At 45.7% G+C, this 71,455-nt stretch overlaps 2 protein-coding genes across 2 annotated transcripts; one reads left to right on the top strand and one right to left on the bottom strand.

Moving 5' to 3' along the window:
• Positions 1-20,856: 20,856 nt before the first annotated feature.
• On the bottom strand, positions 20,857-26,335 carry KCNK18 (potassium two pore domain channel subfamily K member 18). The gene is made up of 3 exons (XM_050899092.1): positions 26,119-26,335; positions 24,878-25,024; positions 20,857-21,668 (listed from the first exon to the last, which is right to left on the bottom strand). The coding sequence occupies exons 1-3, from the start codon at positions 26,333-26,335 to the stop codon at positions 20,857-20,859; spliced, it is 1,176 nt and encodes a 391-aa protein (XP_050755049.1).
• A 38,690-nt stretch (positions 26,336-65,025) lies between these two features.
• VAX1 (ventral anterior homeobox 1) lies at positions 65,026-69,566 on the top strand. The gene is made up of 3 exons (XM_050899358.1): positions 65,026-65,263; positions 67,073-67,260; positions 69,021-69,566. Exons 1-3 carry the CDS (start codon positions 65,026-65,028, stop codon positions 69,564-69,566), a joined length of 972 nt encoding a protein of 323 aa, XP_050755315.1.
• The last annotated feature ends 1,889 nt before the right edge of the window (positions 69,567-71,455 follow it).

Genomic DNA, 71,455 nt, shown 5'->3' on the forward strand with positions numbered 1-71,455 from the left:
TGCACACACTTCCTTGATTTTTAGCTTCTAGGGGGTCCCATCATATGCGTGAAGTTAGGACAAGAATAGATTTATAGATAAGCACTTGCAGGTTTACAGGCTACATTTGTTTGTTTTTTATCAAAGGAAATAATTGTTAAATAAAGCAAGCAGGCTTTGCATTTGCAGAAATGACTACAGTTAGTGGGATGAAATCCAGGCACTACAGGTGCTTCACACAAGAATTATATGCAGATTTAAAGCATAAATCCCATTTTGTCCATTTTGAGGGCATACTCTGAGTTGAAATGGAAATGGACAGAGCAGCACACTGACTTGTACTAAAGATGAATATCTTCTCTGCCAGTCTGGTCTAGTTCATTATTTAAGTCCCTGACGTGGGGAAAAAGGGTTCTGGATTTTAACAGGAGTGCATATGTTCATTCATTTTTTCCTTCTCTTTCTGTGCCTTTTTTGTGAGGAATCCAGGTTAGATATATCCACTGAAAGCTGCAAATTATATCTGTAGCTGTAATTATAATTATAATTAACTATCTAGATCGCGTACAGTAAAGAAGGTGAAGAACTCATGAAGGTGCTAATTGGCTTCTGTGTAATGATGTGTTTCCCAATAACTTTTCCTGGTAGTGTCATTAAAAATCCCTTTTTGGGAAATGAATGATGTTTGAAAAAGTACATTGTGAACAGTCACCATAAGAAAAAGCTTCTGATAAAAAATATGAAGCACCAAAATATTAACAGAACATAGTTGTTCAACATTGTATATCTGTAACTGATAAACTTCCAAAATTAAATATTGATTTTTAAAATGTAGCTTACATTTTGCCCACATCTTTGTTTATATCTCCAAAATTCCCCTATCCACTTTTCTATCTACTGGACACCACTGATCGTTTACTACAGATCTACAATAGACAAAACCTGAAGTAGCATCATTTCTGAAGAGGCTTTCCTCTTTTTCTAGAGGACCATAAATCAGGCCTGGGGTGAGCACTGGAAGTTCCTTCCCTCTTTGTAACTGCAAGAGGCCTCACATCCTTCTGCTATGTTTTGTGTTAAATATTAAACAACACACTGTCAGCTATCCAGCTACAGTGAAATAATATTTTGTTTGGTTTGCAGTCATTCAAATGCAGGCCTGGTAGTTCAATGCAGTTTTTGGATGCAAAATTATCTCATGGAGCACTGCATCTTCTCTTCCATTAATCTAACAAGTACAGCTCTGTTATTCTAGAAACTTTATTTTCTTTCTGTATCTTCTTAGATTGTCACGTAAATATATTGTAGCAGATCCCACGTACTTTCAGAGAGAGGAGACCCAAGCCAAGGAGCTGAGAATCAAGCTTCTGTAAACTTCAGGAGTTCTGAAAATTCAAAACTCACATCTAAGTATTTGTAAGTAGCCCTTGTTTTTGTTATGAGCTGGACGCCTTCCGAATTCCGGACTGTTCCCAGTCTCACTCTGAATCCAAATGTAGCTTGAACATCTCTCTAATTTCACCTGTCGTTAAAGACTGTATGTTTTGCTTCCCATATGCTTTCCCTTTGTCAAAAATAATCAGGTACTCCAACTTCCACTTTTTGCAAAAAATGCCCTCTAATTTAGCACTGCTAGAGCCTGCATCTACATGAAAGGAGCTTTCAACAGGCTGCCTCCATCGCCTATATTTTCAAATCACAATATTTGCATAGACTCTCTCTTCACAAGAGTAAATAAAAGAGAGAAAGCAAAGTAATAAAGGGAAAAATCAAGGATAAAAGAAATAATTTGCAACCATAGTTAAGGCAAAGCACGATGCTACATCTTTGTTTTTCAGATAACCCAAAACAACTTCAAAGTTAGACTCTAGAGGCAGGATCAATATCCATAGCAACTGATTGCATTTACTGCACCTGCTGGAAAGTGCAGTAGCCGTGTCCATGAATACCAAAGTAAACCACGCTGCTGCAAATAAACACAGAGCCTGGCTGAAGATGTGTCCTCGGGTGCTTTTATGCTACCAGGATGCTTCCACTCGGCTGCTGATGCTCAGACTTTTTTATGTTTTTAAGAAATATCTTGTGCTTTCTCTCCTGTTATTCTTGACACCAAAAGCATTCCCCAAAGAAGAATTAAAGAAATGGTGTTGTCCTCCTTCAGCCCACGATGAGCAGGAAAATCTTGGCAAGCAGGTGGACATCTGGCACATAGAAAACGCTGCCTGCTTGATCGTTAGACTATGCCATTTTTTCCCTTGTGCTCCTTAATGCAGCTCTCCCTGCCTCTCTTCTGTTTGATGTAGCTGATATGCTACTCGGGGCAGGCATTGCGTTTATATTATTTAGTTGTGCAGTGCATAGCGTAAAGGGCTTCTAGTCCTGGACTGGGACTGCAAGCTACCTCCATACAGATACTACCTCCATACAGATACTAATACATCGATAGGGATTTATGATTACTATTAGCAGCAGCCCTCTATCAGACAGCACTGAGCTGAGCGCTTTGTTCCGTTGCAGATTGAACATGACTACCTAAGTCCAAACAGCACTTCTATTCACCATTTAGCAGTGCTGTATTTAAAATGTTTACAAAAGCAGAAGCACTATTCTGTAGTTGGAACTTCTCCTTGTAGATATTGCACAGCAGACCGCACCTTCTTGGTATTTATCAACTATTGTAATTAATTTGAATTTCTTTATGAGACAACAAGCCATTCAGTGTAAATGGCTGATAATATTAGAAACTCTTTTCTATGTGATTTAGTTCTATTTGAGTACACAGATAACATGCTTCTGTTTCTATTTGTCAGTTCTATACACAGAACTTGTAGAACCAGAAAGAGAACTGAGTCTGAAGTGTATAGAGGAGATCAATAAACAGAAACAAAGACATCTTTTAAATGTTAAGCATTTCCTTTCTGGGTCACATAAGCCTTGCCAGGAATTGTCTGTGGATATATGATACTATTTAAAGCACAATGCTTTGATGATAGATCTTCAAATCATACCTTTAGGGAACAGATCTTACTCTTTTTAAAATTTGTGTTTGTCCAAAACAAATTAATTGACAAATGTTAATGAATACTCACCAAAATAATTTGCTTGCACCGGTATAACTCTTAAGCATTTTGTTAGTGATTTCCAGTCATTCCTTTCTAATAAAAGAAGCAACATTCATTGGGTAGATAGCAAAATTAATACCTGGACTTATTTTCTGTACATGTACAGCCACCGTCTCCCTCTGTGTATGAGCTGCACTTCTGTTTTCTCTTACTCTTATCTGACAATAACCACTGCCTGGGAGAATATGGCCTGTTGCAGCTCCAAGTCACGGAGTCACAGATACAGCTTGCACAAACGTAAATGAGGACGTTGACGAACGTGATTGAGAGTGATAAATCTGTGCCGAGGAGGTGAATTTGGGTCGGTTTTCACCCTTCTGTGCACCCCTGTGCAGGCCTGGATCTGCGCAGCAGCCCGATGGGCGCAGCGCTCGCGTTGCCCTGGTCTCTGCTGCTCTCTTTCTCTCTCTGAAGCCTTCATTGGCAAGTTCACGCTCCTCCAAGCAACATTAAATTCTGCCTGGATTTCTGTCTGAACCGACGTGAGATTTGCTCGGGGGGGGGGGGGGGCGAGGGGGAGAGTGGAGAAGGCAGGTGGGGAGGACGGGCGCAGGGGGAGGGCATGGCAGCCGCTGTGTTTGCTCTGCAGGCTCAGCACCTGCCCTGTCCCCCCTTCAAAAGCAAACACAGAGAAACCCCTGCAAACGTGCAGTGCTGGCAGGCTGTGGGGAAGGCAAAAGAGGCAGCACAGGGCCATCACCAGGGATTTGCACCCATTTCCCCCCCCTCCTCCCAGAAAGGCACCCCAAGGTCGCACGCTGTACTCCATGGCCCAGGAATGACACTTAGGAGCATGTCGCCGCTGGTTAACATCTCCTTTTCCTTCCCAATTTCAACAGAGTCATCCACAATGTATTTCTTGCCATTGCTGGCAGGCATTGTATTTCCCCGTGCATTATATTTCCTCCTGCATTCAGGGCAGGGAAAGTTCAGCGGCCAGAGCAGCATTTAAAGGGGTGGTAAGGTCGGTGTTATTCCAGGATGGGGCCGCAGTGCAGGAGCTGACATTTCATGTATTTACATCAGATCTGCCTCATGCAGTTATAATCAGCCATGCTACCAAGACTATAAGCTGGAATGATTCAGGCCCCATGGCCTCTACCATTGCAACTTAAATTCCACTAAAAATAGTAATAATAAGAGAAACCGGCGACATTTAAGCAGAAGTCTGGGCTGAGTATGAGCAAGGTTGGAAGAGAACAAACAAAAGATTATCTCTCCTTTGAAACACCCACCTTCTTGCCAATTCAAATATTGACCGGCTACAGAATAGGAAAATCACTGCTTGCAGTGGGATGGAAATGGCGGAGTTTGCTTCAGAGATAACCCGTAAAGCAAAAATGATGTTTGGAGGCTTCCAACAAAGGCCAGGACTCTAAAGCAGAAAAAAGGCACTGTGTGCATTGAGGGGGCTATCTCAGGGATGCTATTTCAGCGTGAAATCTGAGTGGAGACATAGATTTCACCCCCAGGCTGCTATGTGACATTTAGAAGTGCTCAGTGGTGACACCAGCTTTAAAGAGTGGATGTGAGAACATCCTCCCCCTCAGCTGTTTTCATGGGCATGGTGTGAAAAGGACGGGGGAACTGATCTGCCTGAAAAGAAAACTTGTGCATTCAGAGTATTGTTCAACCGGATCCATTCCCTAATCCGGCTTCCAACTCGGCCACCCAAGCAGAAGTGCCGCGACAAGCGGTGTGGGGTAGCATAGGGCACGGATGGGCTGGAAGAGCCATGGGATGGAAGGGAAAGGGAGGAAAAGGCAAGGAAGGCAAGGGCAAGACTGTAAGTGCCGTGGTACTAATGCTCACCACTTTACAACATCAAATCACAGTCTTAGCATAGCTGGTTGCTAGAATGTGTGCACAGAAATGTCTCACGTGGTTTCATCCATTAAGAAGGAAGATGTCTGGGCTCCCTCCCTCATCAGTGCTGAGAGATGGGTTGGAAATGCCAGTTTCTCTCCTCTGACCACAGAGGAGGTCTTGACACAGCTCAGACTGCATGCCTCTGTCTGTCTCCAGTCACTCCACTTAGGTAGGATGAATATCACCATTTGTAATCACCTTCAGGGGATAGTTTCCTGGACCTTGCTTCCAACAGGATTCAGCATCAGTTACTACATTAGCAAGTAAAGCAGCACAGTAGGAGCAGGTCTGCAGGGTGGCATAGCTGGGAATGGGGACTCCTGTACACACTGTCTTTGTTTCAGGGGTTTTACTTTGGATTAGGTCTGGTTTGCCTCTGTCAACCCAGCAGCCATCAGCAGTGGAAGTGCTTCAGGCATGTTCCTGGTGAGCACCCTGCAGTTTCCCAGGGATCCACGTGCCCACTCTGGGGTGCAAATCCAAGTGCAGCAAGTGGGGACAAGCAAGAGATTCACTTCCAAGTGCACTCCTGGTCCAAACAAAGCTCCTGGAGCAACCATATTCCTACCCATCTCACATTACTCTTGTTCCTCAACTATTTCCAGAAAGCAGAAAGGGTGAGCTCCTGCAGCTTCTTTATTTTAAGAAAGCTATTGCTCAAAGAAAATCAAGTACTGAAGGATTTATTTCTTCTTTCTTGCTCTGTTCCTAATCCTGAAATGACAACAAACACCTTTCCATTGAACTCCCAAAGTGATTACCCTTCTTCCACCACCAGTTGTACACGGGGTCTGCTTGGTGACCTGACTTCCAAGAGCTCCCCTGTCTTCTAACACACCCTGAAGTCAACAATGTTCTCACTGCGTTAGGGTTTGTTTTGACCACTGTTTTGGTTTTAGTGTGATGAGTGGTGGTTTGTTTTGCCTTTTTTATACCCTTTTTTTTTTTTGTCTAGTGATTTTTTGGCACTTTAATACAGAAAAAACTTCAAAATAAGTCTTTCTGTCTGAGATGTTTTGTATGTTCATTTTCTAATGCTAGAAAGGCCTGTAGAGATCAATTCTGAGAACAAAGAATTAGAATCTAGTCCCTCCTCCAGTATTAATTAAATCTTTTATCCTATGCTGAACAAACAGCATATTAGGCTTTGCCACACTCCTCAAAGGTATTATTACCACACTTCAATGGATGAGGGCAAATGAAGCCAAGGAAGGTTGTAATTTGCTTTAGGTCATTCAGCCAAAGTGATGAAAAATGAAAAACAGAGCAGAAAGTGCCCAGTTCTGGATCATATTCTCTTGCCATCAGCCAGTGCTTCTCCCTAGTGACATGCGCAGCTACGGGGACAGTGGTTGTGTCCCTCTTGGCCTTCCTCATGCACAAACAAGGGTTGCAAAAGCCTCGGTTTTCCTTGGCTGCCTCCCATACAGGTTTGGGTGGGTCTGGCTGAGGAACAGGCACTCCATCACTCCTCTGGAGGAAATTCTTTTTTCGCCTTCTGAAGAACAGAAGAAGAATTGGGGATGGTCGGGGGAGGGGGACAGCACCACTTTGGAGTCAGCAGCCCCAGTTTCTGGTGCTGGCCCTGAGCTGCTGTATCGCTTTAAGATTTTTGTGCATCAATTTACCCATTCATACGGCCATGGTTAAGAAATCTGAGGTGTTTTGATACATCCTATATATTTTTGTCTAAAAGAAAGGTTAAAATAAGAATTGATTGAGGAGCATCCCAAAATCTATGCTCTCTCTATGTAGGTAAAGGTAGGGCATCACCCTAAATGATCTTTGTGGTCTCGCTTTAAAACTAATAACAGCCGGACTTTTCTACGTAAAGTTTAAGTATTTTGCTATTCTTTCCTTCCTAAACTTTACTCATCTGCTACTCCTTCTAAAGCCTCCACCTACAAGTGCCACCATTCCTACGCAAAGAAACTTGTTCCTAACGTTGCATAAAATTTTCTAAGCCGTTCTCCGGTTACCAAAGCCGACAAACACGAGCGGTTGCAGGCCCAGCTCCCGAGGCGGTCGGTGTCAGACGGCTGTCAGTACTCGATGGAACGGAACGATCGACTCCCGCCATCTCCCCGCAGCTCTTCCCGCGCTCGGCCGTGCCATCTGGCGGCGGCTGGCCTCCCGAAGGAACGAGGTGTAGTTGCACCATCTAGTGGCTTACTCACCCGGCGAAAGGCGTTTTTCTCTTCGCAGCCCAAACGAGCAACAAGCCTGAATCGTAAAACTAGAGAGAAGGCATTTGCGATTACAGGCAACTCTAAGTGAGCACGGGAAAGACAAAAAGCAAACTCACCTACACTAATATAATGAGAATTTTTTAATCATAAATTATTCCCGCCCCATTTTTATTTCATATTATCACCATTAAAAGCACAAAAAGCAGAATCCATAAGAAAGAAAATGAGAAGGAAGGTTCTTCTACAACAATGCCAAAAAAGGCATCAGTTCAACCTCACTTCCGAGGGCCGAGATTATGGAGGTCAGACCGTAATCATTACCACACATCCTTTGTTTTGCAGTTGCTTAAGAACAGCTTTACTTTCCTTCAGAGAGAAGTAGAGCTGTGAAAGGTATGCTACAGAGGGAGTATCCCATCACTCTTACTGAGTGAAGAATGGAAAGAGAGGGACTTTTCTAGGAAGAAATGTTAAAGAAAAAGATCGTTATCCATAAATACATTTCTACTATTTTTCAGTGGCAACCATAATACTGAAAAACATAATCCAAAACCAGGATGGCTTGTGTTGGGATCAAATAACTTAGTTTTTTTTCCTAAGTATCCCCAGAAGTAAATACCACTGAGCCTTTCACTTTTATTTCTGCAAGCTTCATAGGCCAGGGTCTGAATCTTCAACTGAATTCAGACAGGGAGAGTGTGACCTGGCAGAGGCATGTGGCAAAACATAGCAATACAGCAATGTTCAGCAGGTCCTGGCTCCAGTAGGACCACTGGTGCAGTCTGGACCAGCCCTATGCCAATGAGACGAGCTTTTGTGTGGTAGGAAGAAGCACCCTATGCATCCCTTTGGTGTTTAACCCCCACCATGAAGTTGTCTGAAAATCTGACCGTTAGGAGAGATGTTCTGGCTGGCTAAGCTCTTTCCCATGGACTCCTCAAGGCATTTTAGAAATTCCCAGCTCTGCTGCTGTGTTGGGAGTGTTACACTAACCAGTGCTACCCTGTGTCAGCACAGCTTGCCTTGTAACACCACATAAAAACCAAGTGCCTAGCACAAATCCGGGGCATTTTCCCATCCCAAATGTGCTGTCACAGTGTGAAAATTTCTGTATTTACTGACGTCAGTGCTTGCTTCACACCTTGCTCATGCCAGTGCTACCAAAGAGAAGCAATGAAGATGTAGAGTTGATAGGAGCACAAGCCCTGAGAGGTACAGACAGCCAAAGCCAAAATATTAAAATCAGTCTTCAGCAGCAGGAGACAACTTGGTCTCTGAGCCAAAGTGTGAGAGCAAACTTTAGTATGGACAATTCAGCCCTGTTTCTCCTCTCACCTTCCCTTGGATTCATACCCGTTGCCCAGACAAGACAAGGCAGAGAGCAAGCTGCCTGCATTGGAGCAGAGCTGTTCCACTCATGGTGGGTAGCTCTGTGACACCCAGGATCAGGCACGAGTGTGCTTGGTTCCCCTCTTTTGAAGATGGGGATGAAGGCTTGGAGCAGTGCCCCTGTCTCAGGAGACCAGCCTAATTCACAGCATCCTGTGTGTTTCTAGATCACTCTTAAGTTAACTCCATGAGAGATGACCTCTCATTCCCCTCCTTTCTTTCATCCAACCTTGCCTAGGGTAGGGAGCAGAAATGTTAACTAAAAGCCCCTGAGTCCAGCACTAAGCAGGACTAAAACATAAATTTCATAAGATTAAGTATCTCTGGTCAAGGACTGGGAGCCCAGAGCTCGCAGCTTACGGGAGCCCTGCCAGTGGGTGACCTCAGGCATGCCTCCGCTCCTCCACATCCCTCCTCACCCCACTTCGTAAAACAATTATAACCGCTTAGCTTTGAGGGAGGTTGAGAAATATACTCATGAAATATAGAGCATTATTTCTATGCTCTGTATGAAATATAGAGTATTGTGTATTATTTTCCAGTGAATGGCTTTCCATATTAATGTTGCAATGAACGCTGAGGCAAATGTGGGGAGTGCCCACAGCTGGGAATCACCAGGAATCTTCTACACACACAATTACAGAGAAGAGGGCAGTTAAAGGCCTTGACTCCACAGTCCTTACTGAGTCAATACTTCCCTTGGCTTGAATGATGGTATTGTCTTTGAAATGAACTGAGGCATCTCCCAGGACTTTAGCAGTACAACTAAAATGGCAGGAGCTGCAATACTCAGGGATAGAGTCACATTTAAGGTCTTTGTTTTTCCTTTGAAGAAATAAGAGTTTTGCAATTGGTGTTAGTCACTGCAAGTTTGGGAGTTTACCTGAGCTGTGCAAGCAGTGCCTTGTCCTCTCACCACGGAGATCCATCTGAATCATGTCAGAGGATGGAAAGCATCCAGGAAGCATTGAGAGAGGCACTTGGCTGTGAAGTTCCAGGTAATATTTAATGGACGCCTATAGACTTCCTCAAATACAAATGATTCATTCATCAGGACAGTATGGTATATATAGAAAGTAGAGCTTCACCCATTAGGAAACAATTTATGTCCCTCAAGACAATTAGAAATGTAAAACTTTGGGGGGGGGGGGGGCAGATGTAAAAGCTGAGATTTGCATCTTGATCATGACCACATGTAGATGAGTTTCAAAGAACCAGCCATCAAACTGGAAGTGCTGCTGGAAAACACAAGCATACTGTCAGTGTGTCGGGGTCCCTGGTACCCCAAAGAGCCTACCTGCGTTACCTAGCTGATTGCCTCCACTAAAGACCTCTGGCTCCACAACAGAAAGAAAAGCTGAAGTCAGAAAAATTGTTCCTAGCACAGTGTTGTTAGGTAAGGACTCAGGATACTTATTAATATTTGTGACTCCATTTATTTTACAAGCTAAGCACATGACCTGCTAAACCACCTGGGCTGAATTCTTTGTAAATGATATCCTTCACTCAGAATAGCCTTTGAGTCACGTCGGATCATAAGTACACAATGACTTGGAAAGCCTTTCTAGGAATTTAAGCACTTACTAGTTGCTATAACCTATTTGTTTTGACTGTCCTTCTGAAGATTGCCCTACGCCTAGCAGAGGCAACAGATCGTGTGCACACTAATGAACTCTCAGCTGAAAGAATAATAAATCTGACATTGCTAAGATGTTTTGATAGATCAACAGTATGTTATGACGCCTCAGCTTTTATTGCCATAGGAAGAGCAGTTAAACTCTACATGTCCAGAAGGAGTGGGAGTCACAGAGTACATGAAGGTGAGTGTGGTGGCAATGTGTGGAAGCAACTCACCTGCAAGGCAGGTAGCATCGTCCTGTAATCAAAGACCCCAGCTCCAGAAGCAGATACTCTTGTGGAGTATTTATACATGTAGGCTTCTCCTCTCAGGAGGAGGACATCATGATGAAAAAGCCTGCATGAACACCCACCACATTTAGGTTGAAACCCTAAGCAAGATCATTTCATCTCTCCACTCCTCTGTCTCCTCTCCGTGGAACAGAGACAGCAGTTCCTGCACACGAGGACAGTGTGCTGATAAATAATTAGAAGATACCCCCAATATAATAGTGACCACAACTCTACAAGAGTGTAGAACTTATGCTTAATATGTAGATACAGAAATTGCTGAGATCATGAGTACTAGAGGTCAGGCTGGGACGTCAGTCTGTGGATCAGCCCAGCTCAGCGGGTCCATGGTCAGGCAGAGCATGGCTGTGGGGAGCTTGAGATTGGCATCCTATGCCATCGCTGGGGCAGGGACTGATGGCCCTGGGCTGGTCCTGGGCTGGGTGGGGGGATGCCCGGGGGGGCTGGGCAGGGACATTATGACCTGTTAGTGCCCTCAGGGCCTGGACAGACTTAGGCTGTGGCCAGCTTCTCTGCTTTGCTCTTTTGTTGGCATTTTAGCTTCTCTTTATCTTACACAAGTAGGAGGTAGTAAGGAGCCTATTTGGTTTAAAAGGCTCTGGGACTTTAAGAGAACTTCAGCTCAAGTTGACAATATTTTGATATCCAATATATCGCTTTCCAGTTGCATTACAAATTTAATTTCCCTTCACTCATTGTGTTTTCTGGGATAAGAAATTAAATTAAAATAGGCAGTTAGTCCAGAGAGGTTATCTCTATGTTAATCTTGCAGGAAGGAGTAGAGGTGTATTCTCCAGACTGCAAGGACCCAGAGACCTCTGTAGTGCTAACAGACTGCAAGGATACATCTTGCTTCGCTAACTCCAGCGGTCCATATAGGACTGCAGAAGTGAAGGAAGGGCCATCCTGGGTCCAGTTCATCTCCCTGCCAGATTTGACAGTTATAGCCTATCAGACTGTTTGTGCATTGCCCAGTGCTCTCTCAGATGTCGTAATCTCCTTTCCTTTCCTTTCCTTTCCTTTCCTTTCCTTTCCTTTCCTTTCCTTTCCTTTCCTTTCCTTTCCTTTCCTTTCCTTTCCTTTCCTTTCCTTTCCTTTCCTTTCCTTTCCTTTTTTTTTTTCCTTTCCTTTCCTTTCCTTTCCTTTCCTTTCCTTTTCCTTTCCTTTCCTTTCCTTTCCATCCTGTTGTTTCAAGCCTTTCTTGCTATGAAGGTCTCTCCCAGCTTAGCATATTTCTGCCCAATTTTGACAAATGTTTCAGAGTGCGAGCCAGGTAGGCTCTGAATTGAAACCTCTCTTCTCCTCTGAGGATCTATCAGTCTCTCTCAGTCCCTTATCACCACATAAGAAGCATTCAAGTGTCGTTGCTCTCCTGACTGATCTCTTTTTTGCACCTGTTCCAGCATGGTTCAAAGGCAAGTCTCGTCTGTGAACAAGTGATGCTCATGGACTCATGAATACAGATTGTCTTATTATAACTCACATAATCTTGAGAATATAATAATATGACCATAAACACTTCTATATAAGCATTTCTCTGACGTACATGCCTTCTAGTCCAGTTTCTTAAAATGTGCTCGATGATTTGCAATTTTGCAAGTTTGTCACATTTCTCTTTCCCCACTCTGGACAGGGGAAAAGCGTTTTACTCGCTCTGTGCTTGTCAGATTCTTGCTGTGTTGGATTACCCCACTCTTCCAGCTTTCCAGGCAGCTGCAAGCACCTTGAATGAGAGCTATCCAGATCATTGCTGAATGCTAAATTAACATCTGAAGACCGACAAACTCATGCTTTTCCCAATATTCAGAGTATTCATCCAAGAGGTTTATGCAAAGATCACAATAGGCATTTATAAATACTAACACCCAAAACTAATGCACTGGTCAGGCATTGATTGATTGATTGGTTGGGTCAAGTGCCCGTGAGTTGGACCACAGCTGGTAGGGTGAAGTGACACAGCTGGAAGAGGACAACCGGGCAATGCACACACTTTCCTTGTCATGAAATTTCATTGTGTTGCATGAGGCTTCTGCGTTCACGGCTCCTATTTCACTAGGTTTCTTCCTTTTTGAAATACACCGCAGCTGCTTCGCAGATCTACTCAATCACCCAGTGACACATATTTGTACACTTGCCATAAAGATTTTTTCTTTCTTGCTTAGCCAGCACAGGCAGGAAGTGATAAGGTCTGCTTTAGTTACAGAGAGAGATGCATGCTGCGGCAGGCATGTAGCTAGAAACTCTTAGATAAAGGATGGTTACTTAAGGTCCTTATCTAAGATGCTCCAAAGAACTGCCATAATAAAAATAATAAACACCAGCAATAATAATTATTAACAGAATTCAAGGAGTCTGACCCTAATCCCATGCTGGGTTTATAATTTAATGATTTTGCTGACTTTGACAGAGCTGTTTCCCTCTGAAACTGCTGAAGGTCAAATCAGAATCAGGGCCCAAATCTTTTGTCCTCCTTTATAATTGAGCTACTCTGAAAGGTTGTATAGCTCCTTGGTGATGCTATTCAGACTAAAAAGCAGGTGAGATTTTTAGCTCAAAGAAGCTTTTACCAAAGTCAAGCACTTCAAATCCTTCTGTCTGAAGCGGTAGGCTGGAGAATTTCACAGGAACAGACTCCCTAATGGTTTTTTATGACACCATTTTCCAAACAGTAGAAATACTGAGAACATTTTCTAACATAGTTTCCTGTTCCCATTAGTAAAAGCTTATAAACAAAAAACATAAAATGCCTGACTTTAAAAACACTGGGCTTCAATTAAGCTCAAGGGTTGGTCAAAGTGTTTATTTTAACATCATCCCTAAAATCTATTTTAAAATCGCCTGGAGACTGAGTTAAATTACTTCCTTAGTTGCTGTGTTTATAGCATTGTTAATATTGGTGCTTCTGTTTCCCCATTCTCTTTTAATGGAAAACGAGGCCAACAGAGGGAATCTCCATGCTTCTCCAAGGAAGAAGTGAACTTCTGGCCCATCACGGGGTGAGCCTTGCTGTCCCAGGGAGCACGTCACACGTCTCAGGTTCTGCCTGAGGATCCGAGGGCATGCTGGGCCATCGACAGGAACTGAGATGGGGACCTCTGCCCAAAAACATGACAAAACATGGCCACAGAAAAAATAATTAATAACCACAAGAGTGCTTGATGTAGGTACAAGACACATGTTAATGTTTGTCTATTTTTGACTAAGAAGAACTTGGGTTTATTTCATTGAGAAGTTTCCCTGTCTCCAGAGTCTGTGATAATGTCCTGATTGCAGGTCACTGCTGATAGCAAAGAAAAATAGCCAGCCCTTTCATGAGAAAAAGAAAAGACAAGCAACAACCATTAGGAATTTAGCCAGTTTGTGTGTAGAAAAAAACCTTTCCATGAGATGGCAGTTTAGGCATGAAATGACTCTTCTAAAACCAGGATCAAAGGGATTAATGGCAAAACATATTCTATTTGTCACTTGTTTCCAAACCTGATTTTGCTAAAGGCACTATGAGCTTTGCCATGGATTTCAAGAAGATCAGAATTCAGTGCTCTGCTTCTCAGGTGGCATTTAGTAGTGGCTTTTCTATACAGTAAAAACATGTATAAATGCCAGTACTTAATCTCTTTGAGTACAAAATATATTTGTTTCATCGGCATAGCAAATTGCTGTAAAAATCATTTGGCAGCGTAACTTTTCTTGCAGAGCAGATAGAAAAGAAGTGCTGTTGGCTGTCAAAAGTTAGCCCAAGCACGCACTTCTTATTTACAGACCCTGACAGTAAATCAAACTTCTTAGTGCAGCAAATCATGTCCTGCTCTTAAACTCTAAGGAAAGTTCATGAGCCTTCATTTGCTCTTTTTTTTTCTCTTCCCAGTAACTACAAAGCTGTCTTAACATAAGACTCTTTAAACTGTTTGAGAAACATCTTTTAACAAGAACGCCACGTATTGCTTTGTCTGAAGTAGATCATACCAGAGTTTGGTCTTCTCCTGGGAAGTATGGAAAAACTTGGAATCAGCCCTGAAGAAAGCCAGTCCTCTTTCATCAGCAGAGTGACCTGACACGTCACCATCTCTGTGTGAGAAGCTGGAGTTATAGCAACAGCATGGAGGGATCACAAAGAGCTTTATCTTTCAAGTCCTTCCCTTCTTACTCACACAAATGGCTCACCTCAGGGAGTCATTCAAAGATGAAATTGCTAAAACCTTTTCAAAAGCCCTCTTTTGACCATCAACATTTTGCGGTTCAGCCAAAAATCCTCCTACAAGCTCAGATTTGCTTTGAAAACATTTTATGAAAATGCTGCTACGATATATTCAAAACTTCTGTTTTCTTCAAACTTCTTTTAAGTGTCGTCAGAAGCTTTCATCCAGGCATCAGCCAGTTCTATCGTCCAGGAAGCACAGCAGCCCTGTGCTTTTGGCTGGCAAGTGTATCTGGAAAACTCCCCGTTAAGCATCAGTGAAATCTAGGCAGCCAATGCTCTCCTGAGAGGCTGGATGGTTGTGTGAGAGAAAAACAGCCTCAAACCAAGTGTAATATCAAGCTGCTGGGCAGAAGGCTTCATACATACACTGAATTCCCCAAACTCCCAAATTCCTTTAGCAGCAACAACTTCTATTACTTGCCACAAGAAAAGTGTGAAGTGGGGAAATTGTAGAACCCACAGTCAGAGCCTCAACCTCCAACTCTGGCACTGCTTCTCAAATCTTTTTGTCACATGTGACAAAAGACAGCAAACGGGTGGCTTTCCCTTACAGGGCACTGATCAGAGAGCATGATGACAGTCTGCATCACACGGCAGATCAAATAACTCTCTTCCAGCAGTGCATCAAGTACATTGGCAATTTTATATGCTGATTTTGTGGTGTCTTCTCTCTCAGTTTTCCTGTTCACACAGGACTTTGTGGAAGCAGATAATGTAATGAGTCAATGTTGTTAGACAACATCGTCACCCTGATTTCTCATCAGTAGATGCTTAACACAGCAATTAATTTTTCACTGTCAAATCTCTACTCTTTTTTTCTTGCTTTGCTTTCCCTTCCCTTCTTGCCCATTTCTTTCCATTTCCTCTGGACTTTGGTACATCCTGAAAATGCGCAGACATAAAGTTTTATGCACAAGTTCAGCGTCAGGAGGATTCTGGCTGTGCCCAGACACTGAGAGCTTCATCAGTTTGAAAAAGTCTGAAGTAACCTCAAAAGAACTAGTTTTTATCTACTGAGAGACTGAATTTTTAACTCAAAGCAAAAAAAAAAAAAAAAAAAAAGAAAAGGCTGAGATTCACATGCAAAATCGTGAGCACACAAGCCAACTAACATTTGTCCAAGCACTTCCTGGAACTCTCTAATGAGTACCACGTGCAGACAACCAGCTATTGGCACGCACAAGCAATGCATTCATGGACTTCATTGTCCATGAAGGTTTGCACTTAGACCTCGGGCCACTATCCTAAAAATATTGGCCTCGTATATGAGAGATCTGTTGTCTTCACGCAGCTATTACTTGCTATGAGAGATGGAGCAAATTCCTGGTATTTCTGTCACCATCTGTGCCTATGTACTTTAACAAAGATAATTGAAATTTATCCTGAGCAACTTGATCTCCCTTGCTCTGTGTGTAATGCAGGCTATCGTTTTGGATGGCTTGAGCAATATTTTTTCTACCATATATGTAGTGCGTAACGTAAGGAAGAAAGGGAAAGGTATCCCAACTAAATACTTTAAGTTGCTCATAGAATACAATATGTCCTGGCAGAACCGCTAAGTACAGCCTGTGGAGGTGCTTAATAATAATAATAACATTAACATTAACATTAACATTATTAATAAAATATTTATAATAATAAATTATTGATACTAATAAATAAGAATAATACATAAAAATAAAAGTGTTCCATTTATGAAAGCCAGGGAAAATAGTAAGACCCATCATTCTGGGTTCACAAAACACTCATATTGCATGCAACAGCCACACATGCTACATTTGATACACCCTGTGATCTGGAAATTAGGATCACAAGGTATGTTGGGAACCTGGAAGCAAAGGGGACTGCAGGGACTCATCTCAGCTGGAGTCTCAGCTTTTGCCTCTGCTGAGCCTGCCACCACGCGTGCTATTAGCATCCATTATATGAGAGTGTTTTTGTGATGTGGGTGCATCTCCACCTGGAACGAGTTGAAAAAGCATAAAGGCCATCAAAGTGCTATCAGATGTTATTAACGTTGCGCCCACTAAAATCTGGACTACATCTGAAGTACTGGCACACAGATGACACGTCCTACATCCCATTAAGAATTTCCTGAATCCTCAGACGTATTGCTCATGTAAAAGATGCTTCTGAATGGGTTGTCATTCTTTAAATGACAAAGCAGAGAATAAGAGGAATATTTCTGATGGTTTCATTAATGGCTTTTCAGTCCAGTCCCTGTATATTCTTTCTGTCACTGTTTTGTCTCTCAGGAGGCTTCCTTGCACAGACGCTTCTGCCCTCTCCGTGGTTGCTGATGGTGAGACCTGCGCTGGAGCCCAACAACCATGACCACCGTTCTGATCTAAGAAGCGCTCTCCGACCGTGGCCTGCCTGCACAAACCTTCCCCAGACCAGAGGCACCAGCCCTCACCATATTTTCAGTCTCTCAAGCATCTCTTCACCATATTTATGTCTATACAGAAAACGGCTCCTTCCTCTGCCGTTGCTGTCATTTTCTCCCTCTAACCCTTCTGCCCAAAGATTATTTTCCACCCCTTCTGCTCATTCCTCCATCCCTCCCTCTGTAATTCCCACACCAGGAATACCCTCTTCTCCGCTCCTAAGTGCTCGTGACAGCTGCCATCTTGGCCCAATCAGGAGTGATTGATCCAGCATCCTTCAGCATCAAGTGCATTTGATCTGTAAAGCTCTCCAGCTGGGTCTGTAATAACTCATATCCTTTGTGGGTTACACATCAAGCAACTCTTTCCCCATCAGTCACGTCTTTCCTGATAGAAAAGTTCTTCCCTGAAGCCCTTCATGGCTAATGCACCATCTCATGCAGCACATTATGGAAAAGAGTTATGAAAAGCAGTATTTTGTACTGCGTTGATGCAAATAAAGCTGATTTCCATGTCAATTTTGTTGAATAAAAACTTCTGGGGGCAGAGACTGTGAATTCCTCTAGGATTGAGACCATGATAAGAGCAGGCAACTCATAAATATTTATGCCTGAGGCTCACTAAATGAGCCACTACTCACTACTTTTTGTTTCACTTTCATTAATTCTGTTGCTGTATTTACTGAGCTACATTCAGATCCTGCTATACAGACCGAACCGCTCCTATCACTGTTAGCGCAAGGCTGCTGCATACCTCTCTGTCATCTGGGAAACTGGCTTCCAACTTTGATAGTAAGAAAATTAGGGCCAGATATTCCTGGTTGTGTGGGATCAATGTTTCAGTGCACCTGAGTAGAAGATATAAATATCTTTTTATCCCTGGCATTTGGGTGTGTGTCCAGCTCTCCACCCTCCTTTAGGCTCACAACACAAGACAAATGACCGTGTTATATTTGCTGCAGGCTGGTTGTGTTGTGTTGCCTAAATCACATTTTTTGTCTTATGTTTTGCAGAATCAGAATGTGCTGGTTTGTCTACCTTGCATGCAAATGTGAAACTAAATATCTCTTCAGAAATTGGATTTACTGAATATTTTGTTAGCTATGTGACAATCTGTTTCGATGCATTACAGGCACTGAAGTCAGGTCAGAACAAGACCGTGCAGACCAGTATTCTGCCTCTGAGAGACAGCAGGTTGCAAAGGAAGAACACAAGGACAGGAAAGTCTGTAGAGATGCTTCCTCCTCATCTGCCGATTTGGGGCTCAGTGATTATTGAGCCAGAAGTGTTATCTTTGTATTTAATTGTTTTTCAAGTTTTTCTTTCATGATTTTGTCCCATTTCCCATTGATCTAATGTGAACTTTTAATCGCCACATCCTCCTATGCCAAGGAGTATCTACAGCTTAATTACACGCTGTGTGAAGTACCATTTTCTCTTCTTTCTGTTTCTTTTCTTAAACCTGCCATATGCGAGTTTCATTTGGCAGCCCTAGCTCTCATAATGAAAGACGTTTAACAATCATTCCATCATTCCCTATTTCCCTCCTCCGTGCCTTCGTAATGTTACACATCTCTCCTTTAGTCTCTTGCCTGTTTCCAGACTAGAAAGCTACTCTACATGTCTCATATGGAAGTTGTTCATCTTTCTTCATCTTTACCCCGGCCTATAAACTTTTTCCAATTTTACATATCCTTTGGAAGGTGAAGGACCAGAGCTGTGCATTGTATTCAAGAGGCAGGTGCACCGTCATTTTATAGAGGGTCATGGTGATGTGATTTGTTCTCTCTCCTTCTATAAAATACATTTTTATCCCCCATAACTGACAGGTTCTATGTGAAGGAAAGCTGTTTACTGCCATCCCTTGGCCATAACTAGAATGATTTGGTGCAGAATCCTTACCGCAAGCCCAGACAAAATTCCCTGACTAAGTCCATAAAGTAAATGTGAAGGTATCAAGGTACCACATCAATGAGAAATCCACAGGGGGTGAATTCAGGATTAATCCCTCTGCATAAATGAGATCTCACTGATATGAGAGAAACTAGTCAAATGATATAAAGACCAGTTCTTACTAATGCTGGCAGTGTTAGGCGTATCACAAGGAAAAGCCCTGAGGAGCAGGAAGTGCAGTTCTCTGATCCAAAGCCCATTAAATCATCTGAGTCTTTTCATTGATTTCTGAGAACTTTGGTACAGGTCCAAAGTTCTACAATGATTTTAATCCAAAGACATAAAATAAAGTAATATGAGAGTAGTCTGAGTGGAGGGACTTTGTATGTGAAGCCAAAGTCACGGCAAACATGAAAAAGTTAACCAGAGTTCCGTCCAGCTGCTGTATTCTTTATTTTTGTTCTTATAAAGCACTTTTCTATATACCAACATTCATTATATGTTTTGCATATCGTCAGTGTTTAATCGCAACTAATCATTAATAAGCACTGAATACACATTACCATGTACATGGAGTGTAACAGAGATAAGATGCCATGTAAATATTCCAAAAATCTCAGCTTCAAGTGGCAAATCTACTATGGAGAATAATGTACATTCTGTCATAATCAAGCATGCTTCAATATCTAGAGATATCGTTCACATTCAGTGGGCATGCATATAATTTACAAGTTAAGAGGCGGTTAATTCAAGTCAGTGGTTTCTTTTATAGAGTGTAGGGGGGGAGTTTCGACGGAAAAATTTATCTACCATTGATAGCTCGATTCAGATTGTGAATAATATAAGCAAAGTCTTGAAGAAACAGCATTATTCTCATATTAATGTGCTCCACAAATATATCACTACAGGATCCTGACCACATCCCAGTGAAACAGGTAGGCTTTTCTTTCTATGAGTGGGTCAAGTAACTCCCAGAAGTCAAGCAGTCTGTGCAGAGTAAAACCTGGATTAAGAGCGAGGATTTCTGGGATCGGTGTCCCCAGACCATCACGCTTCTTTAACAGCAAAGAGATGGAGCTTCGTTCCACGGCTGTAGTCACCTTCAGGTTTGCTGCGTGCCTTCCCCCAGGTGGCCATCTCAAGAGCAGAAGTTGTCATAAGCACTTCTATAGCTGGACACCATGAGACACCTATCGACTCCGGGCTGACTACAGATATGATAAAACATGATGAAAAAGGAGTGGTTTCAGCCCTGAACAGATGAATGATTTTCTGACCGATTTCTGGACAGGGGACAGAGAAAGAAGTGAAAATTTGCTGTCCTTCCTTTCATTTTAAAATTCCTCTGGCCTGCACAAAGGTGCAATGTTTGCAATACATGCAATCATGATGGAAGAGCAGCTGGGTTCATACTTTTCCCCAGCTCACTCTGATGATGAATCATATCACAGTAGCATGCCGTCACAGTTCAGTACTGACAGCCACAACCGAACTGTCCCTGGCTGCAGACAAGGTGACAGGACGAGACAGTGATCTGGGCCTTGCTTGGACAAGTGCTGAAAAAAAAATCCTAAATTGGCTTGCTGTGGGAGAGAGGACAGAAAGGCTGCTGAAAGTCAGAGCTTTGCAAAAGATGCTAGGGAGCACTGGCAGGGAGAGCCTTCTGCTTTTTCTTCATGCGTTATCTTCTTTTATTATTTAGGAGATGGGACCCTGTTGGAAAGTACTCCCTGGAGATGCCTTCACCAAGTGCCTCCTGAGGTATTCAGTCATTTTACAGTAGATTCTCAGAAGAAATCAGAATAAAATATGCCTCCTGCCAGCCTAAGGCAGAAATGCACAGGAACAGTTTCATCTCATTGCAGTGGCAAATGCTTACAAGTGAAGGAGAAATGACCGCTCTTATTTTGGATATATCTTCTTTGATGGCATCTTTTTCTCCCCACAAAATGAAATCACCTTTTTATACAAACCAATTAAGCGGTCTTGACCCAGCTTAAAAGCAATGAAGACAATTTCCATGCCAATAATAATATAGAGGGAAAAAAACAAGAAAAACTTGGGATGTTCCAGTTGCGTATCTCCAAATCCAATAGTTGTCAAGGTGATAAAGCAGAAGTAAAAGGCTTCCTGAAAATCCAACCTGGTTTCCCAGTTTGGAAGAATAGCAGCTGCACAGGAGATGTACACAAAGATAACTAGCACCATTAATACAATGGGCACATCTAATTTTTCTAACTGTTTCCCTATTTTGTCAAAATTCTCAATTACTCTGGACATTGTCTTTCCCCTAGCTAGTTCGGGACATGAACTCCATCTCTCAATGCTTTTATTTCTTGCTGGTTTTGCATGTTCATTTTCTCTGGCAATTAACATTTCAAAAATTTCGGCATTGCGATATTTGATTGGCTTCCCTTTAACACCTGGCTGACTTTTCAGCACTTCCATAATAGTCAAGGGCTCATTGATGACTACTTTAGACTGTGCTCTGGATTTCAGTTCATCCCCTTTATTACATGTGGATCCAGAACAGAGTTTAGAGGCTAGAATTTTTGACTGTAGTTTTCTGAATTCATTGTAAGACTTGGATAAGACAGTGGCAAGGATGTCTCCCATGTCTGTCAGGACCAAGAACATCAGAGGGATGCCAAATAAAGCATACAACATACAGAGATATTTTCCAATCCGTGTCACAGGATAGGTATTACCATAACCTTGAACAAAAACAAAAAGAGGAAGAGAAGGGGGGGGAGAGAGAGAGAACATTGTGATTTATTAGCTATTCACATCCTCTGAGCTTTTTACTGCTGTCAATTTTAAAAGTCAATTTTTAGTCCAGAGCATACTGTTCTTTTTGGTTTTGCTTTGAAGTTATTAAAATTTCTGAGTCTCAAACGCTGGTTACTAATGCAGGCAACCCACCTCTTCAAGCACTTGGAGGTTTGGAGTTTGCCAGTTCTGTTGCATTAACTCTTCCTACCTTATCTGCACCTTACCGGCTGTTTGACTTAACCACCTGACAATAAGAGGCCATTTAGGGAGGAGAAACAAAAGGGTTGGGCCAGCCCAAGACCGGTGTGCAGCCTCTGTCCTGCTGGAGACTGTTATCGGGAAGATTTCCTGACCTGGGAATCTGGGTTAAGAAGGGTCCAAAAGGCAAGACAGCAAGAGAGATCTTGGGCCCATGGGTCCCTCCACAGGGAACTCAAGCCAAGGGCTGAGCTCAGAGAGACAACAGCTGATGCTGGAGGAAGCTAATGGACTGTGCATGAGGAACTGGGCGATCATCTCCTGGACAGCCTCCAGGATCTCACAGTATGACTGAATGATTTCTGGGGATGACACTCCTTGAGCTCTGGGAAGATTCAGATCTGGATGATTGTCTGAATTTTGAAACTGGGACAGCACTATGGATCAGATTGGGACAATGAGACCCATACCTCAAACTTCATTTCTTTGCCAAAACTACCTGTGACGAGTGGTAAGCTAATAACAGAATTTGAAATTGTCCCTAGTTCATCAGATCTAGCTCTAATGGCATATGTTGTATTGACATTGTGTTTGTATTGACTTCATAGTTTTCAGAGTCTCTTAAATGTACTCAGAAAACCAAAGGATCAAGTGAGGAAGCATATGTTTATCACATGAGGAAATGCATGTTCATTCTAGAGTACTAAAGCTTACAAATATCAATTACAACAAATAGGGAAGTATTACCAGATGCACGGCCTTTATGATACATAAAATGGTAGCAGAAGATATGCCCTTTCCCTAAATTCGATTTGGGTATTTATATTTCCTTCCTTTAACATATTGGATATGAAACCTAAATTGTAAGTTAGTGCTTTTCCATTACAGTGGGAGAAAACATCAGTGTTATATTAATTGTATTAAATTTTAACAACCATTTTTCTTCTCATCTTGCAAAAAGACATAAAGGATTTCTTCTCTCACTTCAAAACCATTGTTCTTTCCTAGATGATCTTCCAGGCCAGGTACTTAGCCTGTAAGATTGTTAACTCATATGCTGAGGTATAGTTTCCTTCATTTTCTTCATCCATTCATGTTTGTTTTCACTAATGGCTGCCATAGACTTTGGTCTGAATCCAACCTTGGTCTCTCCTTTGCTGTGCTATTTATTCTCTGTCACTCTGTTCCCCACTGGCTAACTGGGAATGCTAATCCTTACTGCTGAAGCAATTGGGAAAGACTAATTATGGTAGTTATTGTACAGAGTTATTTTCTTTTCTTTTTTTCTCAATTTTCATGCATTAAAAATACCTAGTGCAGTTTCAAGGGTTAAAACTTATCTTGAGCTTAAATTTAGCTATCCAGAAATCTAGCCTAGCAACCTCTAGGCAACCTCCGCGGGCAGTGAAGAGATGGCAGTTCAGACCACCGATCTTCAGACTAGATGCCTCGCTTCTCCTAGAAAATTAAAGGTAGCTAAGTTGACTCTAACCTGAAGTGATTTATCAGTTCCTAATACTGCAAATAATAATCCCACTGCAATGGAAATAGCCACCTATTAGCAATAAATATTCCAGGCTTCCTACTGATCCCAAAACTCAGCTCAAAACCTGAGGAAGCTGTGTTAATGCTCAGCGCTATGAAGGCCAAAAATAACGGCAGTGTAGAAATAAATATGTTGGCTCAGTGTGTATGGGGACATTTGTAAAGTCCCATGTTAATGGAGATGGGTAAGTATACCCAGGCAAGAAGTTTTCAACAATATGTTTTTTCATCAGTTTGCTGAAGTCAAAGCTTTCTGATAAAATGTCGTCTTTCAAACATTCCTAGCTGTTGTGTTTGTACTAGGAAATATTCACTGGGGTGAGGATTCAGGTCTGCATCTCCAGTATGTGTCTCTGACAACCTAGATGACTGTCTTCAAACTCAGGGGCTGCAAGAAACTGAGTTTGAACAGTCACCTAAGACATCAGAGTCTGAGGTTCAAGCCTCTGCTGTGACTTAGACAGCATGCCAGGGTCTCCTACGTGCTCCAAGTGAACATATTAAGTCTCACACTATTCCTTGAATAGGATAACCTCTTTTTTAAGGTTCAGTTTTCCTTTTGCATTAAAATGCATACCCATGCTGGGATGTTGAGTATATCCTAATGCAGTGGAGAAATGTCTTTGCAATTTGATACAATGCTGTGGGACTATTTCCCATCCAGCTTTGATTCTGACAAATCTTGATAGTCAGTGTCTGTACTTGCCAGCATTTGAGAAAGATTAGCAAAGGGATAAAAGTAGCTTTGGGAATGAGCATGAGGAGTTGTATTTAGCAATGCAGAGGGAGCCAAAAACAGAGCAGATGTTTCTATTTGATCTAGGTCCTCCTTTGAAATACGAAGTCAGAATGAAAGATTTCAGAGGTGTGATTTAAACATCACCGTGTGCTGTTAGCCCAGAGAAGTGGGAACAACAACAGCATGGTTAATTATAGAGCCATAGATTTACAAAGCTATGTTAGACATAAATAACAGGGAAGCAATTGAAAAACAATATATGCATAATGAATTACTTCTTTCAGTGAAGAATACATTATCCAACATAACACACAATAGTGAGAAGGATAAGGTTTGACTGAAAGATGGAGCTTTCTTTTTACTTTAATATAATAGTTTCGTGCACGTCATATATGAGTACATGTTATAGTATGCATGTAATGATGCAGCTAATTAGCGTGTACCATCACTAGTGACTAAATTCTGATTTGCTTCTGTGACTCAGCTACATCTCTGCAATCTGTTTGCAGAACCCCTCGCAGACTCATTTTCAATACTCAGGAGAAAAATTCAAGTGGATTTGGTTTTTGAGTTTGTTTGGGTTTCTTTTTAGTTCCCTGGAAGAAATACATTAGAGAAAGCAGAGATAGCAATTGATTCTGCAGGGGGTTACTTTACCTCTGAACTTACCCACAGTGGTGAATACTGTGCAGCAGAAAAAGAGAGACCCAAAGAAAGTCCATATATCTTTTGGATTGACAAACCAGTCTCGTTCAGCTGTGTTGAGCAGTGCATGGATTTTTTCCTTAAATATCTCCTCATTTTCTGTCATGTTATCTGTTACAGTAACAACAGGAGATACAGTGAGTGTTTGCAGACCACCACTCACGGAGCAGGCAGCCTGTTATTCCAGTGAAGTTTACTCCAGCTGAGGATTTGCTCGTACTCTTTTAGAAGATAAAAATATTCACCTCATCCTCCCCTTCCCCCCCCACCCCGAAAAAATCAGGTGGGTCCAGTGGCTTTGATGAATAAAGAAACAAGGAACAAATAAACAAGCTATGCTCCAATGAAGTCAAAATATGACACAAAAATAAGCATAAAGAAGCAGGGCAGGAAGATTGAATATTCAGCTTCCAGCCTGAATGTCCTGTTTCGTTTTGGACTCCCCAGGAGATTAGTCGTCTTTTGACCCAAAGATACTTAGAAACATGGGGTCGTCAATACGTGACCGATATGAACCACTCAGGTGGCACTGCCCAGCGCTCTGCTGTGAACCCCAGAGCCTGCACCCCTTGTTCCTCCTCCCCATGGCTGAGCTCTGCTTGAAAGGACGTTATCCACAGGGATGCTTGCCCCAAACAGATCATCATGTCAGCACACCTACCTGAGTGAAAGTCCAAGCCCATGTATGAGCCCCAACACAGATCCAGGAGGATTTCTACCCCTTCTCCTCCCCTCTACCCCCTCCATCAGCACCACTGGGTCCAGGGTGCAGCACTGCCCCTGCCTCCATCCGAGCATCCCATCACCAGAGGGCTGGGAGGGAGGCTCAGAGCTGGGAAGAGGGAGCTGGAAGAGACTTTCTGAGACAGAGGATTCACTCCCCAGCAACCAGAGGGAAATACATGGGAATCTCAGCTGCTCTTTAAGGACCTTAGGTAACTTGGGCAAAAGGGAGAACACAGGCACCTCAGGAAAAGTCTTTTCAGGCAGGAACACAGGGACCAGGGAAGCTCGCAGTCAAAATCACAGCTAAGGAAGACAAGCAAACAACAGCAGTCAGTAGCTAAGCAGAGGGAAAATCCTGTTTGCAGGTTCAGCTGTTAATATTTTGAAGAATGTCTTCAAAAGCCAAAAATCTCACTCAAAAAACAAGAGAATGAATAACTCCCTGTACAGTTAAGTCATTTTGAAATTCCAGTACATACCTGATAAATTTCTGGAGATGTACCACAGATTCTGCAGAAATTTTCTATATTCTTCACTTAAATTGACCTTCCGGTTACCTTCAATGTGGGAAAACATGAGAGCCCCAAGAAAAGCATAGATCACAAGAGACAGAATGAAGCAGGCATGAGGAAACACTGCCCAAAATATTTTTTTACATGCCCTTTTACCTCGCAGAGGCTGTGATGTTGATGCCATCCTAAGCTCGCTTTTTTTTTTTTTAAATTTTGTGGAGAAGACACAGCTTTTAGAAACAAGGGTGAAGATGTAAAAGCTTTTGCATCCTAGAAAAGCTTCTCCTGTGACTTCTCCTGCGAAAACAAGGATCGTTCTGCCTCAGGCTTTCAGATCACATGTCTTTATAAGTGAAGATTGCACTACAGTCCCAATGGAAAAGGAGCACAACTAATCAAGCCTTGAAATATTTCTCAGTTGATACGCCACTATCCCTGAATTACTATTGATCAGCCAGTGCTGTAATGCACACAGATTACCAGCTTCTGTGGGTTTCCATTGGAGCCAACTCATGTTTAAAGTTTCTTTTTCTGAACTACAGTTTGCCATTGATACAGTAGAAACATTTCCAACTCCCAGGAGGGAAAATGCACACTGTAAGGGATGGATTTCTTTAAAGATTTCTCCCAGAAATGAACAGGAAAATTTAAAATTAATCAAAAGAAGGGGTTGGCACTAATTATTGTCGCCTCTGGGCAGACTGTAGAACAATTAATTTCTCTTTCAGATGGCTTAAAGAATCTCTCTATATATACCATATAATCTTTGTAGGGGGGTTCTTTTGAATTTTAAATGATTTCTCAAAAAAGAGTCAATAAGGTTTTGTCCAGTTCTCACTTGGTTAAAATCTTCCTTTTAATTGAAACTCCCACTGACCTTATTAAGTAAGAACTGCAGGATTCAGTTCAAGGTTAGAGATCTTTGCAAACTATGTCCAACTTTAAAAATAAAACCTTTGTTTTCATCTATCACTCTAAAACACTTAGAGCAATGAGCAGTATCACTGCCCTTTACAATGTTAGTAGTGGTAGTAAGGGGAGTTGGACTTTACAGAAAGAGGTGTTAAATATTTCATCTCTAGGAGTCTTTCATTAAAAATTGAAACAGTCTTGTGCAGCCAAGACCTGCTGAGCTGTATAGAAGCAACATGTCCATACTGCAAAGAAATCCTACATGGTTACAGTGATTTCTTCTAAGTCAAACTCTCAGCAAATTGGATCACAAGATATTATATGCTCATCAATATGGAAGCCTCCACTACAGAAAAGAGGCTTTCAGGGGTAAGAAAAAAATAAGCCTGTGTGCTTGCTACTTTTCTGGTTATCTGCCTCATTGACTCAGTCTTGCTTTTTGACAAGAGATTTAGAAATCCTTTTATCGCAGTCAATCTCTTTTTTTTTTTTTCCATTGACCTGAAACACAGGGTTGAAAACTGCTAATGTTCATAATTAATCAAAACCAACAGAACTTCCTAAGAGGTTGTACTTAGAAATAATATACTTAGGTTTGCTGTCCTTACCAGAGGACCAAGGGACACAGAGAAGTCAAAGGGGCAGCTAGAAGAGTGAAGTGGCTGTAGGCAGTGGGGTGCTCCATGCTAGAAGGACAGCACTGGCTTTTCTTGGAGAGTTTTGTAGAGAGTGGGTACCAGTGTTATATAAATTGATAGAGTTTACTTGGATTTCTAAAGAAGTCTTGACAAAATCCCTCTCCAAATGTTTTTAAGGGAATTAAACAGCTATGGCATAAGAGACAAAGCCTTCACAGGAAGAAATTAATGGTTAATAGAGAGGAACAGAGGGCAGGAGTAAAAGGCAGAGGGAGATCGCTGGTGGGTCTGTGCTGGAGCTCTGCTGTTGCACATGTTCATAAATGACCTGGAAAGAGGGTAAACAGGGAGATGGCAACGTTTGCTGATGGCATGAAGTTGTTCAGAGCAGTGAGACTGAGGGCAGATTGGAATTGTAGGAGGACCTGAGGATGCCTAGCAATAAAATGGCAGATAAAAGCAATGTAGATATGTGTAAAATGGGATAAACAATCCTAACTTCACATACAAAATGATGGGCTCAGGGCCGACCATGACCACTCAGCAGCAAGGTCTATGGGTACAACGTAACAGTACCACAAACACATCAGCCCGACAACTGATTGTGGTGACAAGGCAAAGCATATGTTGGGAATTATGAGTTAAAAATAGAGACTAAAACATTGGACATCTATATACTACTACACAAATTCATGGTTTGCACATACGTGGAGGAGTCAATGTGGTTCTGGTACCCTGCTCTCAGATAGCACATATTAAAACTGGGAAAATTTCAAACAGCAACAAGGATGACTGAAGGTATGGACAACTTTCAGACAAGGAATGACTGAGTAGTGCCTTTGGTCAGGGAAAAAAACCAATAACTGAGGGAGTATATAAGAGCAGTCTTCAAACTCATGGGTGGTCTAGAGAGAGCAGGTCAGGAATCAACTGTTTGTAGTCTCTTCTAGGACTAGAAGGTGACTATCAAATGAAGCAAGTAGAAGCCTGCTTCAAAATAAATAAAACAGGATGGTTTCTCTCGTAGCTGGAAAATTCTTTGCCAAAGGATGTTGGGTTTACACACATTAAAGAAGAGGATGGAGAGATGTTTAGAAGAACAATCATTAATACTGACTACAAACCACACAGGGTTCAATAACCCCCTGAACTGAAAATAGTTTGCAGCTGGAAAAGTGAAACAGAGTACTGGGCCAAATGGGCCCTATGTCTGAGGCAGTATATTCACATTTATGTTCTCCTAAAACAGGTTTTCACTGCCCAGTATGGTAATTCTGACACAACTTGTCCTGCAGATTTTTTCATCTACATCTCAGATATAAACCTCTTTCCTCCAAAGTGCTTTGAAATCTTCTCACCCTCCTCCTATACATGGTAGGACTGCAAAGTATTTAGCAATTCCCAGGAGCTTCTCAGCCATTTGCAACACCAGGCTCTGAGCTTGCGACAATGAGAAAATTTAACAAAAATATATCCAGAAATGATTTTTACATTATTTGCTTAATCTAAACCATTTCCCACTATTGCTGTATTACATATTTGAACTCCATTGCTTAAAAGCAAATCCCACTAACCACAAGTTATTCCAAATTGAGTTACTGGTACTTCTATTGAGAGAGATTTTTGCAATATGCATTTCCTATTCACGATAATGGACAGCAAACCTGCACTTTTCCTAACTTCCATTTCTTTGATTAGGGCAAATGTGACTGCTCTGAAGCTGCTGCTTGAAAGGAAAGTTTGTGACCATGGCTGCAAGGTTTAATTATTCCAGTACAAATATACATATGTTAGAATTAATACTTTATCTGATGTTCCTGGATTACAAAGGTTAAACCAAGGAGGTCATTGTGTGGGCAGAGAGATGTTTTTCAATAACCAGTAAAACTCTTCCTGCATCATCTACCATGTTGTCAAAGACCTGCTGTGTTTACCTCTCTTCTATGAAACACCGTTGGATTCAGCATTCTGTGCTGACAAATATTCAATAGTGTAACGCCTTCTCCTTTTTTGAACAAAACCAAAGTGACTTGAAGGATGGCAAGTGCCTTATAAAAAAAATGGCAACAGACTAAATTGTTTGCTTTTATTTGCATTGATTCTGATGGGAACGTTGTTTGATAAAGGACTAAGACCTCAGCCTGGCAATGCTTCATGATAATGAGAATTAAAAACGCTCAGTTCAAGATTGAATGTTAACAAGGATCACGGAGGATTTGATCTATTGCTCTACCATATACCCCCAGAAAGTGTTTCCAGAATGCACTGATATACCTAAGCTCCCCAAGAAAATGAGTGTTTCTGTATAAAGGCGATATCAACCCCAAGCAAAACAACCCCACCCCAAACCAACAAAAAACAAGTAGCAGCAGTAGTTGTATTAAGAAAGCAATCTCAAGGCTGTGTAAACATTAGATTTGATCCCCAGACATAAAGACACCCCACTTGGTGAGGAAGGCTAGGGGGGTGTCAGTGAGGTTTCAGTAATAGTGACCATGAGCACTTTTAAAGGACTCTTTCCACCTCCCACCCACCATGCTCACCCCCATCCCTCCCATCTCTCAGGCTCTTGAGACCTGTCCCTGTGGGATTTCAGCCCTCAGTGGGGCCCAGAAGCATTGCTGGCCCAAGCCCAGCCCCAACACAGACACATGACATTTGTGCAGAGCATGTATATCCTGCCGGATGAGCGACACATGCTTTTCAGGCACCCTGCAATTATTTTTCTGCTCCTAACCCCAACCATATTCCCCTGGAGTTCCCCTGATACCTCCTGTTCTTCCCACTGTCCCCTTACACTTCACACTGCTGGGATGGAGAGAGAAATGCACTAATTGGCTCTGTAGGGTCTATTGGATACCCCAGGGGAAGGTTTAGCTTCCTTTGTATCCATCTTTAAAAGTCTCAGCTCTCGCTTGAGTCAAGTGCTTGAGCTTGTAACCTCTGGGAATATTTGAGAGCACTCAGGACTAGCATCCTGACACTGCATATAATGCTAAGTGGATTCAAAGATGTCCAGGACTCTCACCCTGAATAGGAGCATTTCCTATTTCATTCTTTGTTCACACCAAAGCCAAGCAAGTGGTCCCATCATTTCATTTATGAGAAGCAAACACTCTTCATATGCCCCAGGACCAGCCAAGGCTTGGGTATTAGTCTCTATTCCTCCTTTTTTTTTAGCACAGATGAAGTCACACAGCCAGAAAACACCTTTGATGGGAGGCTTTTTCACCTGGTGACTAAACAGCCGGACCAGCCTTCGTTCACTCACCAGCTAACGAGCCACTTCTTCATCCCCTCTTCCCCACCCCCAAATCATCACCTGGGTAGAAAGACTTCACTTGCCCCTCTTCTTCCACTCCTTCCCCAAACCCGAGCAACCAGCAATAGTCTAGAAGCAGCGGAGCTGCCCCCTCAGGCATGCACCTCAAATGGGGGAAATATTACCCCTTCCTCCTTAGGGAACTTGTAACCTCAACATCTTCTCTCTCCCAGAGCTTCGTGTGCGATTGCACCCAGGAGCCAGGGGTGCAAGCATGCGTGGAGGGTTTCATTGCTGCAAAGCTCGGGTTTCCAATGCAGCAGAGCTCTGTGGCAGGCGCTTCTCCCTCCTGCTCTTTCTGCTATCTGAACCATGTGCTAAGTGAGAATACATTTGGGACTGGGAGGGGAAGCTGCTTCTGGACAGACAACACTCCTCCAGCCCATTTCTAAAGGGTGATGGAGAAGTAAAATCAAACGCTGACAGAGGCAGTGCAAAGATTCTTAATCAGCGTGGGGAAGGCTTTGCAAACAAAGCCCGGCCACCGTCACCTCACAGCACTGTGTGTGTTGCTCATTTATTTGCGTGACTCATTTGAATGATGTGATAATGCTTCAGGGTGTTATAACAAATGGAAAGGTTAATATCGCAATGAGTCACCAGTGTAAGACCCTGCTGCAAATGAGACACGGTGCAGGAGCCCTGGGTTTCCAGATAAGCAAAGGGGATTACTGAGGTTCAGCTACATGTCTTATGCCAAAGTCTTTACTGAGTTAATGTAGTGAACGTAATGCTAGTATAGTGGAGACTATCTCAGCCCAGTAGTTTCATTTTAAGGCAAACAAGCTCCCTGTGGAGAGATCGGAAAACTGCTTCTTTGGAATTTAATTAACATTAGAGCATGTGAGATTATATGCTGCATAAAAGTTAAGCATCAAGATTTATGTCAACAGAGCAATTTTACACTATTTGAACTGGCAAAAAAGCCTTAGATTCAAGATGACGTGTACTTTGCTCTTTAAAAAAGCTGATGTTTATTCTTTATTATTATTAATGTGGCACCATATGTATATAAGCAGTTTAAAAGAGGGGAATCTAAAACCTCAATCAGGAACGAGCTTTTAGCTCTAAATATCCACCAGCATGCATATGAGACTGTCTCTGTGAGTGGAATAGACCCTCTCAACTCTCAGCATGCAAAATACTAATGAAGAAGCCATCTATTGATCTTATTTCCAATGTCATATACATGTTCAGTTAAACAGAACACGGATAAGCAGTCATCCTTTGCAGGCTGTAGTATTGGCCAAATATTACTGATAACATTGAGGTCAAACCTGTATTTGGAACAGCTCCAAGGTCATCAAGGACTATTAATCCCCAAAGTACACTGCTTACAGTATTTTCTACCCTCAGGCATTCACAGCACTTTATAAACCACAGGCAGGAGTCTGTAGGATGCCGACAATCAGACATCTCTTTCTGCTTCCCATCACTGGCAATCGGACTGGACATGGGTTAATGTCAGTGCCTCAGAGTTTCTTGAACATCAGGCTAAATTTTCCATCACTTATTTTCATCCCAATTTTCCTAATGACACTCTAAGTAATTTCTCTTCTCCTTTTGTATGAAGTACTCTTACAATAGTTTTAACTCCATTATCCTACCACTCATTAGTCATTGCGGATTCAGGGGGTGGAAGATACTTTCACAGATGGGTGTGCCTTGGGACATCATCGAGTTGACACTTGTCTTCAAATTTCTTTCAGTTCTGCTGATTTCCTTTAGCTCTGAGCAGGCACACATGAACTTTTAAAACCCTGTCCCACCCATTTCAGCTAATACACCGTTAATTAGCTTACCCTTTGTAATGCTGGCCCTTTAAATGTTTTTAGCAGTCATGGGAATAGCTCTTAAGTGCTTTTTAGTGATTCAGTAAACAACATTTTGCCACCTTAGTGGGGAACACACTTTCAAGCTCTAGACCCGTCAAGTGTAGCTTCACATGTTTAATTATTTTAAGCCACAATTCCTTGGTGATGTGATCCTGCCTGGGTTGATGAGTAAGACTGCATTATGAAAGTGCCTTCTGCAAAACGTTTTGGGTTAGAAAGGAATGCATGCAAAACTGCCCATCTTTTCTGAGGAATTTCTTCTAAAAATTGCACGTGGAATGAAGTCTCTTCTTTCACTCTTCTCAAGAAAAAAGAAAAATCTTGTAGCACTTCTGAATGAGTCATCCAGGCCACAGGCCTCGTGTAAGGAACCCGGCAGATTCACGAAGACCACATTGCACCCAGGGACTGCGGGCTTTTCCCGAGACTGCCTGGCACCCAGGCTGCCCATCACCAACGACACTTGCTATTTTTGCCTGACGCTCAGGCTGCGTGCAAAAAGCCATCTAAATGGCATTGACCTTCTCCATGGTCACTTGGGAATTTGAGCTATACGGGTGGAGTAGCTCAACTGCAGGATGAATATAAATTCATGGAGGGTTATTGCTTGAATCCTGCCAGACAGCCAAACCAGACGGTTGTATCATATTCTAAGCGATGGGACTTTATGGTAGAGCAATAGCTGGTGCAAGGTTGGACTGGAAAGTGGGGGATTTATCTTTTACCTAAACTAAAAGACACGAGAAACATATCAGAAAGGAAAGGTTGAGCAGTTGAGAGAAACATTTGTATAGATGTTGTACTGGAGATTTCAGATGAACCCTGAAGGTCCTGCACACACAGAGGAGGGAGAAGGCAGGACTGGAGGTGACTGCATGCCCCCATGCAGTAATGTGTGTTGGCAGTGCTGGTCGTGAGGAGAAGCACAGCCTCCTGAATCCTACAGCACTGGACGCCTTTTCTCCACCACTGCCCTCCTCATTCTACAAGCGAGAAGCGGGTGTGGAGAACAACAGCCATATTTCACCCAAGGGGTATGTCCAAGTCCAGGAGTCTGGCTGCAAAACAAGTGCCCCCCACACAACAGAGCTGCCAGCAGTCCTCAGCACGGAGCGAGACAAAGACTTTTGGCAGGCTGCCTTGTGGACGCTGCTGCCTTTTCCTTGTTTTTTTTAGGCTAACTGCTGATGAAAGGAGAACTGCAGAGGTAGTCTTTCTCGTGCTGACCTCTTATGCGCTCTTCAAGAGGTTATTGCTCAGCCGCTTATCTCTACCCAACTGTACAATGGCATTGGCTCCCTTCAGCTGTTGGGTATCACATCGTGCCTGCCAGGATTTCTCGGTCTGTATGCCAGGACTTTCTTCCAGATTATAGAAGACCTCTCCTTGTGGAGGCATACAAATATGCACTGAATTTCAGTAGTATGTAGAACTGAGTATGTTCTCCCTGGATCACTGTTTCCTTAAGGAGAGGTCAAAGGGATTCTTTCCCCTACTCGGCCCCTTCCCTTCCTGAAAGCTGCAGGTGCCCAGAAGACCCTGAGAGAAGAAATATCTGGTCACAATGCTGAATAATTTGTTAGAAGACCACCCCTAGCAGCTGGCTGAAATACTTGCCCCAAAACAGACCCCCATCACATTACACCTGCAGATCAGCTTCTCTGGCTGATGAACCACATCTTAAATAGCTCAGAGGCACAGTACACAGCAAAAGCACAAAGCCCATCATCTCATTTCAACATGTCACGGGTCCCAGTTGCATGCAAAGCTTGGAAACGCAGCAGAACTGCTTCAGTAAACTCTGCCAGACGAGGGTCCCCTCAATAAAATATTGCTGCCATAACTGTATTGGCAAGATGTGTCCAAACTAAAACTCATGTTCTTTGCCAGCAAAACCACTGCTGTAGAACTCAACAAGCCAATAGATTGTGATCCTTGCTTTTTACTAGAGTGTTTAGTTAAAAGTGCTCATATTTAAATTCTTTTTGGCCATCTAAGCAAATATTTCTTGAGAAAGAGACCATTCAAGCTGCCTCAGAGCCAGCATCTCACTAGTTGTGCTCTTGAGAGAGAACCCTCTGTAGGGATTTTCTTGGATCATATTTGGAAGTATTTCTGTCTCATCCATCTCTTTTTCTATAACAGCTGCAGTAAATGTATTTTAGGGTCAGATACATTTATTACTCAGATTTTCTAACTAATCTTCATGTGCTTTACCTGTTGATGAGCAGTTACTGTCTAGCTCCTCAGTTTAGCAGTCATTCATGGTGCATGTACCAAAATGTATCAGTTGAACTATGGGCTAGTCTTTAAGAACACTCTGTAGAAAAAAAATTAAATTTAATTACAGTTGCCCTGTTTATTACAACTCATTAAATTGAGATAGATGTAATATTTTATCAACAACCTGGAGAGAGTCCAGTGGAGGTCTGCTAAGATGTTTAGGTGTCTGGACCATAAGACAAATGAAGATTCTCTGAAGAAACCAGGGGGGATCAGTGTAGAGAAAAGAAGTTTTATGGGTGAACTAATTGCTGCCGTTAGCCATTTGAAGAGGATTACAGAGAAGATCGAGTCAAACTTTTCTCAGAGGTGCACAGAAAAAGGACAAGAGGCAATGACAAGGAAAAAGCTGATTAGATACAAGAGGGACAAAAAATCACAAGGTCGGTGGTTACAGACCAGAAGAGGGACCCAGAGAAGCTGTAAAATCTCAGGCCTTGGAGACTTTTAACATTCAGCTAGATAGGGCCATGAGAAGCCTGATTTATCTTTGCAGTTAGGACCAGAGACCTCCAGAGAGCCCTTCCAACCTAAATTCTTCTATAATTCTATGTATTCTAGCACCATGGTATGTTTCGTTTCTTCTTCAGGTACAACTATTAGAAAACAGCCATCTCTAAGAAATTAACCAGTTATTAGATCAAATCTTCCACAGCACAGTGGCTCCAAAGCCTGCAGGATTATAGGAGTTGTTCTTTAGAACTCCAGCAAGAAGCTGGAGAAAGGGTCAGAGAGACTCTAGCAGGAGCCCTGAAATCTGGGGCCAGACAAGAAAGATCTGTATTTTTTTCTGAACGTGCCTCCTGCAGCTGCAAGCATTTGTGATGGGGCACTTGCAGTTGGGATGGCTGCGCAGAAGTGGGAAACATGAGGAGGGAGCATCACAACCCACATTCAGAGCCCAAAAGCATAGAAGGGAGCTCTGCATGGCCTGAACCATTAGCTCTGCATGGCCTGAACCCTCATTTCACAGACAGGGCAGGGGGGCAGGGCTGGCTCCATGCATGAGAGCCACCATTGGGCAGCATCAAGTGGCACTGGACACCGGGGTGGCACTGGTGATCACAGGGGCCAGGACCGCCAGACACCTATTTTTCTTTTGTTTGCATATTCGTTTCATGTTGTCCTGGTTTCAGCTAGGACAGAGTTAATTTTCTTCCTAGTAGCTGGTATAGTGCTGTGTTTTGGATTTAGTAGGAAAAGAATGTTGATAACACACTGATGTTTTTAGTTGTTGCTAAGTAGTGTTTATACTAAGTCAAGGATTTTTCAGCTTCTCGTGCCCAGCCAGCAAGAAGGCTGGAGGGGCACAAGAAGCTGGGAGGGGACACCATCAGGACAGCTGACCCAAACTGGCCAAAGAGCTATTCCATACCATATGACATCATGCCCAGTATATAAACTGGGGGAGCTGGCTGGGAGGGGGGATCGCGGCTCGGGAACTAACTGGGCATCGGTCAACGAGTGGTGAGCAATTGCATTGTGCACCACTTGCTTTGTATAGTTTAATTCTTTTAGTATTACTATTGTCATATTATTATTATCATTATCATTGTTTTTCATTCCTTTCTGTCCTATTAAATTGTCTTTATCTCAACTCACGAGGTTTTTTTCCTGATTCTCTCCCCCATCCCAGGGGTGGGGGGCAGTGAGCAAGTGGCTGCGTGGTGCTTAGCTGCTGGCTGGGGTTAAACCACGACACATGTAAAAAGTTATTTGACCCAAACCACAATTTTCCCTTATTTTACCCATATATTCTTACTTCCATTACCCACCCAGCTGTAGGTGGTATCTCTTAACAGCCCTTGGCTAACCCTCCTTTGCTAACAAACCTTGAAGGCAGAGAAGCATCTCTGGACACATTGAGGCTTGCAGTACTCTGAGCGCCAGTCACTGTGATCCGTGTGCCCCATCCAGAGGACAAGGAAGGACAGGATCACCCCTGTCCCTGCACCCCTCTGCCCACAGAGGGAACTCACGTCATGGCCTGGGTGCCTGCTCACAGTAACGGTCAAAAAAGGCCAGCCCATGCCGGGCACCAATCATGGCAGCACTGAGAACCCTCACGGAGCGTGTGCCTCCTTTCCTCTGCATATTTCCCTACCCAAGCAGAGCACATCAGGTGTGAGGCTGTTCCACCTGAATCTCACACTGCATCTGGATGGGAGGAGAAGATCCTCTTCCATAGCCCTCACCCCCAGCTGCTCGCTCCCTGATGCTGGAGCCCGGACCCTGGATCCTACGATTCAATCCAAGCTGCTGCAATACAGCAAACCTGACCTCTGAACTGCTAATACCCGAGCTGCTCAAAACCCTCTTTCATCTGCAGGGGACTAGATCCTCTCCTAAGTGCTTAGATGGTACACAGTAATTTCCAGTGTGTTACCTGCTGATGTGGTTCTCTGAACACTGCTCTCAGGTGAATAACTTGATTTTTTTGCATTTACTGATTCCTCTACCAGTTGCTCTGGGTAGGAACTAGAGAGCTGCCAGGGTTTGCTAAAAATATTTCCAAACTGAAGGAGGGATTTGCTATAACCTGCACAATGTTGCAGGCTGGATGATGCATCTTAAACCCAGGAGCTTTGGATGTAACCGAGGTTTGTTTCCAAATGCACAAGAAGAGGGTTGCCAAAGGAAAGAGAGGCCCTCCTTCCTGAAATTTCATTCCAGCAGTACAGAGAACCTCTCTCCTTCCTTGCGGTCAGATGTTTACTTAAGTAAAAGTAAATTATCTTGGGAAGTGCCCTTTGTAGTTTTGGACCTTTTTCACCCTTCTGAAATGATCATAATTTTTGTTCCTTAATTTGAGGCTGAGGTTGTTTGCAGTCCAACACTAATAGCAGAAATATGCCATTTATACCAATTAAGCATTCAACTTAATGCTTTTATATAGCTGATTTGTAGCAGAATTTGGTCAGACTCTGCTTTCATTTAAACTCATGTAACCCAGTTTAATGGATATGAAAGCAGAATTAGCTTTTTTTCTTTAATAAGTAATTGCAGATAGTCTAGCTGTAGACTCATCACTCAAACCATATTCCTGTCTCCTGCTTGGCTTCTCTCTTACTTTCCCTGTCCCAGAACTTGCTGCTCTCTGCTGTCTTGTAGGAGAAACGTGCAACACATACAACATACAGTATTACAGAGGGAAATCCCAGCCCAGGGCAGAATTATACTCTATTTTAAAGACATTTTTAGGATGGCTAAGTTAAATATTCAAAAGTATAAAGGCTGTGTTAAGGCTCTAACCTGGACAACACCCCCTTATGCATTTGCATGGAGTTAATGTCTTTAATTTACATGAAGTCTTCTTATATTCTCATCAGGACCGTGGCCTCACTCAGTACACAAAACAGGTACAGTTCACTTAATGAACATCTATGCAATATTTATTTTACCTTTAGGTCTATTTATCAAAAGCAAGTTCTGCAGCAGATAGATATATGATATGGAGAATTTCAGTCCAAACATTTGAGCTGTGAGCACGCTTCTAGAAAAAACACAACCTGCTTCTCCTTGGGGATACCTCTGGCCACCTTCTTTTCCTGGGACCATGCAATTCCTTCTGTCACTATAAGGCACCCCAGAAGGAAAGTCCAGGGGGAGCAGGTTGAGGTTGTGGTCACCACCAAGTGGCCCTCAGAAAAGAGGTCAGTCAGGAACAGGACATCTGAATTGTTCATACAACAGCAAACCATTCCCAGCCAAACTTTCCCAGAGCAGCTCCAGGGCATGCACAGATTCAGTTGAGCATGTGTGCTACATGACACATACCCAGGATATTCCTACAAGCAAGCACTGACCCTGCTAAGAATTAATAACTCAGCTGTATGGCCCTACTGTGCTGGAGAAAGTTTCTGTGCAGCAAAACCTGGTTGAACTTCCCTATGGCAAACAACAGAAAGCAGGTTCTTATGAACAGCAGGTGTAAGGTGGCCTTGCGAGGAGTTGTAAGGATAGGACATGTAAGAAGCTGAGCCACTGAGACTGCAGTGCACATCCATCCATATCCACATTTAAGAGGAAGCCTGTGGCTTCCTGAAGAAGAAAATCAGTTTAAAAGAAGCTCTCACCTCTACATGTGTATTCCCGCTTTGCTCAGGTTACAGCGGACTTCTGCAAACAGTTGCACTGGATCCCAGAAAGGGGTGAATTGTGGCATAGCCAGAGCACTGGATTCACAGCCAAAAAAAACTGCGTGAGGAGACACCCCTTGGCAATAAATTTCTGTGTTTGCAGAACCCCATTGCAAAGTGGTTCCTAAACAACACATCTGCCAGCGCTGTCAGCCCTGCCCAAAGTGGCATGAGAACAGCTACACCAGGGCAGGAGCAAGATCCACCGAGCCCGGCATATCCCCCCCTCCTCTGTTTCCATCAGCCGTTGCTTAGGAAAGGGTATGAGAACAGGGCAAGCATGGAGTGGTATTTTCCCAGAACAGTCTTTCAGCCTCAAGCAATTTGCAGTTCATGGACTTTCTGAGCCAAAGATGGTATCTCTGTGACAAGGAAATCATTTCAAGTATTTCCAAGCCCTTGAAAGAAACAGGAGTTCATGGAGAGGAGGCATCTGCTGGGAAAACCTGCCTCCAGGCTGGGGCTGGCTCGCGTGCGTTTCATCCACCTTCAAAATTGGTTGCCAGGAGAGATTCTTGGAGTTTGCAAAGGAAACAGCACGTCAGTCAAGCCAACAGCTCCTGGGAGCCGGCGGCAGGGAGGTGGGATCCCTGCTCCGGCCCCCGGCCCCCGGCCCGGGAGCGGCCCCGGGAGCGGCCCCGGGCAGCGGCCAGGCGGAGGCGGCTGCCCCCGCGCCCGGCGCCGGGGGGGAAAAGCCGGTCCTAAATACCGGCGAGTTGCCGCAAGAGGGGGCTCAAAGCCCACGGGCCGGGAGCCCGGCCGGGTGCGGGGCCCCGCCGCCCCTCCGGGCGCAGAGCAGCAACGGGCCCTCCCCCGCTGCGACCCCCGGAGGGTGCTGCGCATCCCCCCCCCCCCTCCCCCCCCCCCGCCCCGCCGAGAGTTTGGATAGCCCCAGATGATCATCTACTCTAAACAGCGAGTTTGGGGAGAGTTAGGAAGCCAGGCTGGCGTGAGGGCGAGCCAGCACCTTTGCAGGGACGTTTTGGCAGCTGACACCCAGCTCGCTCAGCCTCTGTAGCATGTCTTTGCATGACGACATATGTTCAACGGCCATGACTTTATGTAAAAGTCCTTCTTTGGAAAGCAAGTCAGTAAACGCAGCAGGGACGTTAGCAGTGGGCTCCTACGAATTTGCTGGTAAATTCCTGGCACCAAATACACACAAACATACGCACAATCATGTGTAACCTCCCCTTACATGCTGCCTTGTGGATTAATTTAAAGATCTGACAATGCTGGGTCAGTTGACCAGATGCATGTTCTGAGGGACTTGGTCTCCAGCTGCTGTGAACTGTAGCAAGAGGACAACACAGACAGCAGCCTGAAATGGTTATCAGGTACACTGGAGATGCTGTGCCACGTGTGTGCTTGCCATTGCTTTCCTGGGCACCTTGGCTTCTTTTGAGAGCTCTTGTTTGTAGCACAACACCAAAACAGCAGCCCCTGGTTTTGCAGGCAAGGGAAAGAGAGCAAGAAAGGAATCTCCAGAGAAATCACATTTTGCAAGTGTAACTATGGCAAACACTTGCTGGCTTTCCCCCTAGCCAGCCTGCAGCCATCCAGCTAGTTTAAGGAGTGTCACTGTAACCATAAAAACCAAGATAACATTAAGCTCTCCTCTGAATCTCCTCTGGATCTCACTCACTCCTGTCTGATCTCTAGGCTAGTATGAGATGAAAGCAGGATAGACACATCATGATAGCCTACAAGCTCTACCTCCCCTTGCCTAGCTTAAGATTTGTCCAACAGCTGGAAAGAGGTCCTGCCTCAAGCTGGGTGGGCAATCTCTTTCAACATGTGTTTAGCAAGCAAAATGAGAGGCAAGGCCTCCTTTTAGTATCTGGGACTGGAAACTGGCCTGAGCTGCAGTGTTCAGTGGTCATGGACGGAGCTGCAGTCCATGGCAGGAGCTTTGCCGGGGGTCTGCTTTGTGCCCGCGTCCTGCCAGAGGCAGTCGGGATACCAACACAGCCCAGGGACTGCCTCCATTTCAACACATGTGTGTTGAAACCCTGTGTTGAATCCTACTCTGTGTGTTGAAACCCTTAGATTAAATTTTTGTTTAATTACCCACCTGATACTAAATATTTTGAATATAATGTGAGGGGAATCTGGTTTACACAGGCCTTTTTTTCCCTCTTCACCAATTCTGCTGAGTGTCACTCCTGGCTCAGGTGGACTTTAGAAATCAATGCAAAGACTGAATCTAATAGTCATGGATGCATCTCACGGGGTTGCCTGTAACATATTTGCCAGCCTTAAAGTCTTTTCAGAAGTCTGTGAAATATAACATTTTCTTGCATATTTTTTTCCAATAACCATGCTAATTGGTTGTCCCAGTTGTGCAGATTGCACGGGGGCAGGAGGTGTTCCGATTATTCCCTTTGTTTATGGTATTAGACGTAGACTATTGTTGATCTTATTGTTCTTATTTGTAACATGTTTGCCTCACTAGGACAGTAATTGTGTCAAGCAAGTTGGAGTCCAATCTGCAGAGCTGAACGTTCAGAACTGCAAAAGAAAGGCTCCAATTTTTCAAGCAGCGGGCGTATTACTCCTCCACTTGGATTATTAAATTCTAATTATAGCCTGTTGATCCAGTTACAATGTTGTTTGTAAATCTAAATACAGTTCTCTAAAGCCTGCACTGATATGCATTTTATTTCTTAACCTGTTGATGCTTGGTAAAAAAATACCAATTTGCCTAATAGAGCAGGTGGAGGTTAGCTTGCTCCTGATCAAGTTCTTTTCCTCGACCGTATTCCATTGGATATGTTTAGGAATGAGCAGTTAACGGCATGGATAACACCAAGAACAACCATGACTGATGCATTTCACATAATGCCTTGGTATCTGTGGACTCACCAGAGCTGGGATCAGGAAGAAATTTTCCCTTAGGTAAGACTGGCAAGGGCTCACAGGCTTTTTGGGATGAGGGGAAAGGCGGTTGGGTTTGGTTTCTCTGCTCTTTGGGCAGTTACCCAAGCTCTTCTGGGAATGGCACCTTAATAATTCCCTCTTGCACTGGCAATTCCTTTAGTCCTTTCTTTTCTTTTCCTGTAATGTTTTCTGCGTTTTGGCCTCTTTTACAAGAGAGTTCTGGTTCATCACCCCCTGTGAGAAGGTGTTTTGTAGGGTGCATTGTGTGTGCAGTAGGGTTGGCTGAATCCACGTACAGTGACTTCGTATCAACTAAGTATCAATGAGGCAGTCATCTGTGATGGCCATGATGAAACTCCGTGCCCTCCCAAGCCCTTTTCTTTCCTCTGTCTTTATGAATGTTAAATGCAAGGAAAGCAGAGATGCCCGAGCCAAGCGGTGTGAGCAGCAGCAGTTGCCAGGAACTGCTGCAGTTTGGATTCCTGAAAGTCTCTGTAGCTCTGTGCTGTAAGTGTACCTGCAGCATCTTCCCTCACCTATAAGAGTACAGGAGGGGTTCACAGTAAGAAATTACCGTGGTGGATGATTGCCTGAGTCCATAAACCATGCTCCCATCTCAACCTTATTTTTTCTTCCAAGCCTTCTTTTAAGCTCCAGCACACTTGTGTGCTCAGACTGCTCGCAAATACCTGGCATGGGCTTTCCTGCGGCACCAGCCAGGTTTCTCATGCACTCGGTGAGGTGGCCCACAGTGGCTTTGCTGCTGGGCATGGAAATCACCAGGCGCACACTCAGGATTGCCACTAAACCCCGGAGGGCTCCTCCCAGAGCCAGGCACAGCTCCAGGCAGTGAAGCATCGCAATATGTCACGATAGTGGGAAGGGCTGGGAAGGGTTGTGGGTGTTCTGACAGGTAGAGCAGGGGTGTCGTGGTTTAACCCCAGCCAGCAACTCAGCACCACGCAGCCGCTCGCTCACTCCTCCCCGCTCCCGGTGGGATGGGAAGGAGAATCGGAAAAAAAAGTAAAACTCATGGGTTGAGATAAGAACAGTTTAATAACTAAACTAAAATAAAATATAATAATAACAATAACAATAATAAAATATAATAATAATAATAGTAATGAAAAGGAATATTAAAAAAAGAGAGAGAAATAAAACCCAAAAGAAGACAAGTGATGCACAATGCAATTGCTCACCACCCGCTGACCGATGCCCCAGCAGCGATCCGCCCCTCCCGGCCAACTCCCCCCAGTTTATATACTGGGCATGACGTTCCATGGTATGGAATATCCCTTTGGCTAGTTCGGGTCAGCTGCCCCGGCTCTGCTCCCTCCCAGCTCCTTGCACACCCGCTTGCTGGCAGAGCATGGGAAACTGAAAAGTCCTTAACTTAGGATGAGCGCTACTTAGCAACAACTAAAACATCAGCGTGTTATCAACATCATTCTCACACTAAATCCAAAACACAGCACTGTACCAGCTACTAAGAAGAAAATTAACTCTATCCCAGCCAAAACCAGGACAGGGGGGAATTAGCCCAATTCCTCCTTTAATCCTTGTCACTCAGAATGCACCAGGGAAGGAAGGGAGGGAGCTGCCCCTCCTGGCAGGGAATAAAGTGAAGGTCTCCGAGAGATTTTCTGCTGAAGTCCCTGCCTGGGAGAGCTCTGACGGGGACTTGGGATACAGATGTCCGAGCAATGGGCAGCCACAGTAGGTACCACCCTTCCCCATTGATCCTTTCCCATGGGCCCAACAAGGAAAGTCACTGGGATCTGAGGGGTAAAGCCTGCCTCCTTTCCTCCAAATAGCATCCGAGCTTGCAGGTTTGGCCTGGGCAAACATGGAGTGAGGAGTATAAGGATTGGAAGACACCAGGACATCCCAACGACTGGGATAGGGATGGGGTGGGTGGGGGGGAAGTTATTTGGAGGGCTGAACTCTCCCGCACACACATATCCATACTGAGAGGTGCAAGACAGCGTAGTGCTCCCTCCTGGGAGGAAAACTGCTGTTTCCCTGCAAAGCCCAGTGGATGGGTTGGGGGAGCACAGCTTCTGAGCCATGGGAAAGGCCTGCCCGTGGCTCTGCTTGCGTCTCCATGTCCTCTTGGGTGGGGACGAGAGGGCTCCATCTCCTCCAAGATGTCACTGAATCTCGCCAGTGCCCCCATGAAGGTGTGAAGGAAACTTACCACTTCTCAGATGGCTGTGATTTTAACAGAAGCAAAACTATTGAGCCTAGGGTCTATGCCAGGGAAATGCCGAGCCTGGCTGGAGGAGGGCAACGGGGCTGCTCCTGCTACAAGGAACGAGGCAGCAAATCCACCCCTTTGGTGGGGGCAGAGTGCAGGGTGGTACCCTAATTGCCGGGGGTGAGGGCTGGCTGGGGAAAAAAGGCTCCGCTTTACCCAAGGGACCGACTGCTAGATCCCTGGGCTCCGTGATCTTCATCCCTCCTGGAAAAGCCTCCTTCCCCCACCCCCAGTGCGCATTTAATGGGGAGAAAGAGGCTTTTCCTGCATTTAGGCGTTCCCAGCAACTAGACACCTGCAGATGCCGACCTGAGAGGTGAGGGAAGGACCCTTGCTTTGCTCCAAGAAGAGGCACTTGTGCGGCTAAAATAAAAACCCACCGCCACGCCCGAGCAAGCAGGTCTCAAAGGATCCCTGAAAGCCAGAGGGAAAGGATGTAGCCCCGGGGGATGCCGTACTGCCGCTTGCCCCCCCCCCCCACCCGCCGCTCCCCGCTGCTGCGGCTAGGCGGGAGAAGGTGCCGGTGCCGTCCCCAGCCCGCAGCCGCCGCCGAGGGGCCCATCGCCAGCCCGGTTGCTGCGGCGGCGCCGGGCGCTGCCCCTCCGCTGGCCCCGGGGGAGCGGCCACCGCCGGGGGCGAGCAGGGCTCGGGGGGGACATCGAGGGAAGCAGAGAGGGTGAGAACAGGTAGTAGCGGCAAGACTGTCACCCCTGCGGCGGGGGTGACGGCGACGTGTGAACGGGAAACGAGGAAGGTGCCGGCTCCGCAGCTCTCGCCCGGCATCCCCGCAGAGCCGGGGAGCCTTGGACGAGGCCGCTGCCTGGTCTAAGCACGCACCGAGGGGGAGACCCCTGAGCTGCCGGCCAGCCCCGGGGGGGCCTGCAGCCCTGCTCGCCCCGGCGGGGGGCAGAAGGGCTCCAGCCCTTCGGGATGCTCGGTGGCCGGGCGGCTGCCCGCTGCCCCGGCGGTGATTCGGCTCCGGGACAGAGCTGCCCCCTCGCAGGAACCGGGGTCCCCCCAGTTTGTGTCCCCCAGTTTGAGTTTTCCAGCTCTGAGGGTTGGAAAAGGGCTCAAGGGTGGGTTTGCTGCCCCTCGGCGTTGCCGCTGGTTTTACCGAGGGATGTCGGAGGAGAGGCGCAGAGCCGCAGGCGGGCCTGGCGACAGCGGCACCGAGGGATGCTCCCCCCGCGCGGCGAGGGCACCCGCGGCCCGGCCCCGACGTGTGCCCGGACGGGCCCGCAAATCCGAAGGATGCCTGCCCGAGCCTGGGGAGGAAATAAAGAAAATAAATCAAAGCCAGACTTCCCGCTTGACCGTGCCCCCCCGGGCGTCAGCCTCTGGCTGGGAAGCGGCGGCTTTACCGCCGGCGGCGCGGCGAAAAGGGAAAGACAGAACCGGGCCAGGTCTTGCGTGGGGGGCTGATGTGGATGTCCGCTGGCAGGTCCTCTCCTTGTCACGACTGCCTGTCCCGTGGAAAGAGTCACGAAGCCGCCTTTGGGGAGAGGCTGCGGTCCAGCGCCTCGCAAGCGCGGAATTAACGCTTTAATCTGGGTATCCAAACCACCCGTAAAATAACAAATAAGGTCGGCGAAGCTCCGGTCTGAGATCCTGGAAACAAAAGGCCGTTTCCAGGCATCAGCCGGTGCTGGGGACCGGCCGGCCCAGCCGCAGGGGAAGCACCCGGGCTGTGTGGCTGCGCTCCCGCCCGGCAGCGGGGCATCCCCGCCGCGCCGGCCGCCTCCGCCGCCGCGCCCCGCGGCCCCCGGGGCCGGCACGATCGATCTCTTGAATTGCCACAAATAAAATATCCGCAACATCTGAGCGCGGGGTTTGATTTACTGTATTTGAGCTTTCCTGCCTTTACCCGAAAGATACTCCCTTATTCCGTTCGGTTAGCCCCTGCCGCGCTCCCTGGCTGCTGCGGTACTCAAAGACCGTCGACGACAGAGAAGAAAACAATTTTACGGATAAAATGGGGGGGAATATTTCGGTGGTTTTTGCTTTCCAGAAACAAGCCCTGACACCGGCTGTGCAAAAAGGCAAACGCAGATACCGCAAAATCCTCTCTCAGTGAAGGTAAAATTCGGCCGTCCGCTACGGGGAGAGATTTTAAAGCAACTGGTGAATTGTCAAATGCCTCAGTTTATTAAAAAAAAAAAAAATCCGTTAAATTGTTTAGTGTTTCTGAGCTGTTTAATATCAAAGCGGGTTTTTAGATGCGAGACAATACTTTCAGAGAACAGCCTACTGTCACCTAAAACGATTTTAGTTGTGCTTTCACGTGCGAGGCATGTTATTGAGTCAATAAAATGTGTTGTGGAGGTTCGCAAATCTCTCCAAAATTGTGTTTACTCACGATAAATTAATTCGTTTCGGATGTCAAAGAGCATGTTAAAGCAGTGTTTCTCCTTTTCTGTATTTGCCTCCTTTCCCGCACTATTTTCTTTTTTTTCTTTTTCTTCTTTTCCTGTCGTAAAAAACATGCTTTATACTCTTACTCTATAACGGGATAAAGGAAAAATTACGAACGCAGCCTGACATTTATCTTTTCTTTCCTAGTTCCCCCTCAGCTGAACAAAACCCAAGCCCACGCTTTTTCCAAGACGCTGGGAATTGCATCCCTCACTGTCCTCCGCTGCTTCTGGCCGCGCTGCGGGCCGGTGAGGGATCCTGGGCTGCGGGCGAGCCCGGCCGGGGAGAGGCATGAGCCCATCACCGTGTGTGCTGGGGACTCGCAGCCCTAATCCCGCTCCATCTTGGGAGGTGGCACGCACGAAAAACAGAAGGGAAAAAAAAAACCCACCACATCCCAGGGTTTTGTTTCCCCATTGTGTCCGTGTCCTGAATAGAACCCTCTGCGGCTCCCCGCCCGCCCCGGGAGCATCTGGGCCGGGGCGGCCGCCGGGGCAGGGGGACACAGACGCCTGGCCGGGTGCCTCCCCGCTGCCCCCGGGACCGGCGGGCGCAGGACGCGCCCGGGGACCGGGGCCAGGAAATCCCGGCGGCGGCTTCCTCCGCCCGCGCTGGGGCCGGCGGGGCCCGCCGTTCCCCCTCCGGAGAGGCGAGAGCGCGGAGCGTGTCCCGTCCCCCCCCTCCCCGATCACAGAGGGAAGGGAGGAGCGCGCGTGGGGCGGTGGCGCGTGGGCGCGGGCCGCGGACGGACGGGAGGTGCGCGGGGATGTTCTGAGCGGCGTGGATGGAGCGCGCGTGGGGTGGGACGCGCGGGGGGGGCGAGAAGCGTGGGGTGGGCGGGGCGCGCGTGGGGGTGGAACGCGGGGCGGGCGTTCGGAGGGCGGGGCAGGCCTGGGGGGGGGGGGGGGGGCGGCGGTGCCCGCCCCGCCCCCGCGCAGCGGCCGCCCCACGATGCGTGGGACGGATCCCGGAGGGCGCCGTCGGGGCCGGCTTCCCCGGGCCGGGGCCTCTTCCCGGGCCGCGCTGCGGAGCGCAGAGCGGGCGAGGCTTCCCCGGCAGGGGAGCAGCTGCCCAGCGTCCGTGCGGGGCCACGGTCGGTCCCGCGTGGGAGGTAGGGGAGGGCGGCCCTGGGGTGGGCGTCGGTCCCGGCAGGGTATCGCCTTCCCCTGCCTGCTGCCCGTTAAGTGCGCGGTCCGGGGAGGTGGGCGAGCGGGGCCGCTGTCGGTGGGGCCGGGCTCGGCTCCCTCCCGCCGCCCGCAGCCGCCCGCAGCCTCCTCGCCCGGGCCGCCTGGGCCCGGAGCCGCACAGACGCCTGTGCCAGCCGGGGCTCGGCGCCGTCTGTCCCTGCGCCCACCCGCCCGTCCTGGCAGGTAAATCGCCCCCCTGGCGAGGGCGTCTCGGAGGGTCCCGGGGCCCCGCCGCTCTCCGTCCGCTGGGGGTGCTGCCCCGGGAGCCCCTCCGGGGTTTCCCGGCATGGGCGCCCCGGGAAGCCGGGAGCAGGGCGGGAGAGGAAGCTGCCCGGGCCGGGGGCGGGGGGAAGCCCCGGCCGCTCCCCCCTTCCCACCCCACGCTGGGACTGGGGGGGGGGGGTCGCTCCCTGCCCCGAGAGCAGCCTGGGAGGCAGCGGCGTTAGGTTGGGCGTCGGCATCGCCCACATTTCAGAGAGCTTTTTGCCTTCCCCCCTTCTTTTTTTTTTCCCCCTAAATCCTTTTTTTTTTTTCCCCCCTAGCGCTTCTTTACCACAGTTTAAAATAAAGCTAGAAACACTAAGCATCAAACACCACTTTCCCAATGAACCACTTTCTTAAAATAACCCCCCAGGCTTTGGCTGGTGCCTGATGCAGCAGGATGCAGGGAGAGGAAGAGATGTTTCTGCCATGCAGAGCAGGGAGCGCCGGAATGAGCGTGCGGCCACGGGGGAAGGTAAACTGGAGGGGTTTATGTGGCAGATACTTGAAAGTATGAAAGTGTTATCTTGAAAGCACTACCTCTTCCCGTCTTCCCAAGACTGTTAGTAATTTTTTTTCCATCCATGATCTATTGAACATTCTGATCCGACACTGTTTTTTGGGCGAGATGGCCCTTGCTCTGACCCATGGTCCAGCTGTGCTATACTAGCTGTGGCATCCTACTTACACTATGTGAGTTATGGTTCCCCAGGACCGGACTGAATAACCAAACCGAGCCCTGCCAATTCTGTTTTGCCCACTGTAGAGGAGGTGATGGTTTTGTGCAGTTAATTCTAAAATGCTTGGCAGCTTGCCTGTCAAACCGTGAGCATAGAAAAAATGCAAACAAATTCTCTATTTAATAGTCCCTGGACAGTGCAACTAATCCATTCTAAACTGGTAATGGATATCGATGTCAACAGGTATGCAGCGAGAGCCAAATACTCTGTACTCAATGGAAGACACTTTCCTTCTGAATGAGGATTATGTGCAAAATGTAACTTGGCAGAAGGATCCAAATTAAATTCATGCTTCAGTTAATTCAGATTAATTTTCCTGATTGCCCTTGCACACCAGACAACCAAATCCCTGTTTATATCTGCTCCTTTTCTTTTAAACAGTTGATATAAATCTCTTCTCCTGGGGAGTGTTGCAAGATGCATACATTAAAGACCGTGATTCACTCAGGCACTAATTAGAGTTATAAAATACCTGAGATGGATTTTTGTATCACTGTTATTACTGCAAACATTATTTTGAGATATTGGATCCACTATATGACTGTGTTTCCAGTGTTTTTTCACTAATATGCTGCAAGCAACATTCCAACTAATCACCTTAATGGAAATCAGAGAGGAAAATGGTCTATTAGGCTATCTAATCTATCCTCACTCAGTAGTATTTTCTTACATTTTTCAGTCCAGCTTTGAATTTAAAAACAATCTATGAGAATTACTCTGCAGTCTTGAGAGGTTGTTATACCACCAGATAGCTCAGAAAAAAAGAGAAAATATTGAAAAAAAGGGTTGCTAGACAATATTTTCTGATGGTCAACTGTATTTTCTTTCTTTAGGTTTTATTTTATCCCATAGCTTTAAGTCACACATCCCTCTGACAACTTAAATATGTGTTCTCTCTTCTTCATCTGTACACCTGTCACCATGACCCTACCATGTTTTTAATGTCTTTTTTTTTTTTCTCCTACAGAAGGTTAATAAAAGAGTGCGAGTTCAGCTCGGGCCTCATTCCAGACAGGAACTTGACTACTTAATTATGTCCAAGTTCTTGCTCTTTTTTTCCCCCCATTTGGCACATTGATGACAAGCAGCGTAATCTTTCTTGCAGATTTTTTTTCTCTGAAGTGATAGGAGAAGTTGGAATTTTCTTTGCTTCGGCCCCAATCTGCATTTGCTACTGTTTTCTCTATGAAACACTTACATAGACCTAGTATCCCATAGAGAATAAATGTACGGTATGGCAGCGTACGGGAGCTTTCTGTGTCAGGGTAGTGCATTTTATGTCACGATTTCAATGCCATTTTACCCTCTGACTAAGGGTATGGTCCCCCTTACCCTCTCCTTGGCAGAACTCCTCCTGACATAGGGATTTCCTATCCCCTTCTCCATCCTCACTGTAACCCCCTGGGCTTGTCCCTCCAGCGCAGCCCCCACCCATCTGTGCAGCTGATACAACAGAGACATAGAGGACTCTAACTGGGGGGAAACCAGCCATTTGCTGGGGATTGTTTTATTCCATCTGCTTCATCATGTAGTTACTTAATGCTATAGCTGGCACCACTGGGAGAAGCAGCCACAGCGTGATGATGTGCAGGGGTGGGGTGCAGAAACTGCTTAATCAGGCTCTGCCACCAAAATGATGTCACCACGCTGCAGCGCATCTTTCTGTCATCGTGTAAAACCGCTTACGTCATACGTCGGTGTGGTATGGCCTGGCCTATCGCTTTTGTTGGTGGTCAGAAGACTACATAGATTTAGACACGAAACAAGCATGTGTCCTTCCGGCCTGCTTGCCCCCATAAGCAGCCCTCCGATCAGATGACGTGCAATTCCCTCCCCTAGAGTAAACCAGATACAGTCCGGTAATTGCCTGAGAAACAATAAAACATATGTGAGACAAAACATTCATTCACACCACTTTATTTCTATAACAGTGAGAGAAACTGGAATGGACCATTGTTAAAGACCACTATTTCCTGCTCTGTATTAAATGTCTCATCTTCCCTGATGCTTGTTTATTTTATAAATGTCTCTGCTTTGGCTTTCATATTTAGCTGCCAGCAGGACACCATTATCCCCTGACAGCATTCTGTTCCTTCTCCATTGTCATTACCGCTGAAGCGATGTTATATTGCTGTGCTTGGCCGAGATGGTAGGGCTTTCTTATCTTGTATTTCCCATTGCTTTTCTGACCTAGACTCCCAACAAGGCACAGAGCAGAGGCGGCAACGCTTAAAAAGCAATGTTTTCATGAAGTATTTACAATTCTGGTTTTTACTTAAAAAAACCCCAACACTGACAACTGCTCTTTATTATTATGATTTCAAGCACCATTGGGAAGGAATTAAGTTGAAGTGCATGGGCTGCACCTGCAATGCAGTCCTGAGACCCCGCAGTGCCCCAGGCAGCAGTGGCACACAGGGACTGTGGGAGGTGATGGAGAGGCAGGAGGCAGCACCGCTGCTCTGCTTGTGGGGACCACACTGGCATGGCAGAGTCCCCACGGCTTGCAGTGGACCGGGAAGAAGTGAAAACATACAAAGATTCTGGGACAGAAGTGCTGTTTCCATTTTTTTTCTCAAGTGGAGGGGTGTGTACATTAAGGGCAGGGGTAGGATCCCAGCCCCAGTGTCTGTGCGCCTGCCAAGGGGATGCGCAGTGCTGACCCTGCTGGATCCGTACGTCTGAACAGACCTGAGTGCCTGTGTAGCGTGGCAAGATGAGCGGTGCAGGGCCTGAGGCAAAGCTCCTTGAAGTCAATGAGAGCATTTCCATTGATTTCAAGGACTTTGGATTAGACTCTTTAACATTCACAAACGAAACATACTGTATTAGAGCCAACTGTTATTTTTTAGGGCCGCATTGCCCTGCTGCCCATCTGTTTTGTCAATCTCAGAGCATCACCAGCAATACAGCAAAACCAACAGCAGACAATCTGTCAAAGTCCTATTATGTACCACACTGCTTCTCCTTTCAAGTGCTGAAATCTAATAATCCACCTAACTCTCCTGCCCTTCAGACATGCACACCGCATTCCCTTTAACATGGCTATGTCTCTCTTCTCCTTTTTTTTTTTTTTAAACAAAATTCCCACGTGGAGGTATCAAGGTTTTCCTACAGCTCTATTTCATTTAAAAAATAATTGGATCGTTATTTTCTTTAAGAACTAAACTTCAACAGTAAGTAATTTCTAGAGATGTCAAGTGGCTCAGCATAAAAGTTAATCTTGATCTATTGGTTTGTTAGGTATGTTTACGTCCAACCAGTTAGCTCTCCTTAAACAAAAGTGATTTAAAGCCCTTTCTGGAGAGCATGAAAATGATTCCCCCAGCACTTACATCCTCAGGGCCATAATCCAACAAAAGCAGGCTTATCTTTAAGCATATGAGTAGTCCTGTCAAAGTCAATGGGTCTCCAGATGTGTTTAAAGATAAACACATACTCAAGTGCTTTGCTGTATTGGACTTCTTTGAATGTTTTATTTGCATTTCATTTCAATAGTAGACTTTAAATTTTGTATATAGTGGAAGAGCATTCTTGCTGGATGTTATATTAAAATACTATTTTAAAAGAGGGTGAAAAGGGAAATCCCAACATCTAACAAAGATTTTTTAATGATTTACATCATTAGTTATTTCAAATGTTACGAGTCCATATAGTTTGACTTGTTTTACTTGGGGCTTCAGGACAGAAGTGCTACAAACACAGAACTGAGTGGCAAAGCCCTGCAAGGCTCCACTCCAGCACTGTTACAAGTTCAATATCCCACTTTAGGAAAGTCACTTCACCTGTCCATGCTCCATCTCACCTCTGCAAAAATGAAGACCATTAATGTTTCCTTTACCTCACTGCAGTTGCCTAGCAAATGCTTAGACAGGGATTTGATAATAGAAAATGTCAAAAGCTGCTTCTATGGAAAAAATAAAGCTGGAAGAGATTATTGATCGCAAATCTACTTGGGCAAAATAAGTTTCTCTGAGTTTTCTGCATTCCCTAGGGATCAAGTTAATCAAACGGCAACTTCATGCAAACATTTCTTAGCATTTCTGAGAATGAGCCCTGCTATCCTGGATGACTGAGCTCCAGATGAAGGTGCAGCAGCAAAATCATCCCAGTGAATTAAACTAAGCAAGCTGAGCTTTCTAACACAGTGCAATGCGAGGGAGATGTTTGAGACGATCATCTATATGGCCCTTTCTATGAAATGCATTTGGGTTGGACTGTTTTGTCGGGACACTTCATCTGCTTTAAAACCTCCTTTGGCAGGGTCTGTGCTGCCTGCTGTGCTTGGCCCACCTGCCCTGCTGCAGGCAGCGTTTCAAACATAGCTGAAAAGCACCCACCAAAGCAAAAGTGTTAGCACCCAGCTGTGCAGAGCAGCTAGGAAGCGCCTGGGAGGCAGTGGGGTGGAAGGCAGGCAGGGGATGCAGCACATGCCATGTTTCCAGATCCTCCGGAGACTTCCTCCTAGAGGAAGAGACAGCCTTTGGGCTCATCTATATTTCAGCTACTTCAGCGACTGCAGCTTGTGTAGACCTATGGCCGGCAGTCAGATATAGCAAACTCAGCACCGCTATGGTTTTTCCCTGCAGCTCCTGAGGCCTCTGACCCCAGGCTGAGCAGGGTGCTGTGTCTGCCACGCTGGTGGCAGGACCGGAGCTACCTGGAAGTGGGCTCACATCCCGCTGCACAAGCTGTGGGCGTGGAAATGACTGCAACGCAAGCACATGTCCCTTTTATTCCTGTCAGATTGCAGGCAACTGGATGGATCCCGTTAAAAAGGAAGCGGATGGGAGGGAGGTACACAAAGGTTAGGAACATAATGAAATGAAAAGAAATCCAGATGTGGCATTCACTTGCCTGAAAGGACCATTGCCTGTGCCTTCCCATGCAGCGCAACAACGGACACTCCATCTGATAAGGAAGCAGCTATTCACATCGAGCAGCCTTCCCGTGACATAGCGCGTGGCCGTTCATTGCACTCAGGCTTGCAGCCTAACTCAATAGCAACCTGCTGATAAGACATTATCAACTAATTTGGGCAAGTGGGTGATGCTCTTTCCTAACTGGAAAGACTGTACAGGAACAAACGGGACAGCATGGCTCTGTGCTGCCCATTTTGCCCTGCCTCCTGCTCTTCCCCCCAGCCAGTGCCGGCAGGATGCTGCGGTGGCCGGTTCTGTGGGTGGCTGCATCGTGCAGCATGTCCCCAACACATCTCATGTCATTGCCCACCACACAAGCAGGGGGACTCATAAAATAACAGGGAGAAAATATGTTCCATGTAAATGGACACTGACCTGTGGTGCTTAGTTCAAGGCTAAGCACTGGCCTGTGTTTGGCAGGAGTAGGACTGAGGGGTTACTCCCGCCTGAAGTTCTATAACATCTTTAGATTTTTGCCCAGCTGACATTAAGCTCTCTTCAGTAGCTCATCTCTCCATTTTTCCTTTGCCATGTCTGCTCTGTCAGAAAACTTGCTGGCTGCTTTATTGCCTTGAAGGTCCAGCTTTTCTGCTATTCTCTTCACATCTGTACAGTCATTTGTCCTTTTCCTTCTAAATCAGAGCATCACTCCAAACAACTCTGTGAAGTACAGTCTATTATCCCTTTTCTCCGCAAAGCGGTTTTGACTCTTCATATGTAATGCTCTATATAAAAATAAAACACATTGTGCTGTCTTAATAGCATAATTCTTAAACAGTTATGGCCTCATTCTCCTTCATTCAAAGTACGTAATTCCCATTGACAGTAGTAGGAGCGCTGCAAACACAATGGTGATTTAGTTCCCATGATAAAAGGAGACAGACACCGAAAGGTCCGATTCTGCTCTTCATTAGGAGGAAATGAAAGTGTAATAGACAAAAAGATAAAACTAAGACAAAAAATTGTGTGGAACAGCTTCATACTAACCAGGCAGTAGGTTGCTAACTGAGCAGTCATTGGAGTTGACCTTAACCTGGCAGGAGTCTAAATCAAGAGCAGTTTTAATAACATCAGTAGCACCGTGTCTCTGTGGAAGAGCTTAGAATCGGTCCTCAGAGCTGTGCATCCACCTGAACTGGAAAAGGTTGCTACGGCTGGACCTCTGCTGCTCTTACCTGGTACATGGGGATCTGAGTAAGTGTTTCAAGAACATGCCCTTTGAAAACATGCCAAACATTTGTCCTTCACAGCTAGACATCACGTGGATGTTTTATGTGCCATATTAAAAGGCAAGGAGTGGGTAGCATCATTTCTACACCTTAGAACTCAACAATGGGGCCTTGGCAATTTTTCAGCTTCCCTGCTGAATAACCCCCCTGTTTCCTGAATTTTTTTTTCTTTTCTCGGTGGATGGTCTTAGAGTTAGAGCACTGCCCTGAGGATCTCATTCAGTCCCTCTGGCACCACTGGGAAAACAGAACATTCTCTGTGCTTCTTTTTTTTCATCTATAAAAGAAAAGAAAACATTTTCTTCAATCTGTAAAAATAAAATAAACCATGTTTCTTCTCATATCCAATTAGTCTCGTTCAGGTTGTAAATGTGTAAAAGCATACTCAGTCTTTTTGCACAGCACCTAATCCATCAGGAGCAGAAACAGATATGGGGTTTCTAGATATTATTAATATAACTTTATTTTTCTTGTGTTATTGAGTGGTAGAAACATCCTAGCAAAAGAAATAGCCAAACAATATCCTAGGAATATCCCAGTCTTTAGCAACATACTATTATTTGAGATTTATATCTCTCTGTTATATATATTAATAAGCAAAACAATGCAATGTATAAACCCCTTTATATCCATTAATAGGAAACTGAGTGATATGGTAAAAAGACTACTATTGCCATATTTCTGCCCAAATTACTTCTTCCTGCCAGTGCAATTACTGTGGGCCCAGCACTACTCCTTTCATGCAAAAGCGAATGTTAGAATTCAGCTGGCATGGATCCGGACTCCAGGATGTCTTATTCTCTTACATAGATTATTTCCTTCTAGGAACTTGAAAACATAATAAATCATCCTTCTTTTGCGCCCAGAGGTGGAATGTGCCTTCTACCATAAAGGTGCCCAAGGAGCTTGGTTTCCAAATTTTGTAGACCCGTTTGTCAAAGGAATCTGCTGGAGTCCACCAGTACAAAAGATCTCTTCTTCTTCTTGCTCTTCTCCTCCTTGCCCTTGCCTGTGCTCTGCGGAAACACAAAGCACAGTCCCAAAGCATTTGCCAGTGCTCCAGACTTCAACAGACTTGGCTTTACAGAACACCAATTGCTGAGCTGTCCTCCACGTTTTGGGTAATGTACCAGCAGAAGACAGCTTGTTCCCTTAGCCTCACAGTGTATTAGATATGTCTTGTACCTTTCTACCTCCAAAGTCCCAACCTTGCACAAAACTAGTGGCGAAGTGTCCATTTGCTTGGCAGAAGCATATTTTGGAGCTAATAATCCTTATGCTATTGCCTTTGCTACTAATGCTGAAGCTTGAGCTAAAATATGTTTTCCCACGGAAGGGACACATAAGACAAAACGGCTTCACTAAATGCTTTCCCACCTCCCCTACGATGTGGTTATGCCAAATGGCTTCTCTCTTCCACTGATCACACTCTTACTTTTTTTCTTACCAGAGGCAGAAGTTATGTAGTAATAAGTATTAATGTTAACTGCTATCTGAAATGTACTACTCTAGTTTTTTTCCTACCCAATGCCATCAGTCGTTCCGATATATTACAGAATATCCTACTCCTGATACTTCAAGGAAGAACAAACTAAACCCCAAACCGATGCGCTTCTGCTTGTGCATCGCTCCTTCGTGTGATCAGTGTCCAGCCCGGGGTGTAAGATTTAATCACGTTGATCGCTGGTTTCAACCTTGTGTAATGAGGTCATCCTAACAACGTCCAATTCACTTTAAAATCAAGCCAAGGTATTTGCCTCAGTAACCTCCTGCAACGGCAACTCCCATAGGTGATAAGACATGTGTCTGGGCATTTACTTTTCATTCTAAATTTGCTGCTTTTTAATTTAACCTGATGTTTGTTCTCATGTGATAAAATAAAAAGAAAGTCCAATGCTATGTGCTTGAGAATTTTGACTTCCACAATCAGCTCCACTTTCGTCTTCTCCTTCCCAGCAAAATAATTCTAGACTTTGCGATCTCTCATGTATTAATCCTAGCAGCTCTGTAATTATTTTTATTCTCATTTCTTGAACATTTTCGGACTCTGCTATATATGTCATGAGAGAAGAGCATAAAAAGAATGAACACAGAGTTAATGTGGATTTATGGCATAATCCTGTGTTATCCTGATAGTTTTTTGGCATTCTGCTCTATCTCTTTTTAATAAATCCAAATAATCTTTTTAATTTTTTTAAGCTGCTGCTATAGATTGAGGTAAACCAGACACTGATGACTCCTGGTGCAGGTTCTTTTTCCTCAGAGATTCCTGGAAGTTCAGGGCTTTTCAGATTATTCAAGCTATACAACTAATCACTGATGATTTGCATTACCTTGCATTTAGCCGTGTTCAGAGTTGTCTGCCATTGTGATGCTCAGCCTCCCAGTGTGTTTAAATCCATCAGGTAAAGTATTCACCATAAAGTGAAGTCACTCTAAAGCAACCCACAATCTCTGACAGGTTTTAACAAACCAAACTGCACTGATTTTTTGCCTACCTTTTCCATCATTTTCCCTGACAAAGTGTAAGGAAGTATATTGAACCATTACTTCAGGTGCCCGTCTGAAATACTGCTATATTTCAGGTAACAAAATCCTGCCAGTATTCAAGCTACACATTCAGTCCAAAAACTTCCTGTAAATGTGGCCACATTGCTCTTTATGGTACGAGTTGACCTTCAAGATCTATAGTTCAAGAATTTCCTATTTAATCTCTTGTTTGTTGGATGTAACCAAGGCACCCAGGTAGACAAACCTTTCCAAAACAGATTTGATTTTGTTTATGGTTTGTACTTGTGGCTTCCATTGACATCTCCCGTTTTCACATGGGAGAAGTACTTGATAATAAGGTAAAACTAGCAATAAAAAAATCAAAAGATATAATTTCAAGAAGATTTTCACCAAGTCTACTGGCTACCATATTACACCAGCCTTGGGATAATGGCAGAGTTTATCTCTCTTCAGAGTGAAGGGACGGCTTCTGATCTCTCACATCATTCTAGTTACTAGATGGTACCTAAGGAACAGACTCAGCTCAGCCAGACTGTCCTGTACAGCCTTCCCCTGGCTCCTTGAGACCATGATTATGAGTATTTGAGACATGCCCTGTGTTCAATCTGATCTGACTTAAGCTTTCAAAATGAAAGAACTGAACTGTTTTAACCCAAAAGCCAACATTTTTTTTTTGCTTCTGATGCATAGGTGTTCAATGTTAAAACTCCAAGTATTGAAAAGAGTACAGATCACACCTACTACCCTGAACACGTCACCTTTGCAAACTTCTCTTGCGCTGTTTAAACCTTCAGGCTTGCTTGTATTGACTATGGGAATAGGATTGCAAGAGCTTTAGCACTGATAGTAAAGGCTCATGGGCTAACAGCTTTTGAGGTGGTAAATACCCAGGAGTGCTCAAGCAAAGTTGGTAAAGCTAATACCCCTGTCAGGAGAGGGTGAAATGAAGGTGGAGGGAGTTTGAGTGTTCAGGTGCTGGTGGTTACGGAGGGAGTCAGTGACACAGCTGAGGCTGAAACCAAAGGCTCTCAATCTGCTGTCAGAGAACAAACCGTATTTCCTCTTAATTCACAGTTTTCCCTCATGAAAAGAATCACGTCTCACCATTGTTCAGATGGCTCGCATATGCCGTGGGCATGATACAGGCAATGAAGCTTCGTATTAATCTACTGTCCAGATTGATAACTGTAAGGGGCAGCTCATAACGACCACAACGTGTTTAATCATGATACACGTGTGATACCCATGCTCATTATTACTGGCCTCCAGAACAGCACTGCTGAGTCCTGCCAATACGCTCAGTTTAGTATCTGGAAGAGACAATACTGCAATTACTGGCAAAGTATGCAGGAAAATTAAGAAGCAGCTAGTTCTGTATTCAGGCTAGTAAGCAGGAGTATAGCAAAGCATGGGAATGTAACAGCTACAAGGAATAATGTATATTATCTTGATCTGATACTTTATTTTAAATAGATGTCTGGATATGCTCATTTATTTTAAACAGTTGTCTTGCAGAATGCTTGCTCGAAGGGGAACATACAGGGCACTGGCATGAAGGACACAACACCTGCATAAGAGCTGATGAAGCCTATTTGGAAACAGAGCTACATCCCTATTTCATACCGATGTAAGATGGTGTTGCCTACTTATAAGACAGAGAGGAATTGTCTTTGTCTTGCTGTTGTGCCTGTTAGAGTTCTTGTGAGCTCGTGACATTTAATTTCACATAAAATATACCGTGTGATGTCTTTTATATCATGATCCGGGGACCCACATGCCATTGAACAACACAAATGTACCTGGGCATCAGTCCTTGGGAACGTGGAATTAGTACTGTTTCTAGCCATGTAGACTACCACAAACATGACAGCCTTATCTTCCACTTCACACAGAAAGCTGAACTGAGTCAAAGACTTCAATCCTTTTCTTCAAAGACAGTGTAAAGCTTCCAGATAAAGACATGGTCCTATTCTTCAAGGATACTGCTCACCTGTGTAGGAAAAGGACCATTTTCTAGGCTCACTTGCAGGAGATGGAGCCAATTCCCACTAGAACAAATTACTATCTTCAACTAAGGGCTTAGCATATGCCTCTTAAATGTCCCCTGAATACACAGTAGTATGTATATGCTGAAATTTCCAGAGTTCATCTTAAATTGTATGGCAATTTCTTCCCTAGCAGTGAATAATTGCAAGAGCAACAGAGTTGTTAATTATGCTGTGGACTTTGTTTCAAGAAAGTGCTCAAAGTTCCTGGTGATTAGCACAGCACTGAGACCTGTATGAAAGAAGAACCTTCTGGTGAACCTTCTGTCTTCATGAAGATCATCTTCTTCTCCGCTCACAGAGTGTCACTCACACTGGACAGAAACATCCTGTCCAAGAGAAACATAGCATCTGTGCACATAATAATGAGGTTTTCTGTCTCTCCTTCATTTGCCTTTAACAGTGACCAAGGGTGCTGGATGTGTGGTAGGACCTCTTCGTAGCAACTCCTTGACATTTCCACATGTAATGTATCATTATGAGTAACTACCATATTCTCTGTTAATTGGAAATAATCAGGAAGATGTTCAGCCCCAAGGTACCAGTTCATATCCCCTGTGCTAAACGTGTCCAAAAAATGTGCCTAGGAGCTGCTTGCCAAATGCATCTGTAAATTCAGAAGCAAATAATCTGAATCAAAATAATTAGGCAAATTAATGGAAGAAAAATCTGCTTAGGGCTATTAAACACAGAGATAAGTCTTTTGATTCAGAAGATCTCTGAGCCATGCCTTTTTAGCTCAGAGCTGGGAGGGTGCTGGGGAAGCCTTTACTCCTCTTTTTACATTCGCCCCAGCGAGGCAGTGATGGGTGCCTGCTGCAGACAGCAGAGCAGGTTGTTAGGTATTTACATTAACCTACCTGTCTGTGAGTGCTGGGCTGGCTCTGCTTTCCTCTTCAGCTGAGACCTGTAAACACCCACCAAAGACAAAGCCTATAGGATGACTCTGCAACGTAGAGATAGCAAAGGTGGGCAAGAGCTGACTCTCCAAGTGGACAAAAGCTTGTACTCATAAGCAGTATTATTTGTATAGGAATCCATGTTATATAGTAAATTAAGTGAATTAAACACAGGATGCTTTTGATGAATCTTCTGGCTTCAAGCATATGCACTGAAGCTCAGTAGCAATTTAGCACCACGCTCAGACTGTGATAACCAGCTTGGCAAGCAAGCCTTGAAGAGAATTTAGGACAGAAATATTTCTTTGACAAAGAAGAGTTTAGGAAGTAGTAGCAACAATGGGTATCTTTCCTACCCATCAAACAGAGATAAAAATAATATAAATAGTGGCAGTCAGTGAGAAAGAATTTTTTCAGTCTTCTACATGCTAATACAAACTAATAAAACTGTATTTGAAAAGCAACAAGATAGTCTACATAGCAAAGTACAGCCAGGGAGTACCTGTGTAGTGTGCTAAGTAATTTTTAAGCAGTGTTTGAAGGGAAAAAATCCCAATCTGTTTATCCAGTGGCACATGAGTGTGGATGTAAGCGTGCTGAAGCTACGGAGGTCCCTGGAGTTATGGCAGTAAGAAGGGGACATATTATGTCCTGAAAGAACGTAATATTCAAGAATGCTTTATTTTAAGTCTATTGGGGAAAAAAATAAATGAGAGTAGGCAAAAGGAAGTTTAGTGACTGCTAGACTAATGAAAATGTTGACTTTATAAATGGTAAAAGTTTGAATTTCCCAATGCTGTTCTGGACTTTGCTATTTGTTGCAGACGAGCGGACCTCAATTAAAGTAACTGAGCTGTGTGTGGATGGACTTATTTGCTCACTGCAAGTTTGCTGCAGGATTACTCATTATTTGAACTTCCAGATCTTCAACAGTACTGCGTTCATAACGTGTGAAAGCAAATTTAACTGATTTAATAGGGGAAAGTCTTTTTATAGTACTGATTTCTGTGGACAAAAAGGGGGTTGCAATGCATTTGTTAAGATATTGCACATGTAGAACAAAATTCCCCTGGCCTTTACTGAGCTTTAGATCAGGTCCTTGTTGCAAAAAAAAAAAAAAAAAAAAAGCCAATTTATCACACAAATACAATATTTAATCTCCAGATATTCTGCTTCAAACAGTGTAATTGAGTTCAATAGCTCCATATTTATTATTATGGCCTATGCGTAGACATTAGCATAATGAAAACATGGGGGAAATGTCATACATACTCCCACACACCTATGAAAATATAATTATAATTGCTCTCTGTATTTCACAGTAGACCTCTTATGGGAATCATTATGCCTGTTCTGTCTAAAAAATATCTGTTATGTAAAAAATGTTTGAAATAGAACTTTGTTTTATTTAGCATTAAACAAACATGTCCAGCCAGGACTGTTGATACTACCTTGCCTATGCATACATACGCGTGTATACGTTTATGTATATCACACAACAAAGCTTACCTGCTAAACACAAACCTATACTTCAGCTACATGAAAAATGTTCTCACTAATCAGCATCCACTTGTTGCACCTCCCCTGAAAGGACCAAATCTCTCTTAAATGTACTGTTTCACGAGCATCCCTTCACACAACAGGCCTTTGCACAGCATTGCGAATTTGTGGAGGAAATGAACTCATTCCATCCTCTCTCTATATCTGCATGAAGCCTTGCACAATGGGGCTGTGGTTTATTTGGGGCCCCTGGGTATGACTGCCATACAAGTAGTAACTAATAACAACAGACCACCAGAGATTGCTGAGATGCATTGGCTGTAAGTAAAAATAAAACCTGGTCCAAAATAAGGACATTCTGCATCCAGTTGTATGCATAAATTTAGTTGAAATGATAGGGCTTGATGAAAATCTTAGGGGCACCTCCTCAATCTCAATCTGACTTTTCAGACAACGGTAATAAAAATAAATTATTCTGTGATTTATGGAAAAATGACCAAGATTTAAGATTTCCACTAAAGACAACTCATTGAAATGTATCTATGAACTGCCATCTTCTCTTTTCTTTTTCTTCTTCTTTTCTTCTTCTTTTCTCTTCTTTTCTCTTCTTTCTTTTCTCTTTTCTCTTTTCTTTTCTTTTCTTTTCTCTTTTCTTTTCTTTTCTCTTTTCTTTTCTCTTTTCTTTTCTTTTCTTTTCTTTTCTTTTCTCTTCTCTTCTCTTCTCCTTTCCTTTCCTTTCCTTTCCTTTCCTTTCCTTTCCTTTCCTTTCCTTTCCTTTCCTTTCCTTTCCTTTCCTTTCCTTTCCTTTCCTTTCCTTTCCTTTCCTTTCCTTTCCTTTCCTTTCCTTTCCTTTCCTTTCCTTTCCTTTCCTTTCCTTTCCTTTCCTTTCCTTTCCTTTCCTTCTTTCTCTTGTTTGCCCTTCCTTTCTCTTCTTTTTTTCCCCCTTTCTTTTCTTGTCTCCCCTGAACTTCCTGTTTATGACGATTAGGCCCCAGTGGTGGATCCTTCACTCCGTTACACCGCCTTGGACAAAGACTGGGTCCCGCGGGGCGAGGGCTGTTATTCCTCCAGCAGGAGCAGGATGAGACCCGTGGGGCTGAGCAGCCCTGGGAAAGGGCGCCGGGTTCTACTTTTACCCCCTGATATCGCCTGCAGGAAAACGCACGGCTCCGCCAGCCTGCTTCAGGTGGGTAAAATTCCCAGGCAGCGGCCCAGGCAGGCGGAGGACGAGGCGGAGAGGAGCACGCCTGATGGATACTCCAGCGTTTGTGTGAAAAATTCTCAGGGAAAATTCTTTCTCTCCCTCTCAGGCCCCTAAACTCTTTGTGAATGGGGCCAGTGCAACATGTGGCCTTTCACCTCGCCCAAGAACCACTGCCAGACAGCCACACTCAGAGAATTGTTTGTTAATAGTCCAATTAGATAATTGCCATCTTTCACTCCTTTTGCTCTACATTTCCCATAAAGGAATGAATAAGGAGAGCAGCATGAAGAGGGCTTCTGCCCTGCAAGGTGACAAGAAGGACTGGAGCATGCTCTTTGCACAAGGCCATTTGCTTGAATTGAATCATTGTAGCCTAATCAACGGTCTTATTGGATTACTGGCTGTTGCGGTTCTCAAAGATATTGTAGCAGAGACAATGAAATAGCTAGAGTAAAACTTTTTTCTCCTTTAGTGGATCACGCAGTTGAGATTTTTCACGGGCTATCTCTCTCTCTCTCCTTCCCTCCCTCCCTCTCTCCCTCTTTCTCCCCCTCTCCCTTTCTCCCCCCTCCTGGATCCACTGCACACAAAGCTGGCTTTTTTTTTCTTTCTTTTTTTTTTTTTTTTCCCAATGAGCAGGCTCTGCGAATAGGTTCAGTGTTTGCGAAGGTGCAGAATTAGCACACACACATGCACGCACACATACACACACACACAGAGGGAGAAGCACAAAAAGCAAGTATCGGGACTGAAATAAGGAGAGGTAGGAGTTTAAGATGGCTGTCTGTGGGGAGATGTGTTAAAGAGGATTTCTGCTGGCCAAGATAACCCGCTTCCTTGGAGAGATCTGCTTGGAGGAAGAACTTTTTGTGTATGTGCGTGCTGGGGATCTGTTTGTTTGTTTAGAATTCAGGGGCTTTTTTTTTTTTCCACCCCCCTACAACTGCATTTTTCCAGCCCTTCCTAGCAGCTTTATTCAGATTTATTTGGCGTGCTTTGGAGAAAGCCACTATATAATCGGGAGGTCAAAGGCATACTGAAGAAAGTTAATAATGGCTGCTAATGGTGCTAACAATTCAGGGTGAATCTTGTCAAAAGTTTTTTTTTTTCCCCTCTCCCCCCCTTTTTTTCCTCTCTCCTTTTTTTTTTTTTTTTTTTTTTCTGGAAGTCTCAGTCTTTTGATTGTGTGTTTCCTGAAAGCAAGACCAATCATTTCAGTTTATTCACTGGCTAAACTCTACTTGATTGGGGACAAGCACACAAACCATCCATTACGATCTGATATATTATCCAAACAATTTAGTGTATTCATGAGGTAACCTAAATGTGGAGGCTGCAAAATTACCCGTAATCAATTGAAACAGCGAGTGCGCGTCCCTCTGTGTGTCTAACAACTACATGTCTCTGTAATAAGGCAGACATTAAATCATTTTAGAGTTGTACTGTTGAGTACCTGATCACTGGGCGCTCTGGGAAGCTGGACAGTCACATTAGGACGCTGGGACTGAGGAAGCCGCTGCTTTTCCAGTGGGATAAAACCCGATCTTCCTTACTCAAGGTGCTTTACAGATCCCCACCGATCTGACCCTAAGCCGTGCAATATCCAGCATAGACTTCGTCTTCTTCTTCTTCTTCCACTCTTCTATTTTTTTTTGTTGTTGGTGTTTTTTTTGTTTTGTTTTGTTTTTATTGCACTACATGTTTGGGAAACAAGACAAAATGGACGTTAGATGCAGTTCAGAGACTGAAGCTAACCGGGTCTCGAAGAACGGACATAAAGAGGGCAAGGAAAGCAAAGGGTCTGAAGGAAATATTTCTACTTCTTTTTTGAAGGATCAGCAAGGGACTTTTTCTGCCTCTGCAGCTACGGAAGACTGTAATAAAAGTAAATCTAGTTCGGCTGATCCGGACTACTGCAGGAGGATCCTAGTTAGAGGTATGAGTTTGAGGTATTTCGCGAGGGTGGGGGAAGGTGAGCTCTCTTCACGCCCGGCAGATGCGTTTATTTTGTTGCTTTGCCTTTGGTCCGTCCCTGGGTTGCAACACCTTCCTGTGGCTCCGGGGGAGAGATCCCACATCCCGGCCGGGCTGTGCCCTGCAGCCCCGCTCCAGCCCGGCTTTATTTCGGTGAATTTCCGCCGGCGGCTCGGGGGAAAGTTAAGCCGCCGCGGTTCCTCCCCGGCTTTGCCTCTCACAGGGCCAGCCCCGCTTCTTTTTTTCTTTTTTTTTTTTTTTTCTTTTTTCCTTTTTTCCTGCTTTGCACCTTTCCCGGGGTGTCCATCCCCGCAGGGAGCCCGCCGGGGCCAGCGCTCCCTCGGAGGGGCCGCGGCTCTGCCCCGCCGGCCGGGCGCGCTCCTTCCGCGCCCGCGCATCCCGCCCGCCACCAGCCGCTGCCGCGTACAATGGCGCGGGGCTGCGGCTCCCGCCCGGCTGTCGGAGCGGGCAGGAAGGTCCCCTCCGGAGGGCAGGGGCTCCCGCTGTCCCCCCTCTCCCCGCGCCCAGCATCCCAGCGGAAAGGGATATTTTTAAATAACCGTCAGCCTTAAAATCAACGGAAGAATGACGAAGGGCTTTTTAATTTTTTTTTTTTATAGTTACACGTTTAATTTTCCCCAACCCTCGTCTCGCCTCCAGGCTAAACTAATTAAATCATTCCATTCCTACCCCCTCAAAAAAAAAAAAAGAAAAAACCCAAACAAAAAAAACCCAAACCGAAAACCTGAAGAAATTTCAGTTTGATTAAGGTGCGTTTTGGGGGAGGAGGGAGAGAACAGAATCGGAACAAAATTAGTGCGAAGCAGGCCTTGTAAAGAATAATTAATCCTTGCGCGACCGATTGACCCAGAGAGAGGTCAGATTAAAATGATGTGGTTGTCTCTGATTTAAAACGTACCGAGGAGGTAAAATTACGGAAAGCAAAGTTGGGAAGGCTTTAACGTAACATGAATCTGGCTCTAGCTTGACAGTCGTGTTAATAAGATTTGCCCCGCTTTCTTTCGGTCGGGGCTACCAGAAAAGTGAGGTTTCTGCGGGCTGTTCGGTGCCTTGGTTTGGCTTTTTTGCCCTCCCCCTTCTTCTCCTCTTTGCCAAAACCCCAAAGCAGCGGCGGCGGCGATGCCTTCCCCAGGATGCTGGGTGGGCTGGAGGTGTCCCCAGATTCACGGTGGGCAGTCAGCCAGCTCGGGGGCAGCGCTGCCTATGCCCTGGAAGCTCCTGCTTGCTTTCTTTCGCATGGGAAACTTGTTCTAAAAAAATAATAAGGAGGTTTTATATTTTGGGGGGCGGCTGGGTGTGTGGGGCGGCTTCCAGCAAGCCCTAACCCGGAGACCAGGGGGAACAAAGAGTAGCCCTGCACTCCAGGCACAAAGCCCGGCCTGGAGGATCTCTCCCCAGCTTCCCAGAGGGGCCGTGGGTGATGCCGCAGTGTCGTACTGTCAGTGCAACATATTCAAACCGATTTTTAAATGGGCAGAGGGGATTATTTCCAGAGCCCTGGGCCCCCATCGCCCCCTCCTTCCTTCTCTGTTGGTTGTTTGTTTTTTTTTTTTTTCTTCCTTGGGTGTAGTGGCCAGGTGCAGTGCTGCAATCTCAGGGACCCTGCTCCATCCCGACTCGGGTCTCGGTCTTGAAGGCGCTGGCTTCGGCTCTTTCTCTCGGAAAATTTAAAAAAAAAAAAAAAAGGGGGGGGGGGGGGAAGGGAGGAGGGTTGCCTAGGTGTAAAACTGACTGCGCCTTTCTTTGCCAGATGCCAAAGGTTCAATCAGAGAGATTATTCTGCCTAAGGGGCTTGATCTGGACCGTCCCAAGCGGACCCGCACCTCCTTCACGGCCGAGCAGCTCTACCGCCTGGAGATGGAGTTCCAGCGCTGCCAGTACGTCGTGGGGCGGGAGCGCACCGAGCTCGCCCGCCAGCTCAATCTCTCCGAGACTCAGGTAGCCCCAGAGGGACGGGGAGCCCCGGCTACCCAGCCCTGTCCTCCCTTGCGCCGCGCCGGCCCCCGGCTCCCTCCGCGGGACCCCCCTCCCCGGTCCGGGCATCTCCGCTGCGCCGCCGGGCCCCACGGGTGAGCCGGTCCCGCGGCCCTGCGCGCCTCTTGCGCGCCACCGCGCAGGCCCCGGGAGCTGTCGGGCAGCGGCGCGGGCCCGCTGGAGAGGCAGAGGCCTCCCGCGAGGTGCCCACGCGTGTCCGGTCGAGGGGGCCCGCTGCCCGGCGAGGGACCTATAACTATGTGCGGCCAGGGAAGGGGGAACCCCAGAGGAGGGCTGCTGGCGAAGGGGGGTCCCGCGGCCTTGCGCGTCCCCGCACACAAGCCCCACGGGCTTTCCCGCGGCTGCGTGGGTCTGCACACGGCGAGGCGGCCCGGCCCGAGGGGTCCGCGGGAGCTTGGCCACGAAGCCAAAACCTTTCCCCGGGCCGGGGCACGGCTCCTCACCACCGCCGGCCCGCGGGGAGCCGCCCTGACCCCGCCGGGGCTCGGTGCCCCCGGCTCTGCGGTGCCGGTGCCAGCTGCCCCCGGGTGCGGAGATGCGCTGCTGCGGCCGGGGAGAAGCGAGGAGAGGCCGAGCCGCTCCCAGCCCGCAGCAAGCAGAAAATAGCTGCTAAACCCCGGGGGGGGGGGGAGGTTGGCACCTTCCCCTGGGGGCTGCTGGGTTAGAGACGTTTGGTCTGAGCGCTCTGTCCTGGGTACAAGAGATCCGGGGACGGGACTGAAGTTCGGGCCGTATTTTGAGCCCTTGTGTTTCCGAGGGGGAGAATCGCCCCTCCATCCTGCAGAGCAGAGCGGCCGTGGGCCGCGGGCGGTCAGGCGGGTTAAAACTATGCGAGAGTGCGAGGAAGCATCTAAAAAGACCAAACTTCTAAAAGCCGGTTTCATATTTCTGCAAAATATCATACAACAATAAATTCCCCTGACAAGCTAATTAGCTTTTTTCTTTCCCCTGCCGGATAGGAATGACAAGTTCAATAGCTCGTAGGTTACAGAAGCCGCCATGGGTGTTTTTTGTTTTGTTTTGGGTTTGGTGGTTTTGGGTTTTTTTGGAGGGGCTTCCAGGATTCCTTTTTAAAGTTAAATATTGTTTAAAATGGGTGGGGAGGGGAGAGAGACCGTCCAGGCCGGGAGATTGGGGAAGAAGCGCAGAGCTGTTGTAACAGCCAGGAAAGGCAGCTGGACCTGAGCGGGCAGCAGCGGCGGTGGCAGCGTGCGGGGTCCCTGCGAGCGGGGCGAGGGGGGCGGCTGCCGCCGCCGGGCCGCGGTGCTCGGTCCTGGGGGCCGCGGTCCGGCCCGCGGGCGTGCCCGGGGCTCCGGCTGAGCTGGCTTAGAATAAAGCGGTGGGGAGAGAGCGGGATCCGGCTCCCGGAGAACTACTGGCGTACAGTAAAATAGGGCGAAGCGAGACGGATCAGGTTAAAGACACAGTGCGATAAAAGGAGCGAAAGGCTCCCGGATTCCCCTCGGCTCCCCCCGGGCGCACCCCGAAACGGGGAGCAGCCAGGCTGGGGGCGGGGGGCGTCGCTTTGCGCGTTTTTAAAACGGCTTCCCGTTAACAAGTGCCTGGCTGGACTCCTCCCGCCCTCCCCCGCAGCCTCCCCCCCCCCTCCGCCCCGCGGAGCCGTGCCGGGGTCCCGGGGCACCTGGCGGGGGGCGCCCGTCCCTCCCCGCCCCGCTGACCCTGCCTCTCTCCCCGGCCTGCAGGTCAAGGTCTGGTTCCAGAACCGGCGCACCAAGCAGAAAAAGGACCAGGGCAAGGACTCCGAGCTGCGGTCGGTGGTGTCCGAGACCGCCGCCACCTGCAGCGTCCTGCGGCTGCTGGAGCAAGGCCGGCTGCTCTCCCCGCCGGGGCTGCCCGGCCTCCTGCCGCCCTGCGCCACCGGAGCCCTGGGCTCGGCGCTGCGCGGACCCGGCCTGGCGGCGGGCAGCGGCAGCGCGGCGGCGGCGGCGGCGGCGGCGGCTCCCGCCGGAGGCTCCCCGCACCCGCCGGCCGCCAGCAGCGCGGCGGGACCCCCCCCGCCGGCAGCGCTGCACGGAGCGGCCGCCGCCGGGCACGGGCTGTTCGGGCTGCCGGTGCCCGCGCTGCTGGGCTCGGTGGCCGGGCGGCTCTCCTCCGCGCCCCTGGCCGTGGCCGGCTCGCTGGCGGGCAACTTGCAGGAACTGTCGGCCCGCTACCTGAGCTCGTCCGCCTTCGAGCCCTACTCCCGGACCAACAATAAAGAGAGCGCTGAGAAAAAAGCACTGGACTGACTCTAAGTAACTTCCCCGTATTTATATTTATAGTCTCTATTTGTGGCGGTATTTATGGGACGGGCGGCGCGGCGGCCTGCCGGCAGCCCCCTCCCTCGCCGCCGCCTCCAAGCCCCGCGGCGCGGTTCCCTCCGCGGGTCGGGGCGGAGCGGAGCGGAGCGGGGACCGGGGCGGAGCGGGGGCCCGGCGCCCGCGGGGCGAGGCGAGGCGGCGGCCGGGGCCGGGGCGCGGCGCGGGGGCTGCGGGCGCTTCCCCGGAGCCCGGCGGGGAGCGGGGCAGCCCCCGCGGCTCTCCCTGCCCCGCCGGACCCGGGGGTCCGTCTGTCCGTTCGGGGGTGGGGGGGTGGGGGGGTGGTTGTCTGTCTGTTCGTTTGCTTTGACACCGTTAGGAAAGGGACGGAGAGGGAGAGCGGACGGGGTGCGGTTTGGCCGGGCTCTTTCGGATCGGCTGTGGCCAATGCCAAGCGAGGGAGAAGGATTTCGGAGAGAGGAAGATGGAGCTGCCAGGTGATGCCCGGGTTTCCCCCGCCCCGACTTCAGTTACTCCTAAGCACAAAGGTTTGGGGGCTCCACCTGTGGCCCCCGTTCCACCCACACTCACTGCACTACGGTCCCCGGGTAGCGTCCTTGCCGATTGCCCCTAACACCAGCCAGGAAAACGTTCAGCAACTTTTATTTTTCACGATAAATCTTGAATGCGGGAAGGGCCGGAACGGACTGCCTTGAAAATACACGCACGAAGCGGGGAGACAGAAACCAGTGGCTGCAGAGATTTTAAGTAAAACTATCTCTCCCTTCGAGATATCATATCACCCCCCCTTTTTTTTTTTTGCATTCCCACGGGCCAGTCCTGCGGACCTTATCTGCAAAAGCAAATCTGCAGATAAATAATGGAAGTCGCGACTCGATTTGCATCCAGATCTGTTGCGATGGTAATTTTTCTTTTTTTTTTTTTTCCTGTTTGATTTTTCCAAATAATTTCAATGCGCATCTAAATCAAAAAAATCTTTAGCCTTCCTTCCTCCTAAAATAACCCTCTCGTATATCGCTCACACTTCATTTAAAACGAACGTAAAATATAAAAAGCGTATCTTTTATTGGTTTTTTTGTACTTTAAAATACATCTATGTAACAAGCTTTTTTTTTTTTCCTTCATAATTCTTACTGCTATTTTCTCCACAAACATGTGTATTTCATCTTTTAGTATTCCGGATCGAATATTTCCTGTTCAATTTCGGTACTTGAATTTGCCAGAAAAGGGATACTGTACTTAGCTAGTTCTTTGGAAAAAAAAAAAAAATTTCTTTACTTTGGTTTTAAGTTTCTTTTCTTTCTTTAAACTTTAACACATGGTGTTTACAAACTGTATAAATACGTGCCACCAAACTGTAACCAAAAAAAAAAAAATTTACAAAAAGTGGAATGGTTGCTGTAGTATATAGAATTAATTATAGACCAGAACTGGACAGAAGGAGCTGGACAGAAAGAAAATAGTAATTTTATTGTAAATTATTTACGTCTGAAGTTTCTAGGCAACTAGTCGAAAAAAATAATGAATGAATCGAGCGCTGAGCCCTTGCTACTAACTTTTGTTCTGAATGTTTTGGATATTTGGATGTTTTGTATTTATGTGGTGAGAGTGAAATATATTATATCTATATGATGACGGAATTAGGTGTATTTTCGTCTTGTATTCGTAGCACCCAAATTACTGTCATCTAATACGTGCGTTGCCAAAAAAAAAAAAAATCCTATCCCTACGTAACCCTCCCAATTTTTTGTTTTTTTTTTTAAATTTTATTTTTAATTTTGAAGCGGGGGGTTGTGAAGTGCGTTTCATGGAGCGCGATCTCTTCTTCCTGGGGCAGTCTGGGGCATTCCCTGTCCCCT

Source organism: Gymnogyps californianus, chromosome 6 (assembly GCF_018139145.2).
Source record: "Gymnogyps californianus isolate 813 chromosome 6, ASM1813914v2, whole genome shotgun sequence".
NCBI lineage: Eukaryota > Metazoa > Chordata > Aves > Accipitriformes > Cathartidae > Gymnogyps > Gymnogyps californianus.

Coding starts and splice junctions, on each gene's coding strand:
- KCNK18 (XM_050899092.1), bottom strand. CDS start 26,335: ATGGCATCAACATCACAGCCTCTGCGAGGTAAAAGGGCATGTAAAAAA. Junction 25,025..26,118: donor CATCTCCAGAAATTTATCAG/GTATGTACTGGA, acceptor TTACTGTAACAG/ATAACATGACAGAAAATGAG. Junction 21,669..24,877: donor CACAGTATTCACCACTGTGG/GTAAGTTCAGAG, acceptor TTTTTGTTCAAG/GTTATGGTAATACCTATCCT.
- VAX1 (XM_050899358.1), top strand. CDS start 65,026: ATGTTTGGGAAACAAGACAAAATGGACGTTAGATGCAGTTCAGAGACT. Junction 65,264..67,072: donor CAGGAGGATCCTAGTTAGAG/GTATGAGTTTGA, acceptor TTTCTTTGCCAG/ATGCCAAAGGTTCAATCAGA. Junction 67,261..69,020: donor TCAATCTCTCCGAGACTCAG/GTAGCCCCAGAG, acceptor CCCGGCCTGCAG/GTCAAGGTCTGGTTCCAGAA.